This window comes from Triticum aestivum, chromosome 5A (genome assembly GCF_018294505.1).
Source record: "Triticum aestivum cultivar Chinese Spring chromosome 5A, IWGSC CS RefSeq v2.1, whole genome shotgun sequence".
Lineage (NCBI taxonomy): Eukaryota > Viridiplantae > Streptophyta > Magnoliopsida > Poales > Poaceae > Triticum > Triticum aestivum.
This window is the reverse complement of record NC_057806.1, coordinates 457,182,553-457,254,641: the sequence shown is the minus strand read 5'-3', so window position 1 is coordinate 457,254,641 and position 72,089 is coordinate 457,182,553.

Genomic DNA, 72,089 nt, shown 5'->3' with positions numbered 1-72,089 from the left:
AGATATAATGTTTGATTCTTTGACCGTTTACCACCTTCAGATTTGTGCCCTCGAAGTTGTTGATTTTTATGGCACCGGAACGATAGACCTCTTCGATAACATAGGGGCATTCCCATTTAGAGAGAAGTTTTCCTGCAAAAAATCTTAAATGAGAGTTGTATAGCAATACATAATCACCTACATTAAACTCACGCTTTTGTATCCTTTTGTGATGCCATCTTTTAACTTTTTCTTTAAACAACTTGGCATTTTCATAAGCTTGGGTTCTCCATTCATCAAGTGAGCTAATATCAAATAACCTCTTCTCACCGGCCAGTTTAAAATCATAGTTGAGCTCTTTAATAGCCCAATATGCCTTATGTTCTAGTTTGAGAGGTAAGTGACATGCTTTTCTATAGACCATTTTATACGAAGACATACCCATAGGATTTTTGTATGCAGTTCTATAAGCCCATAACGCATCATCAAGTTTCTTAGACCAATTCTTTCTAGACCTATTAACAGTCTTTTGCAAAATTAATTTGAGCTCTCTATTGCTCAACTCTACTTGACCACTAGACTGTGGGTGATAAGGAGATGCAATTCTATGATTAACATCATATTTAGCAAGCATTTTACGGAAAGCACCATGAATAAAGTGTGAACCACCATCAGTCATTAAATATCTAGGGACTCCAAACCTCGGGAAAATAACTTCTTTAAGCATTTTAATAGAAGTGTTATGATCAGCACTACTAGTTGGAATAGCTTCTACCCACTTAGTAACGTAATCAACATCAACTAGAATATGTGTGTATCCATTAGAGGCAGGAAAAGGTCCCATATAATCAAAGCCCCAAACATCAAATGGTTCAATAACAAGAGAATAATTCATAGGCATTTCTTGACGTCTACTAATATTACCAATTCTTTGACATTCATCACAAGACAAGACAAACTTACGGGCATCCTTGAAGAGAGTAGGCCAATAAAAACCAGATTGCAATACCTTATGTGCAGTTCTATCTCCAGCGTGGTGTCCTCCATAAGACTCGGAATGACACTTGCGTAGGATCTGTTCCTGTTCATGCTCAGGTACACAACGTCTAATAACACCATCTACTCCTTCTTTATAAAGATGTGGGTCATCCCAAAAGTAATGTCTCAAATCATAGAAGAACTTTTTCTTTTGTTGGTATGTGAAGCTAGGTGGTATAAATTTAGCAACAATATAATTAGCATAATCAGCATACCATGGAGTACTACGAGAAGTACTTATAACATTTAATTGTTCATCAGGAAAGTTATCATTAATAGGTAGTGGGTCATCAAGAATATTTTCTAACCTAGACAGGTTGTCTGCAACGGGGTTCTCAGCTCCCTTTCTATCAACAATATGCAAATCAAATTCTTGTAGCAAGAGAACCCATCTAATAAGTCTAGGTTTAGCATCTTTCTTTTCCATAAGATATTTAATAGCAGCATGATCAGTTTGAATAGTTACTTTAGAATCAACAATATAAGATCTGAACTTATCACAAGCAAATACAACTGCTAAAAGCTCTTTTTCAGTAGTAGCATAATTTCTTTGAGCATTGTCTAGAGTCTTACTAGCATAATGAATAACATTTAATTTCTTATCAACTCTTTGCCCTAGAACAGCACCTACAGCATAATCACTAGCATCACACATAATTTCAAAGGGTAGGTTCCAATCAGGTGGCTGAACAACAGGTGCAGAGACTAATGCTTTCTTAAGTATTTCAAATGCTTCTACACAATCATCATCAAAGACAAATGGTATATCTTTTTGCAATAAATTAGTCAGAGGCCGAGAAATTTTTGAGAAGTCCTTAATGAACCTCCTATAAAATCCAGCGTGACCAAGGAAACTTCTTATACCTTTGATGTCCTTGGGACATGGCATCTTTTCAATAGCATCAACCTTGGCTTTATCAACTTCAATACCTCTTTCAGAAACTTTGTGCCCCAAGACAATACCTTCATTAACCATAAAGTGGCACTTTTCCCAATTCAAGACAAGATTAGTTTCTTCACATCTCTGCAAAACTCGATCAAGATTGCTCAAGCAATCATCAAAAGAGGAACCATAGACGGAAAAGTCGTCCATGAAAACCTCACAAATCTTTTCACAAAAGTCAGAGAATATAGCCATCATGCATCTTTGAAAGGTAGCAGGTGCATTACATAAACCAAAAGGCATACGTCTATAAGCAAAAGTACCAAAAGGGCATGTAAAAGTAGTCTTTGATTGATCTCTAGCCGACACAGGTATTTGAGAGAAACCAGAATAACCATCTAGAAAGCAATAGTGTGTATGTTTGCATAATCTTTCTAGCATTTGATCAATAAAAGGTAAGGGGTAATGATCTTTCTTAGTAGCTTTATTTAATTTGCGGAAATCAATTACCATCCTATAACCTGTGATAATTCTTTGTGGAATCAATTCATCTTTATCATTAGGAACAACAGTAATACCTCCCTTCTTAGGGACACAATGGACAGGACTTACCCACTCACTATCAGCAACGGGATAGATTATACCTGCCTCCAGAAGCTTTAGTATTTCTTTTCTTACCACTTCTTTCATTTTAGGATTCAGACGTCGTTGAGGATCACGAACTGGTTTGGCATCTGCTTCCAAATTTATTTTATGTTGACATAGAGTGGGACTAATGCCCTTAAGATCATCAAGAGTATATCCAATAGCAGCACGATGCTTCTTCAGAGTTTTCAATAATCTTTCTTCTTCATGCTCTGAAAGGTTAGCACTAATAATAACAGGATATATCTTCTTTTCATCAAGATAAGCATATTTAAGATTATCAGGCAAAGGTTTAAGCTCAAACACGGGATCACCCTTGGGTGGAGGAGGATCCCCTAAAATTTCAACAGGCAAATTGTGATGCAGAATAGGTTCCTGTTTAAAGAATACTTCATCTATTTCCCTTCTTTCATTCATGAACATATCATTTTCATGGTCTAGCAAATAGTGTTCTAAAGGATCACTAGGAGGTACGGCAATAGAAGCAAGACCAATAATTTCATCCTTACTAGGTAATTCTTCCTCACGATGTTGTTTACTAAATTTAGAGAAATTAAACTCATGAACCATATCATCCAAGCCAACAGTAACAATATTCTTAGTGCAGTCTATGGTAGCATTGACAGTATTTAAGAAGGGTCTACCAAATATAATGGGACAAAAGCTATCTTGTGGAGAAGTAAGAACAAGAAAATCAGCAGGATATTTAGTTTTCCCACACAAGACTTCAACATCTCTAACAATTCCAATTGGTGCAATAGTATCTCTATTAGCAAGTTTAATAGTAACATCAATATCTTCTAACTCAACAGGTGCAATTTCATTCTTAATTTCTTTGTATAAGTCATGAGGTATAACACTAGCACTAGCACCCATATCACATAAGCCATGATAACAATGATCTCCTATTTTAACAGAAATAACAGGCACGCCTACCACAGGTCTATGTTTATCTTTAGCACAAGGTTTAGCAATTCTAGCAGTTTCACCTTCGAACTGAATAACATGCCCATCAATATTATCAGACAAGAGATCTTTAACAATAGCAATATTAGGTTCTACTTTAACTTGCTCAGGAGGTGTATAAGTTCTAATATTGCTTTTACGAACAACAGTTGAAGCTTTAGCATGATCCTTTATTCTAACAGGGAAAGGTGGTTTCTCAATATAAGAAGTAGGAACAATAGGATCATTATAAGTGACAGTCTTTTCTTCAACTTTAATAGGTGCAGCTACTTTTACTTCTATGGGAGGATGATATTTAAACCACTTCTCCTTAGGGAGATCAACATAAGTAGCAAAAGATTCACAGAAAGAAGCTACTATCTCAGAGTCAAGTCCATATTTAGTGCTAAACTTACGGAAAATATCGGTATCCATAAAAGATTTAACACAATCAAACTTAGGTGTCATACCTGACTCCTTACCTTCGTCGAGGTCCCAATCTTCAGAGTTGCGTTTAATTCTATCCAATAAATTCCATCTGAATTCAATAGTCTTCATCATAAAAGAGCCAGCACAAGAAGTATCGAGCATGGTGCGATTGTTTTCAGAAAGCCGAGCATAAAAACTTTGCATAATTATTTCTCTTGAGAGCTCATGATTGGGGCATGAATATAACATTGATTTAAGCCTCCCCCAAGCTTGAGCGATGCTTTCTCCTTCGCGAGGCCAGAAATTATATATATAATTGCGATCACGATGAACAAGATGCATAGGGTAATACTTTTGATGAAATTCCAGCTTCAATCTTTTATAGTCCCATGATCTCATATCATCACATAGCCTATACCATATCAATGCGTCTCCCTTCAAAGATAAAGGGAAGACCTTCTTCTTAGCAACATCATCGGGTATACCTGCAAGCTTAAATAATCCACAAACTTCATCCACATATATTAAGTGCTCATCAGGATGCTTTGTTCCATCTCCTGTAAAAGGGTTAGCTAGCAGTTTTTCTATCATACCCGAAGGATACTCATAAGGAATTTCATTTTCAATAGGTTCAGTAGGTTGAGGAGCAACTCTTTGCTCTACTGGACGGGGTGAAGATACCCCGAACAAGCCCCTCAGAGAATTACTTTCCATAGTAACAAGTGACAGTAAATTTCAGCACACTATATAAATTTTTCCTTACCAAATTCCACCTACCAAAGGCGCTACACTCCCCGGCAACGGCGCCAGAAAAGAGTCTTGATGACCCACAAGTATAGGGGATCTATCGTAGTCCTTTCGATAAGTAAGAGTGTCGAACCCAACGAGGAGCAGAAGGAAATGATAAGCGGTTTTCAGCAAGGTATTCTCTGCAAGTACTGAAATAAGTGGTAACAGATAGTTTTGTGATAAGATAGATTGTAACGAGCAACAAGTAACAAAAGTAAATAAAGTGCAGCAAGGTGGCCCAATCCTTTTGTAGCAAAGGACAAGCCGGAACAAACTCTTATAATAGGAAAAGCGCTCCCGAGGACACATGGGAATATCGTCAAGCTAGTTTTCATCACGTTCATATGATTCGCGTTCGATACTTTGATAATTTGATATGTGGGTGGACCGGTGCTTGGGTGCTGTTCTTACTTGAACAAGCATCCCACTTATGATTAACCTCTATTGCAAGCATCCGCAACTACAACAAAAGTATTAAGGTAAACCTAACCATAGCATGAAACATATGGATCCAAATCAGCCCCTTACGAAGCAACGCATAAACTAGGGTTTAAGCTTCTGTCACTCTAGCAACCCATCATCTACTTATTACTTCCCAATGCCTTCCTCTAGGCCCAAATAATGGTGAAGTGTTATGTAGTCGACGTTCACATAACACCACTAGAGGCTAGACAACATACATCTTATCAAAATATCAAACGAATACCAAATTCACATGACTACTCATAGCAAGACTTCTCCCTTGTCCTCAGGAACGAATGTAATTACTCACAAAGCATATTCATGTTCATAATCAGAGGGGTAATAATATGCATATAGGATCTGAACACATGATCTTCCACTAAATAAACCAACTAGCATCAACTACAAGGAGTAATCAACACTACTAGCAACCTACTAGCACCAATCCCGGACTTTGAGACAAGAATTGGATACAAGAGATGAACTAGGGTTTGGAGATGAGATGGTGCTGGTGAAGATGTTGATGGAGATTGCCCTGTCCCGATGAGAGGAGCGTTGGTGATGACGATGGTGATGATTTCCCCCTCCCGGAGGGAAGTTTCCCCGGCAGAACAGCTCTGCCGGAGCTCTAGATTGGATCCGCCAAGGTTCCGCCTCGTGGTGGCGGAGTCTCATCCTGAAAAGTTCCTCCTTTATTTTTTATCATCGAAAGACCTCATATAGGAGAAGATGGGCATTGGAGAGCCACCAGGGGGCCCACGAGGTAGGGGCGCGCCCTAGGGGGGCGCCCCCACCCTCGTGAGAAGGGTGTGGGCCCCCTGGCCTTCATCTTTAGCGTGGATTTTTCTTTATTTGTTTTAAGACGTTCCGTGGAGTTTCGGGACTTTTGGAGTTGCGCAGAATAGGTCTCTAATATTTGCTCCTTTTCCAAACCAGAATTCCAACTGCCGGCATTCTCTCTCTTTATATAAACCTTCTAAAATAAGAGAGAATAGCTATAAGTATTGTGACATAAAGTGAAATAACAATCCATAATGCGATAAATATCGATATAAAAGCATGATGCAAAATGGACGTATCAATGTGTTCATGGAAATTTAGATGTATACCTATATTATGCTTGGATGGAGTTGAGACATTATGACCGATGTCATTCTAAATATGTTGCATAGACCAATTCATAGCAAATTGCTGAGTGGGCTTATGCTTTGATTTAATATGATTTGGCTTACAAATCTTTCAAATCTATGAGAGGTCAAATCATTGGTGGTTTTATTATTGTGCATCGGATTTATGACATGCATAATATTGATATTAGCCTTGTGTCTCTAGTACTATAGAGATTATGTGTTGATGGTTGAATTCATAACAATGGCCAAGGTATTGGTGTTTTTATATATCTCATGATGGTGCTATTTTGTGAAGCCTTATCACTACGAAAAAAAGACACATCTGTGACATTTCGGGCCAAATGATATTTTTTCTGTCATGCTTATGACACTTCTATGACGATAATTGTGACAAAATCCGGTATAATCATAGATGTGGTGGGCTCCTAGTTCTATGACAAAAAATCATGACAGAAAATGGGCTTTTCATCCTGGGTGGGTCGGAGATGCAGCTGCATGACATTCTTTGGGCCGTCCATGACGGAAAACCCGTGGTAGAAGCGAGGGCAAGGAAAATATCGGGGAGTTCCTGGTTACGGTGGTTGGTAAGGGGCTGAGCGGTGTGCGTTTCTCTCGTACACGTACGCGCGTGGGTGCGAGGCGTTGGGCTCTAACTGAACCCGAGCGAGGCGTTCGCCTACTGAACCCGAGCGATCGCACTGTAGGCTATGTGTTACTGAACCCGAGCGATTGATCGATCTGGCTGTTAACTTAACCCGATCGAGCGATTCCTTAGCTACTGCTGCTAACTGAAGCCGATCGAACCTGCTGCCTCTTGATGAATAGTGAGCATTGTTGGGGGTGTTGGATGAAGAGTTCCTAGTGGGGGGGTTGGATAAATTGGACCCCGTGGTAGTAGAGGTCGTTGTCGCTGGATGAACAGGACCCCGATCGATCGAGCTGGTTGGGGGGTGGATGAACAGGGCCCCATGGAGGGTTGGATGAACAGGACCCCGTGGAGGGTTGGTTGAACAGTAGTCGGTGGAGGGCTGGATGAACAGGACCCTGTGGAGGTTAGTTGAACAGTAGTCCGTGGAGGGCTGGATGAACAGTAGCCCGTGGAGGGGTGGTTGAACAGGACCCCGTGGAGAGGGCTGGTTGAATAGTAGCCGGTGGAGGAGCGGTGGAGGCTGGATGAACATATTCCCGTGGATGAACAGTCGCAGGTGGAGGCTGGAGGAGGTCGACGGTGGATGAACAGTAGCCCGTGGAGGTTGGAGGAGGTCGACGGTGGAGATGAACAGTAGCCCGTGGTGTCCTGTTTTGCGGTACGCCACACCCCTCCTGATGAATAGGACCCCCGTTTCGACCGTAGCGCTCCAACACAAGTATGTTTCCTCCGTTTTGCGGTACGCCACACCCCCCCGATCAACAGGACACTGTTTCGACTGTAGGCACTCGAACACAAGTCTGTTTCCTCTGTTTTGCGGTACGCCAGACCCCTCCCGATGAACAGGATCCCGTTTCGACCGTGGCCGGTCGAATAGAAGGTCGTTTCCTCCATTCCGCGGTACGGCAGGCCTCATTTCAATCAGTTGTTCCATCCAAGCCGGTTGGCTCCCGATGAACACGGCGCATTCCGTTCCGACCCAGCCGGTTGGCTACCGATGAACAGGACGCCGTCGCTGCCTCTCCATGTACATGAGCCCTGGCCGTACGTATGCGCGAGTAAGCATTTGAGACCCCGCCCGTATGTACGTACATGGCCGTATTTAGTTTCTTGCACCCTGGCTGTACATACGTGTACATGCTACGTGTGTGCCTCTACTACGACACGTGCCCTTCCTTACTCAGCCATGGTTCATCGCCGCAGCCTACAGGCAGATCGATCGACCAGTATGTACGTACACGTTCGCAACCAGAATGACAATGCTATGTACGCTTAGACCAGGTGGGTCCCGACTGTCAGGGAGGATAAGGAGGCACTTCCTGGCGTGCGAAGATGTAGCTGGTGGGTCCCAGCAGTCAGGGGGAAACATTTTTTTCACGAAATACGGTGGCCCGTCTGGTGGGTCCCTGCTGTGAGGTGGAGAAACCATTATTTTGCGCGTAATAAGGAGGCATTTCCTTGTGTGTGGCCGTGGACCCAACTGTCAGCCTCTCCATGTACAGTCCACTTCCAATGGATGTCGTTTGTTGACCATGTTGACCAGGCCGCGCCGAGAGTACCAGGGTGGTGGACGACGGCGAGATAGAGCTAGTCATTACTACTGCGGTGTAATGATCGGGGTGAATCTTTCCCTGTAGTTGTGCACTCAATATTATTGCATGGCAGGTAGAGTTGGATTAAGGATGTCCCACATGTCGGTGAAATGAAGTTGAATTGTTTCTGGCATTGCTATCAATCCTTCAGGATTTGTTCATATGTACGCATAATTTTAATGAAATTGTACTGTCATGCTATGAAGGTTTCAACTTTGGTTCCCATAGGAAAAAAGGTTTCAACTTAGGATTCATGTGTCCTCTTGCCTCAAGATTATCTCGTTACAACATTCCATCGAATACAAATGAAACTACCATGGCTGCTAATGCATCTCAATGGTTCGCAGATCAGCGCCAATATTCACATCACAACTGAAGACAAAGTTGTGAGAAGGTGTACAAATAAAGAAAAAAAATTATAATTGATCGATGCTGTTCATAGGCATGGCTCCATTTCCTGGGCACAGTGTTCATTGGTTGGCAGCTAGTTTCATCTAGCTCTATAGCCAAAAAATAGGTGTATGGAGGACATCACAATCAGATCATTTTGTGCAGCTCCACTAAAATTGAGTTGACCATCCCTGTTTGCAAAGATATACAGTCAGTGTGATTACAATAATAGTGGAACTAGATGATGAAACATAACACTCACAAATAGAAGCCGATCACCTCTGCGATCTCTCTTTAGGACTAACTACTTGTTGGAGAAGATTAGGCACGGAGTTGGATCAGGAGGATAGTGATAACCCACAAGTATAGGGGATCGCAACAGTTTTTGAGGGTAGAGTATTCAACCCAAATTTATTGATTCGACACAAGGGGAGCCAAAGAATACTCTCAAGTATTAGCAGTTGAGTTGTCAATTCAACCACACCTGAAAGACTTGATATCTACAGCAAAGTATTTAGTAGAAAAGTAGTACGGAAATAACGGTAACGGTGGCAAAAGTAACAATAGTAGTTTTTGTAGCAATCGTAACCATTGGGGATATAACTATTAGGTATGACCCGCCCAGGAGGGGCCGGGTCAACCCTATGAAGATTCATCATAAAGAAGCCCAAGGTCATATGGCGATTCATAGATAGGCTTAGTAGAGGGCCCATACGCAAAGGCGGCTCAAAGCCCATGAGTATAAACCGCCATGTATGTAAACTTGTACTGTAAGGCATATGTAAAAGGTCACCGAGCCGGATACGTTGTATAAACCGGCCGGGACTCTGAGGGCCGTAGGGCATCTACCCGTGTATATAAGGGGACAACCTAGCGACGGCTTAGGACAAGAAACAACAGATCAAGAGCCGGGTCAAGCATATTTGAAACCCTAGCAATACCAACTACAAACTGGACTAGGCTTTTACCTTCATCGTAAGGGGCTGAACCAGTATAAACTCCCCGTGTCCTTTGTCCTGATTAACCCCTTTAAGCTAACCTCAATGTGATGGCTCCATGACTAAGTCCTCACACTAGGACATCTTCCGTGACAATTCCATGACAGTTGGCGCCCGCTGTGGGGCTATCGCACGATGGTTTCGAGTTCTTAAAGGGCAGCTTTGAAGGGATCAAGGGATACGCCATGGGCCGGATGACTAAGAGTCGCCGCGGCAAGCTTTACATCGACAACACAGGCTGGGGCCCCGAGGCCGGCTCAATTGAGTACGGGTAGCGGGGCCCCTTTGGGGGAATCCACGTCTTCATCGGCAAGATCGGTGAACCAGACATCTGCACCGACATCGTCAAGATGGCTCAGCGTGCGAGACCCATCTGGTTCAGCTTGCCATGAACCGTGCCTTCTTGGGATTTATCCATGGAGTGGAATCTGAAGACAGGCTAGCATCTGGTGATGAGACCGTCGTTTATTCTGATGGCGAGTCATCCACCAGTGAGACAGAGTCTTTGTATCAACTGCCAGATGGCCAGCATGGGGGCTGTTTCGATGGCGACAGTATTCCAGACCCTCGTGAGCCGCTGAATCGGGTAGCAATTTTCATGACCGGTACACAGCCCGTACAATGGTGGTTAACCCGGTAGATCAAGATCAGCACAATGCGGCGATCACAAAACTGCGTGATGAGATAGCGCAGGCCAAGGAGGAGTTAAACGCTGAAAGTGCCAGGATGGTCGAGGAGCGGACCACTTTGGACGCCCAGTCACAACGGATTCAAGCGGAGTCTTACCAGCTCATGTTGAATCAGAATGCTTCAAAGAATGTCATGAGGAGGAGGCAGCAGACCCGTCTGCCGTTGGTTTACGAGGCAAGAAATCTTTTTAACATGCCAGGAGCAGGAACCAGTAACCCAGCGGGGGTAAACCTGGCTGAGGCACCTGGGACAGGGACGCCGGTTCAGCCGTGCATGGTAGATCCACCTCATCAGAACAATAACCCGCCACAGCACGTGCCAACGCCACCGGGTCATTATTCCAACCCTTTGGTAACATGATCGCTGCAGCATCTCGATTGGCAGCTATCCCGGTTGAAGGTGAATCACCAGCAGCAGTTGAGACACGGAGGGCGAGAGATCTTCTTCAGACAGCGCTAGTTCAGCAGCAGGCTTACTCTTACAGCCGTGATCGAGTCCATTCTACCCTTCGCCCGAGCCGGAGTTACAACAGACATCTCAATGAGCCGGCTGTATCAAGCAGTGGGAGGAACTATAACCCGCCCTGTGGGCATGACCCGACGGGCGGTGGTGCAAATGCTCAGGACGTGGTGGATCAAGGTAGAGCTCGTCGAGAGGCCGAGCTGGCAGCTCAGTATGCGGCTCGTCAACCAACTCCGGTTCGTCTGACCACCTCTATGGAGCCAGGTGCAACCTTTAAAAACTTGGGTGTACCATGCTTGGTGCCAGATCTACGTAATGAGCGTCTGCCCAAGGATTTCAAAGGACCTCGCAAGGTGCCAAACTATATAGGCGATTTAAGTCCTGAGGCATGGATTGAGAGTTATGAGATGGCCATGGAGTTGCTAGATGTCAGTGAGGCGGCGTGTGCTAAGTATTTTCCCCTGATGCTAGAAGGAATAGCCCGCACCTGGTTGAAGGGGCTCCTTGCCAATTCCATCGGGTCATGGGCCGAGTTAAATGCCCGGTTCATCCAGAACTTTAAGGATACGTGTAAACAGCCCATGTCGATTGTGGATCTGGCTGCCTGTGTTCAGGAAGAAGGTGAATCAACAACCCATTGGGTGCACTAGGTCTCAACGATCTTGCACTCGTCAGATCGTATCAATGCCGACTCAGCTGTATTGATGTTAGAGAACAATTGCCGCTTCACACCCTTGAAACAGAAACTGGGGCGGCTCAAACATCACTCCAATGACATGGGGACACTCATGGCGGCTCTGGTTAAGTATGTTGATTCTGATAGTACCAAAGACCCTGAGTCTGAGGATGACAAAGCAGGGAAGGGGAAGAGGAACAGCAACGCTAAAGGACAGCAGCATAACCCGGCGATAAGTCAAGGAGGCAATGGTAAGCGCAAAGCTGATAATAGTTTGGACTTTGTGGCAAATACCAATGCACAGAATAATGGCCAGGGTCATAAGGGTAGACCTCCCCCACAGACTAGAGGATCAGGCATTAATCTTGAGCATCTGTTGAATCAGCCCTACCCAAGGCATGGTATGCGACAAAGACCGTCTACTCATCTCTGGAAGGATTGTTTCATTATGAAGGAGTTCAAAACTCAAATTTCTTTCAAGGCAGCCATGGACCAGGTGGCAGCCTAGGATCTAGTTCTCAGGGTCCGGGTTACGGTGGTGGCGGTTCAAGCTCTGGGTTCCAAGGTCATCAAGGTCATCAAGGAAATCAAAGCAATCAGGGTGGTTACCATCAACAGTCAGGTCAGGGGAGTCAGCAGCAGCAATCTGGGTATCAGAGTAACCCGAAACAGTTGAATAGTGGGTAGTACCACCTCTTCACCACGAGTTTGTGCAAACGGGATCAGAAGCTTCATAAAAGGGCATTAAACTCCGTTGAACCGGCAGTGCCCCATTACTTGTGCTGGTCTGAGCAGCCCATTGTGTGGAGTCGAGAGGATCATCCGCCCAGGGTTGATAATCTGGATCATTTGGCATTGGTGGTCGCACATCAGGTTGGAGGGTATAAGTTCACCAAAGTGCTCATGGACGGAGGGAGTAGCATCAATATCCTTTATTATGAAACCTTCCGTCGCATGGGGTTGAGAGATAAAAGTCTTAAGCTGTCAAACATTGTTTTCCATGGTGTGGTGCCTGGTAAATCGGCATATCCGATTGGTAAGATAGCTCTGGAAGTTGCTTTTGGAGATGATCATGACTCTAGATCAAAGACATTGACCTTTGAGGTGGTGAAAATCAAGAGCCCTTATCATTCCCTGTTCGGCCGGCCGGCTTATGCTAAGTTCATGGCAAGGCCCTGTTATGTTTATCTGCAGCTCAAGATGCCGGGTCATAAGGGGACCATCATAGTGCATGGGAGCCGGAAGATAGCCTTGGAGTGTGAAGAGGGTGATGCAGCTTATGCTGAGTCAGTTTGTGCAACGGAGGAGTTGAAGTTTTATAAGGATAATGTTGACCCGACAGATATGCGTCTTTGACAAAACCAACCACAAAGCATGATCCGGTTTTAAAATTTAAATTGGCAGATGACACCAAGATGGTTGACTTTGTTCCTGGTGACTCATCTAAGCAGTTCAGCATCAGTGCTAATCTGGATCCAAAATAGGAAAGCGCGCTCATCGAGTTCATCCGTGAGAACCGGGACATCTTTGCATGGAAGCCCTCAGACATGCTGGGTGTACCGAGAGAACTCGCTAAGCACACTCTTAATATTGATCCAAAGTTTAAACCGGTTAAGCAATTTCTTCGCCGTTTTAATGAGGAGAGACGGAAGGCCATTGGAGAAGAAGTAGCCCAGCTCTTGGCAGCTGGGTTTATCATTGAAGTTTTTCATCCGGAGTGGTTGGCTAACCCGGTGCTAGTACTTAAGAAGAATGGCACTTGGCGTATGTGTGTGGACTACACAGATTTAAACAAAGCTTGTCCAGCTGATCGTTTTGCTCTCCCTCGTATTGATCAGATTATTGATGCTACGGCTGGTTGTGAGCATTTGAGTTTTTTAGATGCTTATTCTGGTTATCATGAGATCAAAATGGCAGTTAAGGACCAGGAGAAGACGCCTTTGATAACTCCCTTTGGAGCCTTCTGCTATGTGTCTATGCCTTTTGGGCTCAAGAGTGCCCATGCGACTTATCAGAGGTGTGTGCAAAATTGCCTTCATAATCAAATTGGGCGTAATGTTCATGCTTATGTGGATGATATTGTGGTGAAATCTAGAGAGAAAGAGACACTCATAGATGATTTGAAGGAAACCTTTGATAAGCTCTGGGTCTACAAGATGATGCTTAACCCGGCCAAGTGTGTTTTTGGTGTGCCGGCAGGCAAGCTCCTGGGTTTTTTAGTGTCTAACAGAGGGATTGAAGCTAATCCGGAGAAGATTAAAGCTATCACCTCTCTGGCTAAACCGGTGTCTATCAATGATGTGCAGCGTCTGGCGGGTCGTATCGCGGCGTTAAGACGGTTGGGGGAGAAGGATATCCCTCTGTATCAGATGATGATAAAGACAGATAACTTTGTTTGGAGTAATGCTGCTGATGCAGCGTTTGAGGATTTAAAGAAGTAGCTGATTGAGCCTCCAGTGCTCGCAACCCCTATTGATAAGGAGCCTTTGTTATTATATGTGGCTGCTAATAGTCGGGCCGTCAGTGTTGCCATTGTGGTAGAAAGAAAGGAAGCAGGAAAGGAGTATACGGTTCAAAGGTCGGTTTACTATATCAGCGAAGTGCTTATTGAGTCCAAGCAGAGGTATCCACACTGGCAAAAGCTTGTATATGGGGTGGTCTTGGCCAACCGGAAGCTTAAACATTATTTCCTGGGTCATCCTATCACTGTGGTCAGCTCTGCTCCTTTAGGAGATATCATCCAAAATAGAGAAGCAACTGGCCGGGTCGCTAAGTGGGCCATTGAGCTTGTACCTCATGGATTAAAATATGTGCCTCGCACGACCATCAAGTCTCAAGCACTGGTGGACTTCATCAACGATTGGACAGATCTACAAGATGCTTGAGGAAAAGCCGGATAACACATATTGGACTATTCATTTTGATGGGTGCAATTGGAGGGCTCGGGGGCTGGAGTTATTCTTGCTTCCCCTCGAGGTGATAAATTTTGCTATGTTCTTCGTTTGATGTTCCCTTGTACTAATAATGCAGCTGAGTACGAGGCTTTACTCCACGGTCTTCGGATGGCTAAGGAAATGAATTTAAGCCGGGTTAGATGCTTCAGTGCCTCAGATTTGGTGGCTCAACAAGTCTCTGGTACTTGGGATTCTAAGGATCCACTCATGGCGGCTTATTGGCGAGAGGTGGACATTATTGCTGGTCACTTCAAATGTTATCAAGTTGAGCACATTTATAGGAGAAAAATGAAGCGGCAGACGCTTTAAGCCGGCTGGGCTCTCAACATAAGCCGGTGCCACCTAATGTCTTTCTTGACGTCTTGGATAACCCATCGGTTAAGATTCCAACAGAGGAGGACTTGGCTATTTCTGACCCGGAGGCTCAGTTGGTGGCGGCTCTTCATGTAATCTCAGATTGGACAGTCCCTTATTTGGCCTATATGACCTGGGGCAAGTTACCTGAGGATGAAACCTTAGCCAGGAAGATAACCCGGCGGTCTAAGTCAATGTCGATTGTCAATGGAGAGTTACATCATCGTAGTGTCATAGGGGAGTTTCAACGTTGTGCTTTTCCAGAAGAAGGTTGTGAGATCTTAGGAGAAATTCATGAAGGATATTGTGGTCATCATGTCGGGTCAAAGTCTCTTGTGGCTAAAGCTTTCCGTCATGGGTTTTATTGGCTAAAGCTCATGCTGATGCAGAGGACCTCGTCCGCAGGTGTGATGGATGTCAAAAATTTGCACGCCGTACCCATGTGCCGGCTCAAGAGTTGAGGATGGTTCCAATTACTTGGCCATTCACAGTTTGGGGGCTCGATATGGTTGGTCCATTCAAAAGATCCAAGGATAAGAAGACCCAACTTTTGGTGGCGGTTGATAAGTTCACTAAGTGGGTAGAGGCAAAGCCGGTCAGTAAGTGTGATGCAGCAACGGCGGTTCAGTTCATGAAGAAGGTGATCTTCTGTTTTGGCTTTCCACGCAGCATTATAACGGACAATGGCACTAATCTCTCTAAGGGTGCCATGGAAGAATTTTGTCAACGTGAGCATATCCGGCTTGATGTGTCATCAGTGGCTCACCCCGAGTCCAATGGTCAAGCTAAAAGAGCAAACCAAGAGATCTTCAAGGGCATCAAACCCCGGCTTATGGTTTCCCTGCAGAGGACACCGGGTTGTTGGGTGGAAGAGTTGCCTTCCGTGTTATGGAGCATCAACACCACCCCAAACAGATCCACGAGATATACACCTTTTTTCATGGTTTACGGAGTAGAGGCGGTTCTACCGAGTGATATCCGTCATGACTCGCCTCGGGTGGCGGCTTATGTGGAAGAGGATAATGAAAGAGCACGTCAAGAAGCACTTGATCTGTTGGATGAGGAGAGGGACATAGTAGCAGCTCATTCGGCAATTTACCAGCAAGATCTGCGCCGTTATCATAGCCGCCGGGTTAAAACCAGAACTTTTCAAGAAGGCGACCTGGTGCTCCGGCTTATGCATGATCAGACTGATATGCACAAGTTATCCCCGCCTTGGGAAGGACCCTTTGTGGTCAGCAAGAATCTAATCAACGGGTCATATTACCTTATCGATGTTTGAGACCACAAGGACTCACGCACGTGGAGGAGGAGACCCGCTGGCCCTGGAATATTGCTCAGCTTAGGCCATACTACACTTGAGCCAGAGGCTCTCCTTATGTACATATTTAGACAATGTATATGTTATGATTGATATAATAAACCAGCATCCCTGCTAAAGCAGGGCCTCTGCCCTCCTCATAAATGAGTTTTTAATTACCAGGGGCTTCCAGCTTAGGCATGAAGTTATGATTACCCTTTGAACCGGCTATAAAAAAATACTTGGGGGCTTCCTACCCACGTTAAAGGACCCAAAGAGAGCCTGTTGTGAAAACATAGCTCAAACATAGGTACCTCTTGGGCACATCTCACAATATCACTTGGGGGCTTGGTCGTATTCGAACCATAGCTTAAACCCTCTTGATTGGCGTAAGGCCACCAGGGAAATCACTTGGGGGTTTGGTCATATTCGAACCATAGCTTAAACCCTCTTGATTGGCGTAAGGCCACCAGGGAAATCACCTGGGGGCTTGGTCGTATTTGAACCATAGCTTAAACCCTCTTGATTGGCGCAAGGCCACCAGGGAAATCACTTGGGGGCTTGGTCGTACTCGAACCAAAGCTTATACCCTCTTGATCGGCGTAAGGCCACCAGGGAAATCACTTGGGGGCTTGGTCGTATTTGAACCAAAGCTTATACCCTCTTGATCGGCGTAAGGCCACCAGGATGATCACTTGGGGGCTTTGGTCGTATCCGAACTATAGCTTAAACTCTCTTGATTGGCGCAATGCCACAATTATGACTATTCAAAACCTCTTGATTTTTTAGGTTTATTTAATGTTGCTTATCATACTTTATGATTCTAAGGCACCAGTGTTCATTAAACCGGCCTAGTTTTGACTATAAGTCGCCAGTATAATATTCAGTGTCTTTAACAAAACCCAGTCTAGTTTTATTCATAAACCGGCAACATCTGATAATTATCAGGGTTCCAGTTGTGGGTTATAACCCTCACTACACTAGTTTGGTAAATCGACATTGTGATCAACCATCACAGGTATGATATCTTTTTAATGATTATTGTTTCCACCAGCTTTGGTTATAAATCATGATAAATTCATGTTGGGGCTGTATAATCCATCCAGCGGTAAATCGCCAGGACATTTTTTATTTGTTGCATGAAGGAACAACTTGAGGATGGATAATATCATCAGGCATACGTTGCGTATCCTCACATGACGGATAAGTATCATAAAATAGCCAAATATGCACGAGGGCATAGCAAAGCAGAAAGTTTGAAGTTAGCCTATTACAAGGCATTTCGATCCCAAAAGATAACTATTTTTAAGTCTCACAAATAGCAGCTGATAAACCGGCCCCGACTCATGAATCCTGACCCGGCTGACTGGATGGTTGTGCCTCACCCCTTTTCGGTTCGTCTTCCTCCACTGTCTGGAAGTTGGGTTTGGACCAGCCAAAGCCATGAAGGGCGACGAATTCAGCCTCGTCATCAATCAGACCAAACGGGTCAATCTCAGGGCGAAAGTGTGCTTACGAATTGGTGGGATTAAGTCCATCACTTTATATGGAGTCGCCATCTTCTTATTATCTGCATCAAAACCCGGCTGATACTTGGTGAGGTTGGTTTCTTCACCAATGATGGTAGCATGAGGACGAATTTCCTTGACATAAGAAGCAAAATCTTCTTGGTCAAAAGGCGTTCCATCTTCTTTGAGGCTGGGATACCCACTTGCTACATCCGCCGGGTCTAATTCTGGCACCCAGGCTTTAGCTCGGCTTAAAGCTGTTACAGCTCCGGCTCTCGCACACGATCGCTTGATTTCTTGGAACCGAGCAGGCAAGATAGAAAGCTTGTTCAAGATGTCACTTAATAGAGTCGGCCCTTGATTCATGGGGGAGATGGTGGCAAGAGTCCGTTGGGCTCCGGTGTATAGCTGTTCAACTAGAGTGTAAACCGCGTTCAGCTTTACTACGGTATCTCGGCTCAGATTACTGCTCCTAGGACCTGTAAAAGATTACACAATGAGTTAAGTAGTGGCTTATAATGGAAAATACTCAATTTGAGTACGTAGCAAGGTGATTTACCGAAGATTGCAGAAACCATCTGATACACTTGATTTTTTAAACTGGTGAGTTCAGCGGTAACCTCTTTCAGAGCCGCCTTAGTCTTTTCAGCACGCTGCGTCAAGGCAGTCTTCTCATTGGCCCAAGCCTCTTTCTCCGCCGTGAAGCTGGTCTTCAGCTTTTCGACCTCAGACACACTCAACTGGAATTTGGATTCAGCTTTCTTTGTCTCTGTCTCTTGAGTGGCCAGCCGGGTCTTGGCCTCAGACAGTTGGGATTCCAGTTCTGCGGTTGCAGCCTGCATACATCATAACATTGTTCAGTTTCATGGCAGGTTATAAAAGACAAGTCCCAAGTGCTTTGCAAGCAATAAACACTTGACACTTGGGGGCTAATGTCTATCAGCGCAAATTTTTCAAAGGGAACAACTCTTTCTAAAAAAGTCCCAAGTGTTTTACAGGCAACAACACTCGGCACTTGGGGGCTAATACATATTGCTTGACTTTTTTCTACAAATGAGCCGGATAAAGCTGTCAACAGTCTCAGCCGGCTCATGAGGGCTATATGGTTCAGTTCTATGCAATAATTAGTAGGACCGGCTCATTCATACTGATTAAACCGGCCCTTGGGGGCTACACATGCAAATTGAAATATTATAAGCATCCGGTTTAGTTGCAAACCAGACTTGGAGGGAGTCTAAGACAGAAGTTTCTAAGGTATTCTAAGTCTATAGATCACTCAATATTTTCATAATCAGAAGACTTGGAGGCTAGCAGGGTATATAACTTATATAAGCAGGAGAACGTACCTCATATTTTTGGTGCATCTGCTTGACCATCTCAATTTCTGAATCGCTGCTAGAGTGCACTTGACTGAGATAACCAGATAACACTTCACTAATACTCAGGTGAGCATAGTGGGAGACGTCAAACCTCACCTTCTGCCTTTCCATAACTTCTTGTTTAGCAGAGTGTCTGGCCAGAACAGTTGGGTTCTCCAGTTCAACAAATCTGGTACCAGTTATTAAAACATCATCACTGTGTTTCTCCGGCGGGTTAGCTGAGCTTGACGGCTCAATACTTGATGGATTGATAGCAGTTTCGTCTGCAGACGGTTCAGGCACATCCAGTTGAACATTGAAGGCAGGGTCCTCTGGTTGTTCAGCGTGTTCTTGCATAAAAGTTGACTACTCCGGGTCCTCAGGATGTTCTAGTACAAGGTTTGGCTTCTCCAGTTTAGTGGTTTTTGGATTCTCAGCCGGCTTAGTCACCTTTGCCTTCTTTGGCTTTGCTTGACTGCTAAAAAAGGATTTAGACAAGTTAGTATAATGATGCATATGTACGGATATATAAGAAGGGTGGTTATCTTTACCCGGGGGTGGTTTTGAAGGCCGGCAATTGAGTTTGTGATGAATCACCAAAGGAGGATCGGGAAATCTCCTACAAAGATAGAATCGAAAATGAGTAATGAAAGTAATTCATTGAACAAACAAGGGCTGAAGGTAAAAAAGAACCTCATTTTGGCATTTCTAAGGAGTCTTTGGTAAGCCGGAGGGTAAATCGTCATCTCCACCAGACCGGGTCTGTCGGCGGCTCTCATGTTGCTGTCATTTCAAAAGAAAATGAGGATCTAAATAAGCCAAGGGGTGTGAAAACCTTACTTTCTGGGTTACTCGCCGAAGTTTCTGCCTTGGTAAAGGTTCTAAGTCGGAGGAAATGATATTTACCTCTTCTTCAACTGCCTGGCTGGCCCCCGTGTCATCCTAGCAATAGTCAGTGTCAATAAGGTGGTTAAAAACAGACCAAGAGAGTCAAGGGCTACCTCCGACTCAGAGGTGTCATCCAGCTTGAGTAACTCAGAGGCGGTTGGCTTCTTCTTCGATTTTCTGACGGTTTTCTTGGCGGGTATCGCAGCAGCTCTAGCTTTCTTGGCAGCCTCATGGTCATACTTGACTTTCCGAAAGTCAGATTTAGCCTGTGGAGGGATAAAATGTTGAAATTCATGCAAATATTTAAACTATTGAAGAAAAAGAAGTCAAAGGATTTACCTCTGGCGCCGGGTTAAGCTTGCAGAAAGGATTCAACCCTACTATGCTGCAGTCTTCATACTTGCTATTGACAAGAGTGGTTGCCATTTCCACAATGGCTTCTTCGGTCAGACGCATGGAACTATGACGTAATGGATCATCTGTTCCTCCGGTGTAGTTACACATCAAACCGGATCGGTGGCTCAGAGGGATAACCCGCCATGCGACCCAATAGCGGATCAAGTCAACTCCAGTTAAGCTGTTTCCAAGTAAGGCTTGAACATTTTTGATTGTAGGGACAAGTTTCTTGCATTCGGTGGCAGAAAGCTTATCAGGAAGTTGATATCTGGCGTCAAGACGATCAACACGGTAACCCGACATTGGATTTTCATCAGACGGTGAGGAATCCTTGCAATAAAACCATGTTTGATTCCAGACCTTAGGATGGCTTGGCAGAACTACAAGAGGGAAGATGTCATCCCATCTGCGTTGAATCGAAATCCCACCAAGTTCTAAGCTGGGACCGTTGGTGTATTCGTTCTGGCGGTTCAGGTAGAAATATTCTCTGAAAAGCTCCACAGTAGGTTCTTCTTGAAGATAAACCTCGCAGAAAACTTGGAAGTTGGATATATTTGATATGGAATTGGGTCCGATATCTTGCGGATGAAGCTTGAAAAAATGCACAACATCTCTAAAGAACTTTTAGGCGGGTGGTGAGAAGCCCCGGTTCATGTGGTCAGTGAAAACAATAATTTCACCATCCTTTGGCTGAGGTTTCACTTTAGCCGGGTCAAGAGCACGGTAAGACATGACACTTTTTTCCAATAAGTATCCAACAGTGACAAAGTCTTTCAAAGTACTTTCGGTGATTATGGAAGGGACCCAGTTGCAAGTGGTCATTGCCTTCGAAGGCATGATGAAAGGACGATCTAGAAAGAAATAATTTGCCGGATCAAGTTAGTTGGTGGTACTGCAAATCAACAACTACAGAGCATGTTTATAATGGCGTTTTAAGCGAGGGCTAATGATATATGAGGTACAGATAAGCCGGCAGAGTAAGCCGCCATGACTACGATATTCAAGAATGACCAAAAACAAAATTGGCTAAGTACTGAGACAAACAAGTTCCATAGATGGAGGTTTCAAATTTGGATCTACCGCCGTTCAGGAAAAAGGACAAATTCATCTATAAAAGGCGACAGTGGAGAAGCCCTAGAGGAGATCTGTCACGATGGGGATGTGATCTAGTATTAAAACAAGTGCTAAAACTACCATCGTGCAAGATTTCCATATCTTTTGGATCGAATACGGGGATCTAAATAGAGGAAAATAAGGACAATGACGAACGCGAATGAACACCGAAGAACACCGTTGAAACCCTAATGGCAGATTAGTGACGAACAGAGAAAGACTTACTGGAGCTGTAAGAGCAGTGGAGTTGCACCGCAGTTCTCTGGTCTTCTCAAGGCAATGCAGCGGCTGGAGTCGAGGACGATGACGGAGGTCGATGGCGGCAGGGTTCGTACAGGGACGACGCGTTGTGAGGAAGGAAGGAGAAGGAAAAGAATGGAAGATGGCTTTCGGGTCCTATTTATAAGGAGACAAGAAACAGGCAGGTGCGAAAGGCGAGGAGGCCAAATGATAGTTATCCAGCTAATTGGACGCCACGATTATTGGGAAGACATTAAGATAAAGATCTGTTAAAGATGACATCATGGCAGGTTTCTAAAAATCTTGGAGATGACGTCATGGCGGGTTACAAGGTTTTTGCAGTGGGAATGGAAGGATTTTTCTAAGTCTTGAAGGTTGACATGAACGAGTCCAAATCAACCTGGGGCCTAATGTTGGAGATATAAATATTAGGTATGACCCGCCCAGGAGGGTCCGGGTCAACCCTATGAAGATTCATCATAAAGAAGCCCAAGGTCATATGGCGATTTATAGATAGGCTTAGTAGAGGCCCAGACCCAAAGGCGGCTCAAAGCCCATGAGTATAAACCGCCATGTATGTAAACTTGTACTGTAAGGCATATGTAAAAGGTCACCGAGCCAGATACGTTGTATAAACCGACCGGGACTCTGAGGGCCGTAGGACATCTACCCGTGTATATAAGGGGACTACCTAGCAACGGCTTAGGACAAGAAACAACAGATCGAGAGCCGGGTCAAGCATATTTGCTCCCTGCTCATCAAAACCCTAGCAATACCAACTACAAACTGGACTAGGCTTTTACCTTCATCGTAAGGGGCCGAACCAGTATAAACTCCCTGTGTCCTTTATCCTGATTAAACCCTTTAAGCTAACCTCAATGCGATGGCTCCATGACTAAGTCCTCACACTAGGACATCTGTCGTGACAATTCCACGATAGTAACAGTGGCAACAGAAAAGTAACTAAGCAAAGATCAATATGTGAAAAGCTCGTAGGCAATGGATCAATGATGGATAATTATGTCGGATCCAATTCCTCAAGCAACAGTTATAACATAGGGTGACACAGAACTAGCTCCAGTTCATCAATGTAATGTAGGCATGTATTCCAAATATAGTCATACGTGCTTATGGAAAAGAACTTGCATGACATCTTTTGTCCTACCCTCCCGTGGCAGCGGGGTCCTATTGGAAACTAAGGGATATTAAGGCCTCCTTTTAATAGAGTACCGGACCAAAGCATTAACACTTAGTGAGTACATGAACTCCTCAAACTACGGTCATCACCGGGAGTGGTCCCGACTATTGTCACTTCGGGGTTGCCAGATCATAACACATAGTAGGTGACTATTGAATGGCAAGATAGGATCAAGAACTCACATATATTCATGAAAACATAATAGGTACAGATCTGAAATCATGGCACTCGGGCCCTAGTGACAAGCATTAAGCATAGCAAAGTCATAGCAACATCAATCTTAGAACATAATGGATACTAGGGATCAAACCCTAACAAAACTAACTCGATTACTGGTAAATCTCATCCAACCCATCACCGTCCAGCAAGCCTACGATGGGATTACTCACGCACGGCGGAGAGCATCATGAAATTGATCATGGAGGAAGGTTGATGATGACGATGGCAACGGATTCCCCTCTCCACAGCCCCGAACGGACTCCAGATCAGCCCTCCCGATGAAGATTAGGGCTTGGCGGCGTCTCTGTATCGTAAAACATGATGAATCCTTCTCTCTCATTTTTTCTCCCCAGACGTGAATATATAGAGTTGGAGTTGACGTCGGTGGAGTCTCAGGGGGCCCATGAGGTAGGGGGCGTGCCTTGCACCCTCATGGAAGGGTGTGGCCCCCCTGATGCTGATTCTTTCGCTAGTATTTTTTATTAATTCCAAAACGTGTCTCCGTGGATTTTCAGGTCATTTCTAGAACTTTTATTTCTGCACAAAAATAGCACCATGGCAATTCTGCTGAAAACAGCATCAGTCTGGCTTAGTTCCATTCAAATCATGCAAGTTAGAGTCCAAAACAAGGTCAAAAGTGTCTGGAAAAGTAGAAACGTTGGAGACGTATCAACTCCCCCAAGCTTAAACCTTCGCTTGTACTCAAGAAATTCAGTTGACAAACTGAAAGTGATAAAGGAAAACTTTTACAGACTCTGTTTGATCTTGTTGTTGCATATATGTAAAGCGAGCATTCAAGTTTTCAGCAAAGATTATGAACTAATCGTATTCACAATAACATTTAGGTCTCATGTTTAATCATATCAATGGCATAATCGACTAGCAAGCAATAATAATAAATCTCGGATGACAACACTTTCTCAAAACAATCATAACATGATATAACAAGATGGTATCTCACTAGCCCTTTCTGAGACCGCAAAACATAAATGTAGAGCACCCCGGAAGATTAAGGACTGACAAGACATTGTAATTCATGGTAAAATAGATCCAGTCACAGTCATACTCAATGCAAATTAATAGCAATGCATGTGAATGACAGCGGTGCTCTCCAACTGGTGCTTTTTAATAAGAGGATGATGACTCAACCTAAAAGTAAATAGATAGGCCCTTCGCAGAGGGATGTAGGGATTTGCAGAGGTGCCAGAGCTCGAGTTTTGAAACATAGATAGAGAATATTTTGAGTGGTATACTTTCATTGTCAACATAACAACCAAGAGATCTTGATATTTTGCATGCTACACACATTATAGGCGGTTCCCAAACAGAACGGTAAAGTTTATACTCCACCACTAACAAACATCAATCCATGGCTTGTCCAAAACAATGGGTACCTCCAACTAACAACAATCCTAGGGGAGTTTTGTTTGCAATTATTTTGATTTGAGCATGGGACTGGGCATCCCGGCTACCGGCCATTTTCTCGTGAGTGATGAGCGGAGTCCACTCATCGTGAGAATAACCCATCTAGCATGGAAGATATAGACAACCCTAGTTGATACATGAGCTATTCGAGCATACAAAACAGAATTTCATTTGAAGGTTTAGAGTTTGGCACATACAAATTTACTTGGAACGGCAGGTAGATACCGCTTATAGGAAGGTATGGTGGACTCATATGGAATAACTTTGGGGTTTTCTGGAAGTGGATGCACAAGCAGTATTCCCGCTTAGTACAAGTGAAGGCTAGAAAGAGACTGGGAAGCGACCAACTAGAGAGCAACAACAGTCATGAACATGCATTAAGATTAATCAAAAATGAGTGCAATCATGAGTAGGATATAAATCACCATGACCATAAATATCGTGGAGGCTATGTTGATTTTGTTTCAACTACATGCATGCGTGAACATGTGCCAAGTCAAGCCACTCGAATCGTTCAAAGTAGGATACCACCCTATCATACCACATCACAACCATTTTAATAGCATGTTGGCACGCAAGGTAAACCATTATAAACTCCTAGCTAATTAAGCATGGCATGGGCAACTATAATCTCTAATTGTCATTGCAAACATGCTTCATTCATAATAGGATGAATCAAGAACGATGAACTAATCATATTTACAAAAACAAGATAGGTCAAGTTCATACCATCTTCTCTCATCTCAATCAGTCCATCATATATCGTCATTATTGCCTTTCACTCGCACGACTGAACGGTGTGGATAATAATAATAGTGCATGTGCATTGGACTAAGCTGGAATCTGCAAGCATTTAATACAAGGGAGAAGACAAGGTAATATGGGCTCTTGGTTAAATCAACAATAATGCATATGAGAGCCTCTCAACATTTTCATCATGGTCTTCTCCTCTCGACCCCCATAGAGTAAGAAAAGAAATAAAACTATTTACACGGGAAAGCTCCCAACAAGCAAAAGAAGAACGAGAATTCTTTTTGGGTTTTCTTTTAATTACTACTACTACAGGCATGGAAAGTAAACTAGCTAAAAGCTACAACTAATTTTTTTGTTTTTTCTTAAGGTTTTTCAAACACAAAGTAGAAGGCTTAGAAAAGAAAATAAACTAGCATGGATGATACAATGAAAAAGTATGAGCACCGACAACTAGCATGAGTGTGTGAACATGAATGTACTGTCGGTGAGAAATTCGTACTCCCCCAAGCTTAGGCCTTTGGCCTAAGTTGGTATATGGCCAATGCTGGCATGGTGGATATCCAAAGTTGTAGCTGGGGTCGTACTGAGATGCAGCAGCTACTGCCTGAAGAGCTGTAGCTTGGAGGCAAGCTGCCTCCGTCCTCCTCTCGTACTCGTTCGCCTCCTCCCTGGTTATAACATATCTCCTTTTTGCCTGAAAGTTAAAGAAAGTAGGAGCAGGGAGGGCAACATGGACAGTGTGATGTGTGTCAAAGATTAGTCGGTACTGGAGGAACTATTCGTTCCTCTCAAGAAACTGATGGCGAACCATAGCATTATAATCTAGATAAGCAGGAGGTAGCTCTATATCATTTACATGTATGGGTACATTAAGATAATTAGCTACACGAGTTGCATAAATTCCACCAAACAAATCTCCACTTATACTATTAAGATGCAACCTTCGTGCAACAATGGCCCCCAAGTTATATTGTTTATCTCCTAATACCACACTTTGGAGGACACAAAGATCTGGAACGCACATGTGACAAGCCTCATCTTTACCATTAATGCATCTACCAATAAAGAGAGCAAAATAATGTATGGAAGGGAAATGAATGCTCCCTGTGGTGGCTTGTGTGATTTCCCTAGATTCCCCCACAGTGATACTAGCAAGAAAGTCTTTATATTCAGATTTGCGGGGTTCACTAACATTGCCCCACTGCGGGAGTTTACAAGCAGTATTAAAATCTTCTAAGTCCATGGTATATGATTTATCATAAAGATCAAATAAAACAGTGTGAGAATTGCGCGATGATGTAAATTTAAACCTCCTCACAAAGGAATCAGTTAGATAGTGGTACCGCTGACACTTATCTGACACGAAGTCCTCAAGATCAGCATTACGCATATACGCGTCAAATTCATCCTTGATTCCTACCTGGACCATAAACTCCTCTGACGGCCATTCACAAGGCCGCATTTGATCTTCCCTTGGTGGTTCATTGTCCGGCTCACGTATTGCAAGCCTTGGTCCTTGCTTCCTTGAGGAACCACCTTGGTACATTTTCCTAAACATTTTCTTTCTCCGAAATATTTCTGAAATTTTTAGTGACTCAAAATAGAACCAAACTCAACAAAATTGATAGCAACTACTCCCACAAGTGCCTAGAGGCCATATCATGCATTAAAACTACTTTGGACCATCTAAATTTGACATGCAGGCTCAAGAATAGGGTCACCTTAGCAGCAAAAATTTGCAATAAATAAAGCACTAGAACAAAAACTATTTCGACCATTGGAGGAGTCACATACCGAAGAACAATCTCCCCAAACAGTTTTGTGAATGGAGCTTTGAGCAAGGAGATCGAAAATGGCAGCAATATGAGCTAGAACACAGGTTTGAGCTATGGGAGGATTTTTTCTAGAGGAAGACGAAGTGAGTGGGTGCTGGAATAAGTGGAGGGGGGCACGTAGGGTCCATGAGGCAGGGGGCACGCTCTAGGGGGGTGGGCACGCCCTGCGCCCTCGTGGCCAATGGTGGGGCCCCCTGGTGTGTTCTCAGTGCCAGTAATTCTTAAATATTCTACAAAAAATCATATATCATTTTTAGGACATTTGGAGAACTTTTATTTTCAGGGTATTTTTATTGCAAGGATAATTCAAAAAATAGACAGAAAATACTATTTTTGCTCTGTTTAATCTAAATAACAAAAAGTAAAAGGAGGGTACAAAGAGTTGTGCTTTCTAACTTCATCCATCTCATGCTCATCAAAAGGATTCCACTAACAAGGTTGATCAAGTCTAGTTAACAAACTCTTTCCGAATAACATGAAACCGGAGAATTTTCGAATAACACTAGGTTACCTCAATGGGGATGTGCATGTCCCCAATAATAAGAATATCATATTTCTTCTTGACAGTAAGAAGAGGGAATTCAAAACCTCCAATAGTAATCATTGAAATTTTTCCAGTAGAATTGATACTGTGGACTTGAGGTTGTTTCCTCGGAAAGTGTACCGTATGCTCATTGCCATTAACATGAAAAGTGACATTGCCTTTGTTGCAATCAATAACAGCCCCTGCAGTATTCAAAAAGGGTCTACCAAGGATAATCGACATACTATCGTCCTCGGGAATATCAATAATAACAAAGTCCGTTAAAATAGTAACGTATGCAACCACAACAGGCACATCCTCACAGATACCGATAGGTATAGCAGTTGATTTATCGGCCATTTGCAAAGATATTTCAGTAGGTGTCAACTTATTCAAATCAAGTCTACAATATAAAGAGAGAGGCATAACACTAACACCGGCTCCAAGATCACATAAAGCAGTTTTAACATAGTTTCCTTTAATGGAGCATAGTATAGTTGGTACTCCGGGATCTCCTTGTTTCTTTGGTATTCCACCCTTAAAAGTATAATTAGCAAGCATGGTGGAAATTTCAGGTTCTGGTATCTTTATTTTATTAGTAACAATATCCTTCATGTACTTAGCATAAAGATTCATTTTAAGCATATCAGTCAAACGCATACGCAAAAAGATAGGTCTAATAATTTTAGCAATGCGCTCAAAATCCTCATCATCCTTTTTCTTGTATGGTTTGGGAGGAAAAGGCATGGTTTTCTGAACCCATGGTTCTCTTTCTTTACCGTGCTTCCTAGCAACAAAGTCTCTCTTGTCATAACGTTGATTCTTTGATTGTGGGTTATCAAGATCAACAGCAGGTTCAATCTCTACATCATTGTTATTGCTAGATTGAGCATCAATGTGAACATCATCATTAACATTATCACTAGGTTCATGTTCATTACCAGATTGTGTTTTAGCATCAGAAATAGCAATATCATTGGGATTCTTAGGTGTGTCAACAACAGGTTCACTAGGAGCATGCAAAGTCCTATCATTATTCTTTTTCTTCTTCTTAGAAGGACTAGGTGCATCAACATTAGTTCTTTGAGAATCTTAATCAATTCTCTTAGGGTGGCCCTCAGGATACAAAGGTTCTTGAATCATTTTACCCCCTCTAGTCACAACTCTAACAACATTATCATTTTTCTTATTTATTATTTAATTGAGAAAATCATCTTGTGCTTTAAGCACTTGTTCTACTTGAGTGGTAACCATAGAAGCATCTTTACTAATAAGTTTAAGGTCACCTTTAACTCTATACATATAATAACTCAACTGTTCAATCATATAAGCATTACGTTTAAATTTTCTACCAACATAAGCATTGAAGTTTTCTTGTTTAAAAATAAAATTATCAAACTCATCCAAGCATTGGCTAGCAGAATTATTATGAGGAATATCGTAGCGACCCGACCCAAAATGGATCAAAGTCTCTGTGCTTAAGTGTCATCCCTCGATCGGTATGCTGACACACACAGTACTCGAGGAATTATAACAGAGTTCAATCACACTTTATTACATCGAGGTTCTCAAAAGAGTATTTGTTACAATAAATATGGCCAAGGACCATCTAAATAAAAATAATTGCGGAAGCTTCAAAGGTAAATGAGTCCATCCAACTCCACGGCAAACTGAGTGTAGAACAACAACCTATTGCACCTTTAATCTTCGTCGAAAAAGTATGCAACATGAGACGTTGCAGCCGTGTAGGTCAGCACATGGAATATGCTAGCAATTTCACACTGTAGAATAATAATGAAAAAAACTATCTCTATATGCAAATTTAGCTGGTGGAGGCTCTAAGTTTAATTTTTGCATAAAGCAAATTTTACCCTACAACAAAGGAATAATTTTTTTATTACTACCTAGTTAAAATGCCATTACTGAGAAGGTTCCTCCAACATAATCCCAAAATTCCCAAGTTATTAGTAACCCAATAATTTCATTAAATAGAGTGATGAGATCAACCAATAATTCACTTCTAGATACTCAAGTTCTCCATAACCAGGGACACGGCTAATCATGATTAGTTTGTACACTCTGCAGAGGTTTGCACACTTTTCCCCACAAGACTCGACCACCTCCATGATTGGAAGATCGAGACATAGCCTTTCAGAAGCATTTCCCCTTAACCCTGGGTAGACCGGTACACCTACTTTCCCCTACATCAGCTAGTCTACCATGGAAAGAGGTCACACAACTTACTCAACTATGCTAGAGCCCATAATGGCTTGTGGCTGCACACGGAAGTTTCTAGGCATGAAATATCTTATGATCCCTTTGAGCCTGGGTGGCTGACCTAGGGTAATCACACGGGTACTCCGGGATTCCCCTTGGGCAAGCACTGGTTTCTCCAGGTGCCCCAAACAATCCACCCAGATGTGTATTAAAGTTGCCACCTTATGTTGTCCCAAAATTATTATCTCTCACAACTTGCATGGATCACACATACCAATCCCGGTCTACGAGCATGGCTAAGCAATATATGATATAACGAATATTCCCGGGGTGATCAAAGGTCATAGGTTCCTACCACAAGAACTACAAAGCATAACCACATGTTCCCAAACCTACTCATGCAATCTTTGAGGGTGAAACTAATGCATAGTAAAAACTAGGTATTGAAAATTATGATCAAAGTGTGAACTTGCCTTGCTGACGTTCGCTGAACTGTAAAGATTCGTGATAGCAAGCTTCACACTTCGGATGATCTAACGTAAGAAAGCAATAACATACATAAGCATACAAGCAAAGATCCAAAAAGAAAACAATTGAAAGACTTCGAAAAACTCCAAAACAACCAAATAAAGTTTCTGTACATAACATAATTTTTACAGTAGCAAAAATATGTGTGTTTGGGTCTAACAGAAAGTACACATTACAAGCTTCGATTTGCAAAAATAATCACCTAAAACGGAGTTATGAAACTCAATTTATGGCCTAACGATGTAGAGGAGGATGAGGTGAACCACTTGAACAAGTTGTGGTGGTAGATTGCTTCCTGTACGCACGGTGAGAGGTCGCCGGAATTCACGAACTCCGGCAAGCAATTGGCGAGGTTAGGGAGGGGCAAAAACTCGAGAAGGCGACGGCTTCGGACAAGGGTTGAGAGGGGCTCCCAGGGGTGCTTTATATAGGGCAGGGGAGGTCCAGAGTTGGGTGGGGCTAGATGTGTTAATGGCTGCAGTTTCAAGCGCTCATGATGGCCATTATGGTTGTCTTTGAGGCCCACTAGGGGATGGGAGGGGTCGAGGGAGTTCCGTTCAGAGGCGTTTTGGAGCGGGGGAGAGGAAGATGAGGGGAGGAAGAGGTAGAGGCGACGTGGATGAACGTTCTGTCAGTGTTCACGTATAGAGAGGAGGAAGAAGGAGATAGCGCCTGGGCCTGGGGCTGCTGCACTGCGTTTTTTTGAACGATTTTTTTACAGAAGCAATGAAACACTAAAAATAGAAATAAATATAAGTCTAGAAATGCCAGAAAAATTCACATAATTATATGGTCTTATATATGACCTAGTGAACTTTTATCTGGCCTAAAATGCAAGTTTCAAAAATAAACTTTTTGCTATGCTAATAAAATAAATTGCAAATAAAACTCAAAAAAATATTTTGGTTCCAAATTCAATTTCCAATATTTTCTTTTCTGATTTTGAAGAAGTCATTTTATCTTCTCTCTTTATTTTATTTTTGATATAATGGAAATGAATTTTTGGTGAAATCCAATTTGATCCATATCCCAACTTTGAAATTTCAAAAGTGGGTTTTGGGGAAACTTCCAACTCTCTCTTTTGGTCCTTGAGTCGCTCAAAGTTCCTTGGATCAAAAATCAAATAAAAAAATGGGGCAAAAATGCATAAATCATGGATGCATATGAATGATCTATTACAAATATCACCTTCATCAAATCTATAGAGAGAATTTACCTTTACTAAGTGTGTCGGGTTATTAAGACCATGTATTTCTTAAATAGGTGGTAAATTCTTAACATCTTCAGCTTTAATACGCTTTTCTTTAATAGAACTCTTTGCCTCTTGCATATCTTCAGGACTGAGAAAGAGAATACCCCTTTTCTTCGGAGTTGGCTTAGGAGTTGGTTCAGGAAGTGTCCAATCATTATCATTACTCAATATATTATTTAATAGCAATTCACCTTGCTCAATAGTTCTTTCCCTGAAAACACAACCAGCACAACTATCCAGGTGGTCTCTGGAAGCATCGGTTAGTCCATTATAAAAGATATCAAGTATTTCATTTTTCTTGAGAGGATGATCAGGCAAAGCATTAAGTAATCAGAGAAGCCTCCCCGAAGCTTGTGGGAGACTCTCTTATTAAATTTGCACAAAATTATATATTTCCCTTAAGGCAGCTTGTTTCTTATGAGCGAGGAAATATTTAGCAGAGAAGTAATAAATCATATCCTGAGTACTACGCACACAACCAGGATCAAGAGAATTAAACCATGTTTTAGCATCACCCTTTAATGAGAACGGAAATAACTTAAGGATATAGTAGTAACGAATTTTTTCCTCATGAGTGAATAGGGTGGCTATATCATTCAATTTACAAAGATCTGCCACAACAGTTTCAGATTCATAGCCATAAAAAGGATCAGGTTCAACCAAAGTAATTAACTCAGGATCGATAGAGAAATCATAATCCTTATCAGAAATATAGATAGGTGAAGTAGCAAAAGTAGGGTCATATTTCATTCTAGCATTCAAAGACTTCTCTTTCAGCTTAACTAACCGTTTCTTAAGATTATATCTATCTTTGCAAGCAAAAAGGTCTCTAGCAGGTTCTTCATCCATAACATAACCCTCAGGCACATCAGGCAATTCATATCTAGGGGGAGAATCTTCATCATCACTTTCATCAATATTATTTGTTTCAATAATTTAATTCTCTCTAACTCTAGCAAGTTGTTCATCAAGAAATTCACCTAATGGCACAGTATTATCAAGCATAGAAGTAGTTTCATCATAAGCATCATGCATAGCAGAAGTGACATCATCATTAACATGCGACATATCAGAATCAATAGCAGGAGTAGGTGTCACCAGTTTACTCAAAATAGAAGGAGAATCAAGTACAGAGCTAGATGGCAGTTCCTTACCTCCCCTCGTAGTTGAGGGAAAAATCTTGGTTCTTTCATCTTTCAAGTTCCTCATAGTGATCAACAGATATAAATCCCAAGTGACTCAAAGAATAGAGCTATGCTCCCCGGCAACAATGCCAGAAAATGGTCTTGATAACCCACAAGTATAGGGGATCGCAATAGTTTTCGAGGGTAGAATATTCAACCCAAATTTATTGATTCGACACAAGGGGAGCCAAAGAATATTCTCAAGTATTAGCAGTTGAGTTGTCAATTCAACCACACCTGAAAGACTTAATATCTGCAGCAAAGTAGTATGGAAGTAACGGTAATGGTGACAAAAGTAATAGTAGTAGTTTTTGTAGCAATTGTAACAGTGGCAACAGAAAAGTAACTAAGCAAAGATCAATATGTGAAAAGCTCAAAGGCAATGGATCAATGATGGATAATTATGTCATATGCGATTCTTCATGCAACAGTTATAACATAGGGTGACACAGAACTAGCTCCAGTTCATCAATGTAATGTAGGCATGTATTCCGAATATAGTCATACGTGCTTATGGAAATAACTTGCATGACATCTTTTGTCCAACCCTCCTATGGCAACGGGGTCCTATTGGAAACTAAGGGGTATTAAGGCCTCTTTTAATAGAGTACCGGGCCAAAGCATTAACACTTAGTGAATACATGAACTCCTCAAACTACGATCATCACCGGGAGTGGTCCCGATTAATGTTACATTGGGGACCAGATCATAACACATAGTAGGTGACTATTGACTTGCAAGATAGGATCAAGAACTCACATATATTCATGGAAACATAATAGGTTTAGATCTAAAACCATGGCATTCGGGCCCTAGTGACAAGCATTAAGAATAGCAAATTCATAACAACATCAATCTTAGAACATAATGGATACTAGGGATCAAACCCTAACAAAACTAACTTGATTACATGGTAAATATCATCCAACCCATCACCGTCTAGCAAGCCTACGATGGGATTACTCACTTACGGCGGAGAGCATCATGAAATTGGTGATGGAGGAAGGTTGATGATGACGATGGCGACGGATTCCCCTCTCCGGAGCCCCGAACGGACTCCAAATCAGCCCTCCCGATGAAGATTAGGGCTTGGCAGCGGCTCCGTATCATAAAACACGGTGAATCCTTCTCTCTCATTTTTTTCTCCCCGAGCATGAATATATAGAGTTGGAGTTGACGTCGGTGGAGTCTTAGGCGGCCCACGAGGCAGGGGGCGCGCCTTGCACCCTCGTGGACAGGGTGTGGGCCCCTTGATGCTGATTATTTCGCTAGTATTTTTTATTAATTCCAAAACGTGTCTCCGTGGATTTTCAGGTCATTTTGAGAAATTTTATTTCTGCACAAAAATAACACCATGGCAATTCTGCTGAAAACAATGTCAGTCCGGGTTAGTTCCATTCAAATCATGCAAGTTAGAGTCCAAAACAAGGTCAAAAGTGTTTGGAAAAGTAGATACGTTGGAGACGTATTAGATAGAAAACCAATCTCCCTTTCTGCAGTCCCGTGGAAATGTAAAAATGTTGCCCGTGTGACATTTTGGCGGAACTGCACAACACTCTTAAGAAAGAAGTGATTTGTGCAGTTCACCAAAAGGTTGCAATAGCAACGAGGTGAAATGGATAGCCTTGTTCGCAAAAGGAGGTAGAAAGGAAACAATTACTACCGAATAACACGAGTTGAAGACACATACACCGACAAAAAAGAAGCATATTCCATGTAATAAGGGAAAGATAGCAGCATGGTGGTTTATCAAAAATGGTTTGAGGATGAGATTGCAAGATGGAAAGTACGCCGGCTGAGATACATTTTAAGCAAACAACTAAAGAAGATCCACATGCAGGATTTTCCACATGCAGCCACTGGCGGAGCTTCTGCAAGAGTGGGCCGTGGCCCGCCCAGGTCTGGAGCAATTTATATATATATATATATGCTTCATACCCATCCAGCCAGCCCAGCCCACGACCAGTACGCAGGTGCAGCCCACAGCCGATACACACATCAGCCTCTGCCTCACACACTCGCACGGACGCACAGCCGCATGTCCAAAAAAAGCACACAATGGAGCTGTTGACCGCCATCTCATAGCGCAGCCGCCGTCTACAGCGGACCCGCCTTCGGCCGGCGCTGCCCACGGGCGCAATGCACATCAGTCCCTATCTCCCCTAGTTCCCTTCATCCAATGCCCCACCGGCCACAACCACTCCTTAGCCGACCCATGTGTGAACGCGCACACGCAGTCGCGAGCAGGTTAGCCGGCGACGGCGGCGGCGGCGCGAGGGCGAGGCAGTGAACTTCCAACTGGGAAATCCTTCTCTGAATCCTTACAAGCTGCAAAGGCAAATCAATTCAAATCATCTCAATTTTATTCCCCTGAACAGAACCTAGGTCATCTTTCATTGAAATTGAATCATCCCCAAAATTTCAATTGGCTGAATATTTCACTGAAGATCATACTGCTTTAGTGTCAAGTGTCCACAGAACACAGTAGATGGTTTCTAATTTAGTAGGCAAGTTTCGTTTCCAGATTGAACAATTGGGCTTGCTGTAGCATAAATAACTCATTCCATTGTGTTTACAGGTTACAAGTTGAGGTCTAGGCAGCCATGGGCAAGGCCAGTGAGCAAAAAATTGATTTGGTTTTCAAAAGAAAAAGAGATGATGACATGATTAGATTTGAGGAAGATCCTTCACCAATGGCAGATCAACCTTTGCCAATGCTTGAAATTGAACAGCCACACCCAGAGAGCCAAGATGAAGGTCTTCATGCAAATGAACCTATAACATTCCGAGGTGTCGATTTCTTGTAGCGAGACCCAGGATTACGCCCGCAAATTTGGCAATATCCACCTGAACAAAGAGATAGTGTGCGGAGAGCATATTTGATATTAGGTCCTATGCAACCTGAGCTACAGATCTATAAACCTTCTGGTGAAAAGGGCATCAACGCCACTTCTAGTACAAATGGTTTGACAATTTCTAGAAATGGATGGAGTATTCGGAGGACTTGATTGACCTTTGTAGATGCCTTGTGGAGTCAGGAAGAAATGTTGTCTTCAATTTGATTGAAAGATTACTCCATTTTCTCATTACCCTTCCAGTTTCTACGGCGGGTGCTGAGCGTGCATTTTCTAGTATGAAGATCATTAAAACAAGGTTGCGCAATACAATGGAGGATGACTTTCTTGCCAATAACTTGTTAGTTAACATAGAGGGTGAACTTCTGGAGAAGTACAACTATGAAGATATCATTGAAGATTTCAAATGCATGAAGGAACGGAATGTTGATTTGTAGTATGTAACTCCACACAACCTTGCCTGATGGTCAAATGGTATGGCTTATTTTGGTTTGGAGTAGTATATATGGTCAAATGTTATGGCTTATTTTGGTCTCAGTAGTATATGTGTGTGTGTGTGTGTGTATATATGCATCTGCTCATCTTGTATTCAATGTGAACAGAAGGTATAGTGACTATATCTATTGAAATAGTATATATGCTTTAGAATTTGAAGAATATTGTGCTCTCTGGCCTGCCCAACTTTTTTTTAAGCTCCGCCACTCGCAACGTAGGAAGATGGGCAGTGGAGCAAGGCCGGAGGAAGCTGTACCTGAGGGTCGTCGGGGTGTAACTAGGAGGGTGCCGGCGGCCAGGATCTGCCCATACTGCGGCAGCGAGCAAGTGGTGAAGGCCCTACCGAGCCGGAGCTTGGTCAGAGAGAACAATCGGTACCGCAGATCGGGATGTGCTGCTTCAACGCCATCGGACGGAGAAACAAAGCACATCTCCCTTTCTGCCGGCGGACGGGATGCGGCCGGAACACTGGCCAATGGTGAGAGAGAGAGAGGCCGCTGCTTCCTTATGTGAGATGGTGTGATGAGAGACAAACCCCGGCAGGCAGGCAGGCTGGCTCCATTGTATATAGTGGAGCGGATTTTTCTTTTTTCCCAACGACAATCGCTTTATATTCTGTATGTGCCATTGAGGAATATAACTTTATTTAACACTAACGCATCAAGTCAAACTTTGTTCCAGATACGTGTGGTACATGACCCTCCTTCGAGTAAACAACCATTACACGCGTCAAATTATCATGTGGGCTGCCTTTTCGCAAAGAAATGAACGCCACCGTGTACCCGCGCGGGTGTGGCCGGGAACGAGACGTGAGTACGTGCGTCCTGCGTGCACCTCTTCTTTAGGTGCAGGTACGTATGTGGGTGCGTGTGAGAGAGATGGTTTGTGCAAAACAGAGGCGATGTGTCGATGATATCTCAAACAAAAAACGTAACATATGCATTTTGTGTGAAACAGAGTCTTGGATATATCATATATAGAGGGAGCGATCCACGAGAAGAGAGTGGAGGGATCATCGGTGTGAGATGTCGATATAATCGAAAACAGGGATGAAGTGTGTGGTTGCGCAATCGATAAAGAGTGCCATGGAATTTGTGCTTTCCCACGTCAAAGATACAGGGCGGCTGGCCTACTGGAATTTGAGAGGGCAGAGGTGCAGTTTTTCTCTGTGGCATGGATACCTACCTACAATGTTCGACTATCGGCGTGTGGGGGGAGGGGGCAGAGACCTAATTATAGAGAGGTAGATCGACTAATATATGTGTGGAGAAGGAGAGAGACCTAGATATGTATTGAGGGAGATTGATCGACATCCATGCATATGTGTAGCAGAGGAATAAGGTTGGGAGAAAGACAAAGGTAGAGTGTCGGAGGGTTGGTGGTGGAGTTGCTTCTCACAAATGGTGGGAGGGACCTGCTAGACAAACGAAGGGTACGGGTGCAATATCAATAAGAGAGGGTCGAGGATGTCTGCCTGTCTATGCACGTGCGTGTGAGAGATGGGTCGGGAGGTATGCAAGGATAATGAGGGGGGACGATATGGTTGCGGTAAGCAGACGTAACTACGTAGGAAGATCAACCGTCGTGTGTCCGAGAAAGGGAGAGACATAACTAGTGAGGTAAGTCTATCGGTGCGTGGGGAAAAAGAATTATAGTCGACCTAGCTATATGTAGGGAGATCGGTACGTATACATGCATGCATGTGTTAGAAGCAAATAAGGTCTGGAGAGAGGAACAGGGGGAGAGGGGTGCGGCTAGGAGGTGGTGCGAGAGGCCTACTATGTCGAGGGGGAGGAGTGTGCGAGTATGGGATTGATGAAAAGAGGGGCGGGAGTGTGCACCTGCGCGGAACCATATTGGACATAGGGGGGCATGGACGGTGATAAGAGAAGAGGGGAAATGTGTGTTTGTGGTAGGCACACTTGGCTAGAGAGGTATATCGACCGGTGTGTGCCGGAAAGAAGGAGGCAGGGGGGCCTACACACACCGTGGGTGAATGACCTAAAGAGAAATAATGAATGTGTGCGACGAAGGGGATGCTGAGGGAGGGTGAGAGGGGGGCGGGCGTGTGCATGCACAATAGGAAGTTAGCGCTAGCTAGATACAAAGAGAAGAGGATCGTGAAGGTGTAAAAGACGAACATAGATCATAATTCATTATTAAAAAGTGGATACGGATACTTGAAGAAGATATCATAATGTAGAACATTGATTATAATTTGGGATAATGTGTGGCTTTTGCAGCTCAGGGCTAAATACTTGTCATAATGTAGGGGGCGGGGCACTATACTTTGTGTGATAAACATGGTGTACGTATGAACATGGTTTAGATTATGAATATCTAGTTAGTACATAAAATGTACTATTATTTGGAATCAACATCAAGTGTATTCAAACAAATGAATTCGAGTTCATATAGTACACATATTTCATATCTATCTCTATAGTACTCATGTGGTGTGTTGTTAAGGTAATACACGAATGATGGTTGAAATTGGCAACAATCATGATTGTAGGTTCTTATTCAAATAGAGAAACAAATTCAAATTTAGTTCGAATTAAAGCCGTAGTATAGACATTTGGAATGCGCTAAAATGTTGGTATGAATAGGTTACATGTATTAGCCAACAAAAAAAATTTAATTGGACATAACATGGATTCATAGCTTTGAATAGCATTTGTATAGTAAAACGGGACAAGACTCTCTCTTTGTGTGGTGTGAATAGTTTTATTTTTTTTTCATTTTTTGTTGAGGGAAGTGCAAATTGATTTGATATGTACAAATACAATATTACACGTTAGGCTTGTCCCTAAAATTCTACCAGCGCCTTGTTATATCCCGAAAATTCAGATATCGTGCTCCCAAAACTTGCACCTTCACAACCCGCGCCTTGCTATCCCGAAATTACAACGCGCGCGAAAACTCCCTCCAACTGCCAAATCCCGACACGCGAAATCCCCCTTCTAACCCTGAGCTGAAAGGGCCGCTAGTTCAAATCGGTGGGGTACTTTTGTAACACACCCTACATTTTGGACAAGTGTGTCCCTAAGTCATGGTTGCCCCTCCCATCGCCTCCTTTTCGCCATTCGAAATCCCATGCCACCATAACCTCTCTGCTCCAGCCACAAACCCCACTGTCCTCCGTCCACCACCTCACCGCTGCCCAGCCGGAGCCTCTTCCCCGACGACATCGTCCACCGCAACAGCTCGACGTGCCTCATCCACCTCCCCGGATGAGGATCCGTCGTCCATCTCGTCGTCCTGCCGGTTCAGCCGCCCCGTCCTTGATACGTCTCCAATGTATCTATAATTTTTGATTGTTCCATGCTGTTATATTATCAATATTGGATGTTTTATAGTCATTTTATCATTTTTTGGTTCTAACCTATTGACATAGTGCCAAGTGCCAGTTGTTGTTTTTTGCATGTTTTTTACATCACAAAAAATCAATACCAAATGGAGTCCAAATGCAACGAAACTTTATGGAGATTTTTTATGGACCAGAAGACACCTAATGGGCCAAGGTTGCGCCTGGGGGGTGCTCCAAGGAGAGCAAAACCCACCAGGGCGCGCCAGGAGGCCCAGGCACGCCCTGGTGGGTTGTGCCCACCTCGGGTGCCCCCCCGAACCGCCTCTTTGCTTTATAAATACCCCAATATTCCATAAACCCTAGGGGAGTTGACGAAAATCAATTCCATCCGCCGCAGAGTCCAGAACCACCAGATCCAATCTAGACACCATCACGGATGGGGTTCACCACCTCCGTTGGTGCCTCTCCGATGATGCGTGAGTAGTTCTTCGTAGACCTTTGGGTCCTTAGTTAGTAGCTAGATGGCTTCCACTCTCTCGTTTCATTCTCAATACAATGGTCTCTTGGAGATCCATATGATGTAATTCTTTTTGCAGTGTGTTTGTTGGGATCAGATGAACTTTGAGTTTCTGATCAGATCTATCTTTTATATCCACGAAAGTATTTGAGTTTCTTTGATCTCTTTTATGCATGATTGCTTATAGCCTCGTATTTCTTATCCAATATTTGGTTTTTGTTTGTCCAACTTGATCTATTTATCTTGCAATGGGAAGAGGTGCTTTGAAGTGGGTTCGACTTTATTATGCTTGATCCCAGTGATAGAAGGGGAATCGACACGTATGTATCGTTGGTACTAAGGATAAAACGATGGGGTCTATATCTACATAGATAGATCTTGTCTACATCATGTCATCATTCTTATTGCATTACTCCGTTTCTCCATGAACTTAATACACTAGATGCATGCTGGATAGCGGTCGATGTGTGGAGTAATAGTAGTAGATGCAGGCAGGAGTCGGTCTACTAATCTTGGACGTGATGCCTATGTAATGATCATTGCCTAGATATCATCATGATTATTTAAAGTTCTATCAATTTCCCAACAGTAATGTGTTTACCCACCGTTTGCTATTTTTCTCGAGAGAAGCCACTAGTGAAACCTACGGCCCCTGGGTCTCTTTCTCATATTATCTGCCTTCGCTATCTATTTTATTTGCCTTTTATTTTCAGATCTACTAAACCAAAAATACAAAAATACCTTGCTGCAATTTATTTTATTTGGCGTTCGATCTATCAATATTTACAACTTTCTCACGCCCGTTTGCCAATTTCTGGCGCCGTTACCCGAAAGGGATTGACAACCCCTTTAACACGTCGGGTTGCGAGTATTTGTTATTTGTGTGCAGGTGCTGTTTACGTTGTGTTGCATGGTTCTCCCACTTGTTCGATAACCTTGGTTTCATATCTGAGGGAAATACCTACTGCCACTGTACTGCATCATCCCTTCCTCTTTGGGGAAATACCGACGTAGATTCAAGCGACATCAGTCCTCCACCTCCAAGGAGCTGCTCCGACGATTGCCTCGTCTATAGCGGTGCTTCTCCATCCCCACAACGCCGCCTTAACCTGCTCCACCGGAACCGCATCATCCTCACCGACTCCTCGGACGAAGCTGAGGTCTACTCGTCACCACCAAAGAGGTTCTATACTCATCGCATCGAACCCTCTCCTTAACTCGACCTCCCGGCGCCGATGATGCTCCATCCGCACCACCATGGTGCGGCTACCTTGAAGCCGGCGCCGCAGGCGACATCTCCACGGCGGTTGTCCCCCAGCGGGAGGCCCCTTCAGCGGAGGCGTCCATACCAGCCGGATCTGTTGCTGCTGCTCCGGCTCTCGCTCGATCATGTTGCTGCTACTCCGGCTCTCGCTCGCTCACGCTGCTGCTGCTCCAGCTCTGGCTCGCTCGCTCGCGCTGCTACTACTGCTCTCCCCCTTGATCGTGCTGCTTCTCTGCTCCGATTGAGCTACACTTCAGTCAACTGAATCAACTTTTGGGTCTGTCGATTTTCAGGGGGTGGGAGGGATCGCTAGAGTTAAGGAAAAACCACTTGCAGCGGTGAGGGGCGCTCGCAGGAGAGGTACCCCACTATCTATCTTAGGGTTCAGGGTGGGGGCGGTGGTCGCCGGTGGTGGGGAGCGCTGTGGTGGGGCGGTGGCGTGGGGATCGCCGGAGAAAAAGCTCGGCGTGGGGGGCTAGAGGGCTGGCCGGGGCGGCGGCAGACCGACGGTGGGGAGTGGTTTCGGGGCGGCGAGGCGGCGCGGGAGCGCCGCGGGCTGCGGGGCCTGCAGTTCGACCGGTGGTGGCTGGCGGCTCACGGGGGTGCAGGTTGAAGATGAACTACAGACCCTCCCTAAACTACATGTGATCGAAGTGCCTCTCTGCTACCATTGCATTCAGTTACGACAGTAACATTCGGATTCCACAGTAAATTTCAGTATCGCCAGTTAAGTTGAGAGTCAACAGTTTTTACCTCATTTGTTGTAGTTAGGTGGTTTTTGGCGATGTAAATTTTACATCTATCACTTTTTGGTAATGTATTTTACATCACCTATTGGAGATGCTATTAGAATCCCACTTGAGATTAATGATGTCTGTCTTGTGCTGCTTCAGCCTCGACGTCTTACAGCTTGCCGGAGCTGCTCCAACGATGGAACCATCCATCACAACAGAGCAGTGCCCTGGACGTCGTCTACAGATTCCTGAGGTCTTCCTCCACACCTCTGACAGCCACCTCTGCCTCAACTTCTTCAGCGACCAACCCAATTATGCTAAGGTCGACACGGCTACGACAAATAGGTTGTACACTTGCCGCATCACTTATTACTCTACATTCATGTCGATCCAACGGAAAACATAGCAATAGGAAATTTTTCCTATGGCACTCTACTATTCAATTATTCATGCATTTTGTTAAAAGGAATGGAGCAAAACATCCACCTGGACCTACTTTTAAAAATCCTATGCATGAAAACAAGACCAAGTGCACTAGTGGCAGAATAACATTCTAACTGTACACGCTTTCATATGGTTTCACTTCAACTTGGCCATGTTTCTTTGCATTCCTCTGCTCTTCCAATTCATGTGAACCAAACACCCAAGTTGACAGAAATCATGTGTTTACAAATGTCTGTTTCCCATATGCATTCCTATCCTATTCCAGTGTTTTTCCTATCCCTGCATTTTTAGAATCATGCAAGCCAAAGGAGCCCTTATAGAATTACTTCAATTACAGGTAGGTGTCGAAGAAAACTTTGTGTGGTTTGTCCTGCTCCTGCCGCGACATCGTCCACCTCACCTGAGCTCCTCCATCGACAGAAGCATCCACCAAACCAGACATCACGACTCCTAACCGTATTTCGCCGCCTCAGATCTCCTTCCCTGCCGCCGGCACCCAGCGCAACAGCATCACCATCATCGACTCAGCGGATGAACCTGAGGAGCACACGGGTCCACAAGAGACACTAAAAAAAATACACTTCCGTGATGATACGTGTTTGTCACAGTAGGTCGCTTTTTTGTCATGGATGTACATCCATGACAAATTTATGATAGAATCAAGATAGTCATACCTGTGCTGTCGTAGAAGTGTTCCATGACATTACCAAAATTATCATCATGGAAGTGTCCACTTCCATGACAATAAATCGCGCGTCGCAGAAGTGCTTTTGTAAAGGGTGACCGACACGTGGCATCCACCGTAACGGAACACCGTTAAGCTATGGGGTCGGGTTTTGGATCCGATAACCCGTTAATAGCCCCGACCAATGGGGATTTTCCACATGTAAAATCATCATTGGCTAGAGGAAACACGTGTCGGCTTATCGTTGGGACAGATGTCATCCACTCACTGGACAGAAGGCGCCTACGATACGTCGACATGTGGCACGGCCCAATAGTGGCCCATTCCTGTGAAAAGGCCGGCCCATTTGACTTGGTCAAAAGCTGGCGGGCCGACCCATGGAAAGCTTGTTAACGGCCTGTTCGCATATAGCCCATTTACAGCCCGCTAACCCAAGGCCCGTTACGCCCTATCCGAATTAGGCCCAGTAGTGTCATCTGGGTTGTCCAATATGATTCCAGCCCGTTTTCACTTCTGGCCCATGTATAGCCCATGACGTCTTTCGGCCCATATGAGGCCCTTTGTAACTCTTGGCCCATTAGCAGCCCGTGCTGAAACTGGCCCGTAATGAACAGTGTATTACTTTACACCCATTAACGGCCCATGGTGAAACTGGCCCGTAATGAACAGTGTATCACTTTATACCCATTAACGGCCCGTTATTCCGTTGGGCCATTTCCAGCCCAAGTTAACTTTCGACCTTCTGAGGGCCCATTTATTCTTGGGCTCATTTGCAGCATTCGGTTACTTACGGCCCGTTACTGTCATTTTCTGTTTGTGGGCCAAATTCAGCCCGTCGTTACAGTCGGCCCGTTTGTGGACCGTTAGTCTGTTGGGCCATTTTCATAGCATCACCAAATATGGCCTATTAATGGCCCGTTATGGTCAGCCCATAAAACGTACGATTTCCATTAAAGGCCCATCTATGGCCCATTAAAGGCCCGTACAAGACCCATAAATGAGCCGGCGGCCCATGGATCCTACGAGACGTACAAGGCCCATGGATCCTATGAGACGTAGAAGGCCCGTGGATCCTACGAGACGTAGAAGGCCCATGGATCCTATGAGACATAGAAGGCCCATGGATCCGACAGCCCGTGAAGGGCCATGGTCAGGCGAATTGGCCCCCGTTTGAACAATATAGCATATTCAAAGAATTATCCTACTCAATACTATCACCTCTAAAAAGCCTACACTATTACAACAAAGAGATCAAGGCATAGAAAGGTAGAATAATCCTACACTATACAATAAAGAAATTATAGCGGATTATACCCACTGGGCATTATGGTTTGGCACAGGTGATAATAAAGCATACACAAACAGCAAATTACATACACTGGGCAAATACAGCTCATACATCATGGACGCGCATCAACTTAACTCCATTTGAACTATAATCTCTTCAGAAAATAGGATTGGCCAGATTCAAATAGCACAAATTTCAGTCTGCAAAATCTCCAATTCCTTCATGGTTACCTCAGTGTCTTGTTTCATTTTTTGACTCCTGCATCTAATACCTGCATGTCCAGTCTCAACTTGTTGATTATACGTTGACAATCATGTACACGTTGTCTTGCCACCTCTAGTTGATGCTCGAGAACATCAGCACATTCCAATTCCAATCCATAATCATTCGGTAACGGCCATGCCGCACTGCTCGCAGATCTTTGTGTTGATGTCACTTCATCCTGAAATGTTTCTGTAAGTACACATGACTAGGGCAAAAATATAGTTACAACAGTGAAGCGAACAAGACACTATTTTGTACTACATGGCAAAACAGGACTAACAATAATGTTACACGTCACTTTCAAAAAAATGTTACACGTCATGAAGCATAAGCAGGTGATATTTTAAAAATTATAAAAAAGATAGTCTGTGCAGCCTGCATACAGAAATCCCTCTTAGCTCACCAGAGGAGCATGATGTTGGGGCCCAATCGAAAACACAGACAAGTTACAAATTTAGACAGCACGTTGCGTATAAGTAAGCAAGCAGTTGGCCATTCTGTGCCTCAATTAAAGTCTTAGGGAGCATAATGAACAGCAGAGGGTTTCATACAAACATACTACAACAGGCAAAACTATGCAATCATTAGCGTAGTATAAACTAGATTGTGAGCCTCATGCAATAATAGTTGGTTAATAGACTTCAAAGCTTCAGGCACACTTCGGCAGAGTAATTAAATGGTAAGGCCTTTAATTATGTCAACTAATAGTGATACAAGTACCGAACATCAGGCATGATTATTTGGGCATCTCATTAACTGAGGACAAATAAAGCAATTGAAAAGAGAAAATTAACTATGCCTGAAACAAACAAGGAATTGAACTGTTGAGTTGCATACAGTGACTTACCTTAGCAGGTTGAAGAGGCTCAGCGCAGCTCCTACTTCTCTTGCAAGGCTCCTTCCTAACATCTTGTACTTGGAAATCCTCAATCTTATCTTCATTGCACCCCCTCTGCAAGGTGACACAAACTAGTTACTCGTCTCCTTGGAAGATAAATATGCATACTTTCCAGTCTGTGAACACAAAAGGATGAGATTATAACAAAACAACACCACATAATTATGTCAACTAGTTACTCGTCTCCTTGGAAGATAAATATGCATACTTTCCTAACATACTTGCCTACTGTAGTGTACAGCCAAACCTTTATGTCACCTATGAGTTAGACAAGGCCCCACTACAGCAGCCCTTAGTGTTTAAATCGTTGACAAGCTCTGTTAGAGTGTTAGGTCAAGAACAACAAGTAATCAAAGCAAACAGTCCTAGTATGGCTGGCTGATGCAAACAAGCAATTGAACAGATGTGTGAGCAAATCTTACATATCAAGAAAAGAAGCAAAGAAGGAGGCTTAAAGACCATCACTTGACTGACCAGATTTAAGGGGCATTTAAACATCATGTGCAACGTATGAACTAACATAAACATTGCATATTCCAGATTCTACAATGGAATGCACATGTATTAGGTTATGCCATGTATGATGATGCCTAAATGTACAGATAGCAGGTAGGAGTGATTCATCATTGCACGCACAATTGAATTGCAGGTTAAGGGCCAGTTTGGTTCCGCCTTTTCAGGGCATATTGTCAAAATAAGCCATAAAAGATGTAAAGAAGTCATTTTTGAGTTATGGGCTTGGGCTTAACTAATTTCGCTTTGGAGGGGGCTGTTTCGGGTAGAACCTCACTAAAAATTGAAGGGAAGGGGAATAGTGAAATGACTCTGTTGTCTGCCTATATTACACTCAAAATGCAACTGCTGACGCCCGTGTCACACCTGACCCTCAAGTAAAAACAAGCACGCAAGCATTCATTGCCCTGCCCGCTTGCATTTCCTCTCCCCTTTCCCTCTACCTCGATCCCCTGCCTGCAGCACTAGGGTTCCTCTAGTGAGCCGTCGCTAGTGGTCCCATCTGGCCTTGTCCTCGATGATGCTATGTCCAGCTAGGCTACATGGCCGGCGGGTAGGGGAAAATCTGCCTGGCTTCTCCTCCCTCTGGCGCCGCCCCTCATTCTCATGGTCTCCAGCAGCTGCTCCACTGTGGTTTGTCCAACGCACTACTCCGGCGGGCGCTGTACAACTACGGCTGATGCCACATTGCGGCAGAAGGCACCTTATTCCCCCTCCCCTCCTCCAACAAGGTGAGGATCTCCTTTGATTTTTTGCCAAATTTTCATTCTGATCCACTATACGATGAATTACTATGAGTTGCTTCTGCTGCGGCTATATGATGCATTGCTATGAGCTGCTCCTGCTGCTGCTATATGATGAATTGCTATGAGCCGCTGCTATATGATGAGTTGCTATGAGCTGCTGCTGCTGCTATATGATGAATTGCTATGAGCTGCTGCAGCTGCTGCTATATGATGAGTTGCTACAAGCTGCTCCTATTGCTGCTATATGATGAGTTGCTACAAGCTGCTCCTGCTGCTGCTATATGATGAATTGCTATGAGCTACTCCTGCTGCTGCTATATGATGAATTTCTATGAGCTGCTGCTGGTATATGATGAATTACAGACTACTTCTGTTGTATGATGAGTTGCTATTAGCTGCTGCTTCTATACGATGCTTTCAAGTGGTGCTGCTATACGATAATAACCAGCCACTTGGACCATTGAATTTCAATAAATAATTGTTCTTCATTTAAATGTGTGTCATGCATTCTTCGTTTAAATTAGGCAATGGGATCTCTATGGAAAACATTGACCAAAGTAGATTGTGCCAAGTAGATGGTATCTTTGTATTTGCATTTTGAGCAAATAGTGATGGTATGTTTTCCTATCATATTAATTATTGCATTGGGTTCAATTTGTGATGTTTGCAAGTCAAATTAATTTCCATATGGGCAGCAAAATGAAAAAATATAATGCAATCTAGACTTTCCACTGATCATACCAAAGATAAGCTGAAAACACAATGAAAAGAACTGGTTGGCTTATTACATGGAGCTTATATTCACAGGTGCTTATTTTCTTAGGATAACTCGTAATAACTGTCCCTAAGAAACTTGGCTAATAGAACTGGCATACAAATAACATGTCACGATGATTGCAATAGAGGAGTGACGTACCATGGCACACTGTATAGGCTCACCGCTGCCTCTCCTTTTTTTGCGATGTTCCATGAAATTGCCACATACATCTTGTACTTTTTCATTGTGTAACCCTATCTGCAAGTTGACACGGCTAATTTCAGACATCTCTACATGATACTACATTGCATATCCCTTGCGCATATTTAAACCACCAATTAACGATTGTGTGCGTACCATAAACTAGCCATGACTCTGTATGCTGGACTAGCAGGCACTCTAAGGGAGCCTAATGTAGTGCACTGGAATTCCTACATGCCACCTACGATTTTGTGTAATGTACTGCCCCTGTTCCTAAATATATGTCTTTGTAGAGATTCCAGTATGGACCACATACAGATGTATATAGATGCATTTTCGAGTGTAGATTCACTCATTTTGCTCCGTATGTAGCCTATAGTGGAATCTCTAGAAAGACTTATATTTAGGAACGGAGGTACGAGGTAGTATCATGTATGACATCTACATATCTAATTTAGCAGCCAGTAGTAGAAATCATTGTCTGCACAAAGGGATTACTGGTCGAAAATCCTAGCAAAGCACGCTGGCAGGCACAGAACAATACAAGAGAGAGAGACGCGCTTACAAGATCATAGCAATGCCTCAGTCCAGGATCTTGGTTGGCCAAGCTGTTAGATCCAGAAGAAACATCGTCCTTGTAGTTTTTGCCAGCTGCATAACAGGTAACAGCGACCGGTTAGTATATTTGAAGTACATCGGGCAGGTGATGCTGGACGGGTTTAAAGGTGACAAGTACCTAGGCCGTGGCGGGTGCTTGGCATCTCTCCAGACTGTGGGAATCAGGTTAGAAACGTCGAGGGTGATGACGCTGCGCTGGCTGTCGGGGTCCGGTAAGGAGATCTAGAACCGTTGAGTAGGGTGTTTGTGGAGCGGCTCCGGTAGGGTGGACTACGGTGTGGGCGAAGCGGATCTATGGCCGTGGACGAGGGCGTAGGTGAAGCTGCTCCGGTGGTTGGGTTAAGGATGGTGTCGACGATGCGGATCTGCGGCCGTGGACGGGGCGTCAGAAGCTGCTCCGGTGGTTGGGTTAAGGGTGGTGTCGACGATGCGGATCTGCGGCCGTGGATGGGGCGTCAGAAGCTGCTCCGGTAGGTTGGATGAGGGTGCGAGGAAGCGGATCTGAGGCCGTGGACTTGTGAGTTGGCAAAGCGGCCCCGGTAGGGTTGAGAATGGTATAGGCGAAGCTACTCCGGTAGGGTTGAGGAAGGTGTCGGCAAAGCGGCTCCGGTAGGGTTGAGGAAGGTGTCGGCGAAGAGGATCAGAGGCCGTCGACGGGGGCGTCGGTGGGGCGGCTCCGGGGGTGTGGACGAAGCGTCTCCGGTGGGGAGTACGAATGAGCCGCTGCAGATGCGCGGCGGTTGACGAGAGTACCGGCGAAGCAGATCCGGTGCCGTGGACAAGGCCGACACTGAATGGGTTGTGGTACAGTGGTGGATGAGCAGTCTACTTGTTTCTAGGGGAGGTGGGAGGGGTAGATGCGGCCGCAGAAGCAGATCCGGTGAGGTGGACGCCGCTGGCAGTGAATGGGCTATGGTACGCCGGTGGATGAGCAGTCTAGGGTTTCGAGAGGGGAGGGGAGAAAGGGCGATGAAGTACGGACGGCGTGATGTAAGATGCTCTGGTGCTGTGGAGTTAGTCGTTTTTGCGGGATGGGGAGAGGAAATGGGGGTGCCGTGTAGTGGGGGAACCGGAAGTTACCAAAGCAGCCCCGACCTATCATGTAGATGAGGGCGGTATTGTAACTGTTGGTCTCCATGCACCAAGGACAAAAGGGGGATTTCGCATGCTAAAGACTAAGGTGGCGGAAATTTTAGAAGGAGGCGGGAGATTTTGCCGCCCGCGGGATCGTTCGTATCCAGTTTCAACTAATTTTGGACCGTGCTAGCGGGAAGGTCATGCTAGACTGTGTACACGGGGCACGCGTCAGCAGTTAATAACTGGTGTGAAGTCCACCCCAGAAAAAAGACAATAACTCGGGATGATGCGCCGATAACTTGGACGTTCACACGGGCGCGGCCAATCGTACGGGTGTAGTGGCGCGTTCACAAAAAAGGGATCAAACGCTCAGCCTATGTATTTCTCGTGTAAATAGATAATTTAGTGCCATTGGTTATTTACTTTAAACATAATGCATTGACGTGTTAGTGTAGAGGCGCACAAAAAGAAATGGATATTGTAGTCAGCTACTTAAAAGTGTTACCTCATATGATTACATAGCCTCCATTTCATAAATTGCGTACCCGTTGAATTCATATATGAATATTACATATATTACTTCAAAATAGAAACTTAAATCATCCAAGACTAATGAATTTGAATGCAAGAGTAACAATGGTGCATGTTCATGATAGCTACATTGGTTGTTTGAAGAAACATCACTGTAACTTTGGCATGCACAACTAAAAAGGCTTATTTAAATAGAAAAAATGTGATATGTGAGTGTCCAATCTTTATAGCGTTGAATCGATATTGTACCTTTGGCCACGATACGAAGTAGATATTGACTTATGTTCAAGCGATGCACGTCCACGATCGCTAGATAGTGATACGTGAATGAATTGTGCAATCTCTCTCACACGCATACATATCTCATTTCCCTGTGGGCATCGGAATCACACACGCGCACTTCGTGTATTTCTCTCCCTCCGTCAGGGTTAAATTCGTCTTTCTACCCCGTCCTACAAGTCTCTCACACAGAAACACACACGCTCTCTATGTCTAACACGCCCACCCCTTTAATTCCGCCCACCCACAGCCACTAATGTCTCTCACACATATGCTATCTACCTATCCCTTAATATAGCTAGATATGTGTCACACAAACTCCTTCTCCCTACTAGCAAGATGCCCATGCGTTGCACGGAACATCAAGATGCATTTGTATGAGAAGTTTATCTTGTGGGAGAAAAGGATGAACGAGGGAATGCCTTATTTGCAAATGCGGAGAGGGGTGTGGGTATCTTTTTGCAAAATTGCCATAGTTTCCTTCCTGTCCGTCGGATATAAATCGGATGGCCTATATTGCAGGATGGCAGGAACACCATCATCACCAACTCTGTTTTTTATAAGAGTAGAGATATGTGAGTGTCACTGCCCCCCCCCCACACACACCCACACTTCCCAACACCGAAGGAGTAGGGTGACACCTCGATTTTGATACTAATCTATCGACTGGCTTCTCTCTCAAACATACACACACACTACCCGGCACCGAAGGAGTAGGGTGGCACATCAATCTTGATAATAATCTATCTACTCCTCTTTCAAACACACACACACACACACACTCGCTAGTTGTGCCTCTGTGCCTACCGCGCACACTCTCAATACGTCTTTCTCTCCCTCCCCCCCAACAATGACAGCAGAAGGGTGACAACTCGATCTGGTCATAATCTGTCAATTGGTTTCTCTCTCAAACATTGTGTCTCGGTGCCTCGCTCGGTAGCCCCCTTGATATGTAGACTTCTTGCGCACGCACAGTTGTAGTGACGATGACGCTGAACCCAGTGTGCCTTGTTTTTACCAGCCTCATGTGATAGTTTTCACCCTGTTTTCTGTTAATTAACAAGGCAACCTTTTCTTTGTTACTACTAGTGAATCTGAAATCATTCGGGGCAGACATAAAATATATCACTTCAACCCAATTATCGCAGCAACTATTTTAAAAGAAATTAGCTAGCTGCCCGTGCATTGCACGGAACATCAAGATGCATTTGTATGAGTAGTTTATCTTGTGAGAGAAAAGGTTGAACGAGGGAAGGCCTTATTTGCGAACGTGGAGAGACGTGTGGGTATATTTTTGCAAAATTGCCATAGTTTCTTTCCTATCCGTTAGATATAAATCCGACGGCCTATATTGCAGGATGGCACGCACACCATCATCACCAACTCTTTTTCTACTCCCTCCGTCCGAAAATACTAGTCATCAAAATGGATAAAAAGAGATGTATCTAAAACTAAAATACGTCTAGATACATTTCCTTTTATCCATTTTGATGACAAGTATTTCCGGACGGAGGGAGTATTTGTCTTTTTAGAGATTTCAACAAGTGACTATGACCGGACCTTACCAACATACTCAAAAAAGTAGTCCATAATTTTGATGTTACCCTCTTTTCTTGGCGGTGCAGTGCCATCTGGATACCTCATAAATAAATCAAGGACAAATCTGACCCCTTCCTGAAAAGACATACGGAGCAAAATGAGTGAATCTACACTCTAAAATATGTCTACATACACATCCGTATGTGGTAGTCCATTTGAAATCTGAAAAAGACAAATATTTAGGAACGAATGGAGTATATATAAGAGTAGACATGGAGATATATCTCCAGCATGGTCTACAACAAAAATGTGCTGGGCTGGTTAACGCCGGATGCTCGCAACGCGATGACATGAGTTCGAATTCTGTCTTTTAACTTTATATTTTTATATTATATATTACTCTACTTATTTAATATATACTTCTTTCGCTACTGTACTGACAGTGGAACCCACAGAGTACTTAGAATACAAGATTAAGGATGGACTTGTTTCTTTTTAACTTTCTGTACGAAGCTGTAGCCACCCTGCAAGTCACGTGTACACTGTACATGCAATTAACTTTTTATAGAGGGACAATCATACAGGCAATTAACTCAAATGGATTGGATGTCACCAACATAAAGAGCATCTCCAACGGCAGCCAGCAAATTTCCTCCCGCTTCCTTAAGCGGAGGACGACATCAAACGCCAGCGGCATACATTTTTACAACTCTAATCAACCAGATGAAATTCATGCAAACACGGACTGATTTCATATAAGCATGAAGGATTTCGTATAAAAAAGCCGGATCTTCATATAAACATGATGGATTTCATTACATTTACATGAACTAAGAGGTGCCAACCCGGCTCTCTTGTATAATTAATACTCCCTCTGTCCGGAAATACTTGTCCTAGAAATGGATGTATCTAGACTTATTTTAGTTCTAAATGGCCGCCCGCGAATCCCTTTGTCTTCCTCATGTCTGTCAGACACTTGCGGGGTCGACAAAGGTCCTCGGAAGAGACGAAGCAGCAAAGAAACCACCTGAATCCACGGTCGTCGCCTCGGCGGTGGCCTTCATGGGTACCAAATGGCGGCGGCCTCCTGTGTTCTAGTTCTCCTCGATAATGGCGGTGGACACGGAGAAGCTGGCCACCTTCTCATCACTCTCCACACCCGGCTTCTGTCTCTGCCTGCATGGTGCTGCCGCAGGCACGGGAGGCGCGCCCACAGACACAGGTGGCGCGGCCACCGCAGACACTGGTGGCGCGGTACAACGCGACAGCGACGGCGCCCGTACCGGCGTGCTCACCACTGTGCCGGCGTGGAGCAACTCTCCACTCCTCATCGAGCTGAACTGGAGCGGCGAGTTGCTGAACCACACGCCTGCTTGGAGCGGCAACTGGCTCCGTCAGGCCAAGCAAGGTTGGTGAAGCACCGAGCGGCCTCGCCCGTATCCGGAGGGCTCGGCGGGCCACCCAGCCGGGTAATATGCCGGTGAACGGCTCATCGGAAGCCATCGGAAGAGTGGAGAAAATGGTGAAGGAGGAGATGGGGAAGCGGTGGAGGGGTGCAATTCTTGCCCGCTGTGTGTCTGGCCTCGTGTAAATAGAGGGCGGATGGTAGGAGCTTGGCCGGCGTCTGGCCTCATTTAAACTGAGGGCGAGCGGGAGGAGCTCGGCCGGTGTTGCGTTTAATTCCGGCCCGCTCATGAACGGATGTGTGGCCGGAGTAGGATTCTCGGTTTGCATGCGGGTTTAACGGAGGGGTTTAATGGAGGCGCCGGGCGTGCAGCGGGCGGCGCAGTACTATTCGATTTGACAGCAGTAATGAGCCGGCAAATCACAAAGGCCCTCGCCTCTTGTGAAACCGACCGAGCTAGACTGCCCCGCCCTCTAGCCTTTTAGAAAAATGTATATACTCCACTTTTGTACAGTAGTACTATTAAAAAGGCTTGTCACAATAATGGTGTCCAGCATAAGTGCACAACCCACCCCTCAAATAAAACTAAGCACCCTGGAATTCTTTGACAAAACTAAGCACCCTAAAATTCTTTGACAACTAAACTGCTGGCTATATGATGTTGTCCATATATATTGTATGTATATAATGTGAAGAAACGAGTGGTTTTCGTAAGATGACTTAATACTCACCTAGACGGAGGGAGTATTCGATTTGACAGCAGGCGGCGCAGTTCCCGATACGGCTTTAATGCAGACAAGGGAGGGAGTAGCGGTTCCCGATATGTTGAACGGCCAATGCATCCTCCTTCAATTAATGCATGAGGGAAGTAATGGGAGGAGGTCCGGGAAAAGAGACTGCACCATGTGAATGCAACGCAGTTTGCCCTCATTGCCCTTATATAAAGGCGCCCCTCCATTCCAATGCATCTACCACATCGTACGCACCTAAGCATTTGCCTAAGCACCTACACTAAGCGCAAAAGAGCTCACTCCAGACCCATGGCAGTGATGCGCGTGAGCGGCCAGCGGCTGCGCCAAATGGTCCACGATGCTGGCCTGCAGCATGGCGCCAAGAATCGTCTCCAGACGGTGTTGCAGACCGGCTGGTGGATGGCCGCCGTCGACGCCAACTATGACACCAGCAACAAGTTCACCGTCATCAAGAAGCTCGCGGACGACATCGCCGTACTCCTCCAGCCCGCGCGCCCGAGCTCCTCATTTCCTGCCACCCTAATCGGCCTCCATGGTCGGAACCTCTTTCAAGCACTGGTGGCCCTGCGACTGCTCGCCGACGCCACGAAGGATGTCCACCTGGAGGTCGCGCTCGCCGCGAGGCGCCTCGCCCTGCAAGAATTCGTCGACCTACACATCCACGTGTACGAGCAAATCGTGTACATAGGTATCTACAAGGCCAGTGAGGACGCTACGACGTTGGCCTTCCTCAACCGGCTGGAAGCCTTGGATGGCTTTGCTGAGAAGCACCTTGACCTTGCCACAAAAGCCGCCGCTCCTTAGCCGCTGGTCAGTGGCCCGTCGCACTAAGTTGAGGAGGAGGAGGTCGTACGTTCGTGGATCCATCTTTCTTCTTGCCTTCTCTAACCACCACTGCGATCGCATCATCGTGGCCTTAATTCTTATTGTGCTGTTGCATTCTCGTTCCAGTCAATACCGACATGTGCGATCCCTTTGCTTAATTATATGCATCACTATAACTGGTACTCCATCCATCAATTTATAAGTTGTGCTTACCTTTTCCATCAACTTCGTGCAACGCGCGGGCATCTTGCTAGAAACACTACTCCCTCCGTCTAGGTGAATAAGTCATCTTAGATTGTGTGTATGTCATGTGGGGCCTTAGTGTAGCTTGCCTAAGGTGTGGCTTGAACCAAACACTCACCTAAGTTAATCAAACTTGCCTAACCTTACATTCCACGAGATTTTGCCACATGTTAGAATCCAGAAAGCTCCACATGTAGAAGCATAATGCACAAACCACCAGAATCTCATGCGTGCAATGCACGTGTACCTTACTAGTACTAGTTGGTAGGAGTAGTAGTAAGAAACAAATTCCAGTTTTGGCACGAGCTCGTACTGCGGGAGCACCACAAGGCCTGCCGCAGGAGTTACATTTCCCTCTCGGGGCCCACGGGACCGAACTTCAGTGGCTTAGTGCCCGGCCTATGAGTCAATGACATGCGGACCTTAAATGCGGCTGGCCCACATGTCATTCTCATGGTGGTGGCGTGGTTCGCGACTCACTCGTTCGAGATGAACCGGCCGGTGGTGGCGTGGCCGTGGCGAGGGTGCCACAGCTGGGCGTCGGGGCGTTACGAGGCGTAGATGGCCACACCGGCGGGTACTACCTGTAGTACATAAGTACTCCAGCTGAGGATTGATGCCCGGGACGAAATGTGTCACAGCCGCTGGATGAAAATTCGATGGTGCGGGAGTACGGATCGGAGCACAGCAGCGGAGCAGGCAAACCGCGTCCAATCGGGTGTGTCTGTGGTAGAAAGTTGATGGTCGCCGCAGTTCAGCTGGCCCGCATGTCATGCACACAAAGGCAGAGGAGCGGTGGGGCCGAGAGGGATGAGGGGCACGTCGGGGGGATGAGGATCCCCTGACGCGAACAATCCTACCATTCTGTCACTGACATGTGGGACCCATAAGCGTGGGTCCCACCTGTCAGCGAAGGAAAGGCAGGGCAAGGCAGTGATAGCCACGTCAGAGGATCCATGTCCACGTCGGGGGACGTCGTGCCGTGGGTTGGAGCGGCGTCGTGGGAATCGCGTGTGGGTGTGGCAGTGGTAGAAACAAGAAACGTGATGGTCGCCGTGGTTCAACTTCCATGGACAAGCTGTCATGTCTGCTGACACATGTATATCAAAACTAGAGTGTTTATATTTCAAGCACGTGAACAAGTATTATTCTACTACTTTGGATCCATTGCAACGCACGGGCCAGCACATTGGTAGTAGTAGTGTCCATCTCTATCTCTAGAGGCCTTCCCTCGTTCATCCTTTTCTCTCACAAGATAAACTACTCATACAAATGCATCTTGATGTTCCGTGGAACGCACGAGGATGTTTCCTTGGGGGTCTCTCCAGCGCGGCGTGGCCGTAGTTGCAAGTTGACGCCCCTTGAGATGCCGACGTTGAGGGGCACTCGGATTTCCTCCGATGAGCAGGTAAGATGAGTTTGATCACGTAGTAAATGCATTCTAAAGACTACTTCCGTGTCCATTTCCTAATTCTCCCCCTGCCCACTGTTTCACAGGTTAGGCTCGGTGCGAGTGGAGATTGGCTTGCATATGTACGGGAGGGTACCAACATCAATTTGCACAACATTTACAACGGTGAAACCGTTCCCGTAGAACCTTTGTCCAACATTGGGATCAGCCATGCAACGGGCCACCGCATGAATTGGTACGATGGAACCACGGTGAGATTGAATAAGATAGCACGAACCTTGCACATGGCGGTCAAAGGCGGACCATGCTGTCTGCGGCCGATTTGTTGCCGTACGAGTAGGAAGACGTTGTGCTCCTTTCTAACCGCATCTTCGCGGTGACAAACCAGGGGACTTATTTTGTATGGGACACATCCTACGATATACTCCCTCTCTCCCAGTTTATTTGTTTTGAATCTTTTCGTTTTATAAGTTTCAAATTCAAATTTAGAGCTCCCCATCACATGTTGAGATTACAATGTCCATTAAATCGTTGCGTGCATGTATAGTAAAGAAACAAATCTCGAGTTTGGCACGAGTTCGTGCTGCGGGAGCACCACAAGCCCTGGCGCAGGAGTTACATTTCCCTCTCAGGGCCGTCGGGACTGAGCTTCAGCGCCTTACTACACCTACCTTTGAGTCAATAACATGTGGACCCGATAGGTGACTGGTCCACATGTAATGCTCCCGTAGGCAGAGGGGCAGTGGGGCCAAGAGGGGTGAGCCGCAGGTCGGGGGACGTGTGGTTTCATGGGTTCGAGCGGCGTCGTGGGAATCGCGGGTGGCTGTGGTAGAAACTTGATGCTCGCCGCATTTTAGGTGGCCCACATGTCATGCACACAAAGGCAGAGGGGCGGTGCGGCCGAGAGGGGTGAGGCGCACGTCGGGGGGCGTGGTGCCGTGGGTTGGAGAGGCGTCGTGGGAATCGCGAGATGAAACGTGATGGTCGCCGTAGTTGAACTTCCATGGACAAGCTGTCATGTCTACGGACACATGCACTGCATACCGATCACTGGAAGGAGTAGCAGAGAAAGCTATATATGCGGATAAATAGTTCCTTATAGTCAAGCGGACCCACGCTACTACTCTGTTCCAAAGACATGCACACCATCGAAATAGTCCATCTATATCAATATACACCGAGAGGGAATAATTTTTTTTACAAGAGAGGAAATAGTTCATCCATCCATAATGCCCTCCTGCTGGTGCAGCCTTTTCTTCTTCTTCTTCTTCTTCTTCTTCTTCTTCTTCTTCTTCTTCTTCTTCTTCTTCTTCTTCTTCTTCTTCTTCTCATTCTCTGTGGGAGACGGCTTCGCAACAAGCTCTTTGGACCTTGCAGCTATCTCAAACTCACACGGGCATCGAGGGCAGCATATTTTATCCGCTCGTACGTCAAGGGATAATTCTCCCATCCAGATGACCTTAATGCCACCGTCTCATCACCCTTCTGAAGATTTGTACCAAGCACAAAATTTGCTACATCGAATAGGGATGGTGTTTGTTTATCACAAACTTCTACAGGAATTTTGATTCTGGTTTGTAGGTCAGCGATGCTATTCAAATCAAGGTTGTACGGCTCTAGCTTCTGTTTGTCCCCTTCGATGGCTGCCCCACAAAAGTATACGTCCTGCCAAGACAAGAAATCATGAAGCTCACCTGGTATGGAGGGCGAGTGTATGATGTGGTACACCAAAACTTCATCTTCGAGGCACAACTGAAGGACGGCGGCACGCTGGATCTTCCCAGGGGCACGCTCCGTGTACTCTGCGTCGAGACCGATGACCCTCGTCTCTACCTTTCCGAGGGAGTTGGATACATTGTTGATCCACTACCGAACAACCCTTGGGTGGACAGTGGCGGTGGCAACTATGTGCATCGAGCCTTCGACGAGGACATGTTGGACGCTAAAAACCTGCATCTCGATCTCTATCGCCATTTGGAACCGCTGGAACGGAGGGCTATGGTTTGGAGAATTAGGATTAGATGGCTAGTCTAACTGAAGTAGTAGATGATTATTTAAAGAGGTTAAAACAATATGAACGTAGTGGGGTTTGGATGCAAATGAAGACGAAGGGGAGGTGAAGAAGCCGAGGAGAATCGGTTCCCGATGGAGAAGTAAATGGGAGAAGTGGCGTGCAGGCAGTTGATTAGATGGCTAGGTAGACTAAACGAAAAGGCTATGCTGGTAGACTGATGAGTCGTACCTGTTCGTGTACGTGCCCATCCTTCCTGATAGGTGGGACCTATGCAAACAGATAAAAAATGTGTCGTAGTTTTTTTTGAGAGCGTGAGTGGGAGACACAACATTCTCTGGTTAAGGAATACTGTTGGGGATCGTAGCAGAAATTTAAAATTTTCTACGCATCACCAAGATCAATCTATGGAGTAATCTAGCAACGAGGGGAAGGAGAGTGCATCTACATACCCTTGTAGATCGCTAAGCAAAAGCGTTCAAGTGAACGGGGTTGATGGAGTCGTACTCGCCGTGATCCAAATCACCGATGATCCTAGTGCCGAACGGACGGCACCTCCGCGCTCAACACACATGCAGCCCGGTGACATCTCCCATGCCTTGATCCAGCAAGGAGAGAGGGAGAGGTTGGGGAAGACTCCGTCCAGCAGCAGCACGACGACGTGGTGGTGGTGGAGGAGCGTGGTACTCCAGCAGGGCTTCGCCAAGCACCGCAAGAGACGAGGAGGGAGAGGGGTAGGGCTGCGCCAAGAAGGAGATGTTCTCGTGTGTATGGCAGCACAAAACCGCACTATATACACGGGAAAGGGAGGGGCTGCGCCCCCACCTAGGTTTCCACCCCTAGGGGTGGCGGCCAGCCCTAGATCCCATCTAGGGGGGCAGCCAAGGGGGGAGAGAGGGGGGCACACCACTAGGTGGGCCTTAGGCCCATCTGAGCCTAGGGTTTCCCCCATTTCCCTTCTCTCTTCGCCTTGGGCCCTGGTGGGGGGGGCACCAGCCCACCTGGGGCTGGTCCCCTCTCACACTTGGCCCACGCAGCCCTCTGGGGCAGGTAGCCCCACCTGGTAGACCCCCGGGACCCTCCCGGTGGTCCCGGTACGTTACCGATAGCACCCGAAACTTTTCCGGTGACCAAAACAGGACTTCCCATATATAAATCTTTACCTCCGGACCATTCTGGAACTCCTCGTGATGTCTGGTATCTCATCCGGAACTCCGAACAACATTCGGTAACCACGTATATCTATTCCCTATAACCCTAGCATCATCGAACCCTAAGTGTGTAGACCCTACGGGTTCGGGAAACATGCAGACATGACCGAGACACCTCTCCGGCCAATAACCAACAGCGGGATCTGGATACCCATGTTGGCTCCCACATGTTCCACGATGATCTCATCGGATGAACCATGATGTCGAGGATTCAATCAATCCCGTATACAATTCCCTTTGTCCAGCGGTATTGTACTTGCCCGAGATTCGATCGTCGGTATCCCGATACCTTGTTCAATCTCGTTACCGGCAAGTCTCTTTACTCGTTCCGTAACACATCATCCCGTGATCAACTCCTTGGTCACATTGTGCACATTATGATGATGTCCTACCGAGTGGGCCCAGAGATACCTCTCCGTTTACACGGAGTGACAAATCCCAGTCTCGATTCGTGCCAACCCAACAGACACTTTCGGAGATACCTGTAGTGTACCTTTATAGCCACCTAGTTACGTTGTGACGTTTGGCACACCCAAAGCACTCCTACGGTATCCGGGAGTTGCACAATCTCATGGTCTAAGGAAATGATACTTGACATTAGAAAAGCTTTAGCATACGAACTACACGATCTTTGTGCTAGGCTTAGGATTGGGTCTTGTCCATCACATCATTCTCCTAATGATGTGATCCCGTTATCAACGACATCCAATGTCCATGGTCAGGAAACCGTAACCATCTATTGATCAACGAGCTAGTCAACTAGAGGCTTACTAGGGACATGGTGTTGTCTATGTATCCACACATGTATCTGAGTTTCCTATCAATACAATTCTAGCATGGATAATAAACGATTATCATGAACAAGGAAATATGATAATAACTAATTTATTATTGCCTCTAGGGCATATTTCCAACAGTCTCCCACTTGCACTAGAGTCAATAATCCAGTTCACATCGCTATGTGATTAACACTCAAGGTCACATCCCCATGTGACTAACACCGAAAGAGTTCTGGGTTTGATCATGTTATGCTTGTGAGGGAGGTTTTAGTCAATGGGTCTGCAACATTCAGATCCGTATGTACTTCGCAAATCTCTATGTCATCTTGTAGATGCAGCCACTACGCTATATTTGGAGCCATTTCAAATAATTGTTCTACTTGGAGCTATTCTAAATTGTTGCTCCATTATACGTATCCGGTATCTCTACTCAGAGCTATCCGGATAGGTGTTAAGCTTGCATCGACGTAACTCTTTATGTCGAACTCTTTATCACCTCCATAACCAAGAAACATATCCTTGTTCCTCTAAGGATAATTTTGACCGCTATCTGGTGATCTACTCCTAGATCACCTTTGTACCCTCTTGCCAGACATGTGGCAAGGCACACATCAGGTACTCAGCATGGCATACCGTATAGAGCCTATGACAAAAGCATAGGGGACGACCTTCGTCCTTCCTCTTTCTTCTGTCGTGGTCGAGCTTTAAGTCTTAACTTCATACCTTACAACTCAGGCAAGAACTCCTTCTTTGGCTGATCCATCTTGAACACCTTCAAGATCATGTCAAGGTATGTGCTCATTTCAAAGTACCATTAAGCATTTTTTATCTATCCTTAGAGATCTTGATGCTCAATGTTCAAGTAGCTTAATCCAGGTTTTCCATTGAAAAACACCTTTCAAATAACCCTATATGCTTTCCAGAAATTCCACATCATTTCGGATCAACAATATGTCATCCACATATACTTATCAAAAATGTCGTAGTGCTCCCACTCACTTTATTGTAAATACAAGTTTCTAACAAACTTTGTATGAACCCATAAACTTTGATTACTCCATCAAAGTGTATATTCCGACTCCGAGATGCTTGCTCTAGTCCATGGAAGGATCGCTGGAGCTAGCATACCTTTTAGCATCCTTAGGATCGACAAAACCTTTCTGATTGTATCACATACAACCTTTCCTTACGAAAACTGGTAAGGAAACTTGTTTTGACATCCATCTGCCAGATTTCATAAATGCAGCTTATGCTAACATGATTCCGACGGACTTAAGCATCGCTACGGGTGAGAAAATCTCATCATAGTCAACTGCTTGAACTTGTGAAAAAACTCTTCGCCACAAGTCGAGCTTCATAGACAATGACATTACCATCCACGTCCGTCTTCTTAAAATCCACATGTACCTAACAGCCCTTACGACCATCAAGTAGTTCTTCCAAAGTCTACACTTTGTTTTCATACATGGATCCTCTCTCGGATTTTATGGCCTCGAGCCAATTTTCGGAATCCAGGCCCACCATCACTTCTCCATTGCTCATAGGTTCATCATTGTCCAACAACGTGACCTTTAAGACAGGGTTACCACTTAGAAGTTGTACACACCCTTGTCAACCCATGAGGTTCGATAGTAACTTGATCTGAAGCTCCATGATCATCACTCGCACTGAGGCAGGTGCCACAGAAACATTTTTTCTGTGCTGCGCTACTCTTTGGTTGAAGTAAAGGTTCAACAACCTCATCAAGTTCTATCTTCCTCCCACTCAATTCTTTCGAGAGAAACTTTTCCTCGAGAAAGGACCCGATTCGACAAACAATCCCTATTGCTTTCGGATCTGAGACAGGAGGTATACCCAACTGTTTTGGGTGTCCTATGAAGATGCATTTATCCGCTTTGGATTCGAGCTTATCAGCCTGAAACTTTTCACATAAGCATCGCAGCCCCAAACTTTTAAGAAATGACAGCTTAGGTTTCTCTAAACCATAGTTCATACGGTGTCATCTCATCGGAATTATGTGGTGCCCTATTTAAAGTGAATGTGGTTGTCTCTAATGCCTAACCCATAAACTATTGTGGTAATTCGATAAGAGACATCATGGTATGCATCATATCCAATAGGGTGCAGTTATGATGTTCGGACACACCATCACACTATGGTGTTCCAGGCTGTATTAGTTGTGAAACAATTTCCACAATGTCTTAATTCTGTGCCAAACTCGTAAGTCAGATATTCATCTCTATGATCATATCATAGATATTTTATCCTCTTGTCACGAGGATCTTTCAACTTCACCCTGAAATTACTTTGAACCTTTCAATAATTCAGACTCGTGATTCATCAAGTAAATATACTCAACATCTACTCAAATCATCTGTGAAGTAAGAACATAACGATATCCACTACACGCCTCAGCACTCATTGGACTGCACACATCAAAATGTATTACTTCCAACAAGTTGCTTTCTAGTTCCATCTTACCGAAAACGAGGCCTTTCAGTCATCTTGTCCATGTGGTATGATTTGCATGTCTCAAGTGATTCAAAATCAAGTGAGTCCAAAGATCCATCAACATGGAGCTTCTTCATGTGTTTTATACCATTGTGACTAAAATTGCAGTGCCACAAGTATGTGGTACTATCATTACTATCTTATATCTTTTGGCATGAACATGTGTAACACTACGATCGGGATTCGATAAACCATTCATTTTAGGTGCAAGACCATTGAAGGTATTACTCAAATAAACAGAGTAACCATTATTCTCCTTAAATGAATAACCATATTGCAATAAACATAATCCAATCATGTCTATGCTCAACGCAAACACCAAATAACAATTATTTAGGTTTAACACCAATCCCGATGGTAAACGGAGCGTGCGATGCTTGATCACATCAACCTTGGAAACACTTCCAACACATATCATCGTATCACCTTTGACTAGTCTCCGTTTATTCTGTAGCCTTTCATTTCGAGTTACCAACACTTAGCAACCGAACCGGTATCTAATACCCTGCTGCTACTAGGAGTACTAGTAAAGTACACATTTAATATAATGTATGTCCAATACATACTTCTTTCAACCTTGCCAGCCTTCTCATCTACCAAGTATCTAGGGTGGTTCTGCTTCAGTGACCGTTCCCCTCATTACAGAAGCACTTAGTCTCGGGCTTGGGTTCAACTTTGTGTTTCTTCACTAGAGCAGCAACTGATTTGTCATTTCATGAAGTATCCCTTTCTTGCCCTTCTTGAAACTAGTGGTTTTACTAACCATCAACAATTGATGCTCCTATTTGATTTCTACTTTCGCGGTGTCACGAATAGCTCAAGGATCATATCTATCCCTGATATGTTATAGTTCATCACGAAGCTCTAGTAGCTTGGTGGCAGTGACTTTGGAGAACCCATCACTATCTCATCTGGAAGATTAACTCCCACTCGATTCAAGCGATTGTAGTACTCATACAATCTGAGCACATGCTCAATGATTGAGCTTTTCTCCTTAGTGTGCAGGCTTAAGAAACTTGTCAAAGGTCTCATACCTCTTGACGTGGGCACTAGCCTGAAATCCAATGTCAGTCCTTGGAACATCTCATATGTTCTGTGATGTTTCAAAAACATCTTTGGTGCCTCAATTCTAAACCATTTAGCATTACGCACTGAACTATCATGTAGTCATCAAAACGTGTATGTCAGATGTTCGCAACATCCACAAATGACGTTCGAGGTTCAGCACACTGAGCGGTGCATTAAGGACATAAGCCTTCTATGAAGCAATGAGGACAATCCTCAGTTTACGGACCTAGACCGCATAATTGCTACTATCAACTTTCAACTAAATTTTCTATAGGAACATATCCAAACAGTAGAACTGAGGCGCGAGCTACGACATAATTTGCGAAGACCTTTTGACTATGTTCAGGATAATTAAGTTCATCTTATGAACTCCCACTCAGATAGACATCCCTCTAGTCATCTAAGTGATTACATGATCCGAGTCAACTAGGCCGTGTCCGATCATCACGTGAGACGGACTAGTCATCATCGGTGAACATCTTCATGTTGATCGTATCTACCATACGACTCATGCTCGACCTTTCGTTCTCTTGTGTTCCGAGGCCATGTCTGTACATGCTAGGCTCGTCAAGTCAACCTAAGTGTTTCGCGTGTGTAAATCTGTCTTACACCCGTTGTATGTGAACGTTAGAATCTATCACACCCGATCATCATGTGGTGCTTCGAAACGACGAACTTTCGCAACGGTGCACAGTTAGGGGGAACACTTTCTTGAAATTTTAATGAGGGATCATCTTATTTACTACTGTCGTTCTAAGCAAATAAGATGCAAAAACATGATAAACATCACATGCAATCAAAAAGTGACATGATATGGCCAATATCATTTTGCTCCTTTTGATCTCCATCTTCGGGGCTCCATGATCATCGTTGTCACCGGCATGACACCATGATCTCCATCATCATGATCTCCATCATCGTGTCTTCTTGAAGTTGTCTCGTCATCTATTACTTCTACTACTATGGCTAACGCTTTAGCAATAAAGTAAAGTAATTACATGACGTTTATGTTGACACGCAGGTCATAAATAAATTAAGACAACTCCTATGGCTCCTGCCGGTTGTCATACTCATCGACATGCAAGTCGTGATTCCTATTACAAGAACATGATCAATCTCATACATCACATATATCATTCATCACATCCTTTTGGCCATATCACATCACATAACATACCTGCAAAAACAAGTTAGACGTCCTCTAATTGTTGTTGCAAGTTTTTACGTGGCTGCTATAGGTTTCTAGCAAGAACGTTTCTTACCTACACCAAAACCACAACGTGATATGTCAATTTCTATTTACCCTTCATAAGGACCCTTTTCATCGAATCTGATCCGACTAAAGTGGGAGAGACTGGCACCCGCTAGCCACCTTATGCAACAAGTGCATGTCAGTCGGTGGACCCCTGTCTCACGTAAGTGTACGTGTAAGGTCGGTCCAGGCCGCTTCATCCCACAATACCATCGAAACAAGATTGGACTAGTAACAGTAAGCATATTGAACAAAATCAACGCCCACAACAACTTGTGTTCTACTCGTGCAAAGAAACTACGCATAGACCTAACTCATGATGCCACTGTTGGAGAACGTAGCAGAAATTCAAAATTTTCTACGCATCACCAAGATCAATCTATGGAGTAATCTAGCAACGAGGGGAAGGAGAGTGCATCTACATACCCTTGTAGATCGCTCAGTGGAAGTGTTCAAGTGAATGGGGTTGATGGAGTCGTACTCGCTGTGATCCAAATCACCGATGATCCTAGTGCCGAACGGACCGGCACCTCCGCGTTCAACACACATGCAACCCGGTGACGTCTCCCATGCCTTGATCCAGCAAGGAGAGAGGGAGAGGTTGGGGAAGACTCCGTCCAGCAGCAGCACGACGGCGTGGTGGTGGTGGAGGAGCGTGGTACTCCAGCAGGGCTTCGCCAAGCACCGCAAGAGACGAGGAGGGAGAGGGGTAGGGCTGCGCCAAGAAGGAGATGTTCTTGTGTGTATGGCAGCCCCAAAACCCCACTATATATAGGGGAAAGGGAGGGGCTGCGCCCCCACCTAGGTTTCCACCCCTAGGGGTGGCGGACGGCCCTAGATCCCCATCTAGGGGGGCGGCCAAGGGGGGAGGGAGGGGGGGCGCACCACTAGGTGGGCCTTAGGCCCATCTGAGCCTAGGGTTTCCCCCTTTTCCCTTCTCTCTTCTCCTTGGGCCCTGGTGGGGGGCGCACCCGCCCACCTGGGGCTGGTCTTCTCTCACACTTGGCCCATGCAGCCCTCTGGGGCAGGTAGCCCCACCTGGTGGACCCCGGGACCCTCCCGGTGGTCCCGGTACGTTACCGATGATGCCCGGAACACTTCCGGTGGCCAAAACCATACTTCCTATATATCAATCTTTACCTCCGGACCATTCCGGAACTCCTCGTGACGTTCGGATCTCATCCGGGACTCCGAACAACATTCGGTAACCGAGTACATACTTTCCCTACAACCCTAGCGTCATCGAACCTTAAGTGTGTAGACCCTACGGGCTCGGGAGCCATGCAGACATGACCGAGACAACTCTCCGGCCAATAACCAACAGCGGGATCTAGATACCCATGTTGGCTCCCACATGTTCCATGATGATCTCATCGGATGAACCACGATGTCGAGGATTCAATCAATCCCGAATACAATTCCCTATTTCCAGCGGTATTGTACTTGCCCGAGATTCGATCGTCGGTATCCCGATACCTTGTTCAATCTCGTTACCGGCAAGTCTCTTTACTCGTTCCGTAACACATCATCCCATGATCAACTCCTTGGTCACATTGTGCACATTATGATGATGTCCTACCGAGTGGGCCCAGAGATACCTCTCCGTTTACACGGAGTGACAAATCCCAGTCTCGATTCATGCCAACCCAACAGACACTTTCGGAGATACCTGTAGTGTACCTTTATAGCCACCCAGTTACGTTGTGATGTTTGGCACATCCAAAGCACTCCTACGGTATCCGGGAGTTGCACAATCTCATGGTCTAAGGAAATGATACTTGACATTAGAAAAGCTTTAGCAAACGAACTACACGATCTTGTGCTAGGCTTAGGATTGGGTCTTGTCCATCACATCATTCTCCTAATGATGTGATCCCGTTATCAACAACATCCAATGTCCATGGTCAGGAAACCATAACCATCTATTGATCAACGAGCTAGTCAACTAGAGGCTTACTAGGGACATGGTGTTGTCTATGTATCCACACATGTATCTGAGTTTCCTATCAATACAATTCTAGCATGGATAATAAACGATTATCATGAACAAGGAAATATAGTAATAACCAATTTATTATTGCCTCTAGGGCATATTTCCAACAAATACTCCCTCCGTTTAGGTGAGTATAAGTCACCTTATGAAAATCAGGTTTTCCCAAAACCTTTAGGCGTGGAGCATTAACTTCCTGCTCGATCCCCTCCCAGCCTCGTTAGCCAGCGTTCTCTTCCTCTGCTGCCGCATTCTACCTTTCCGTTTTTCCTCTTCTCAAGTGTGGAATGATCTGCATGCCATCCTTGATGCACCAGAACGACCACTGCATGCATCGCGGCAGAGCGTTGATTGGGCATGCACGAGAATTTGGTTCTGCTCGCAATATGGATGATACCTGAACGATGAAGTGAACAGGCATGCTAGCATGGGAGACCTATTTACGCTATACAATACAGGAGTACTCATGTACCTACTACTACTACTACTACTACTACTACTACTACTACTACTACCACAGTTGTAGTACAACTGTGGTACACTTGATGGTCAAAATACTATTCATCCGGTCCTCACAGTGAAGTGACAACACCCTGCACCTGACACTAGTCCAGGCGGCGTGTTCGGGTTACCAAAGTCAGCTTCACCCTATGCACAGTGCAGTCTGTCACCGCCTCTATACAGCACATTGGCGCCTCGCATCGGCTCCCTCTCCGCTCCCATAACACCACTCCATCTCCATCTCCGTCTCCATCTCACTGTGCCCCCGTGTACCGTCGCCTCACTCGCCTCCCCCAGTACCACTACTCCCTCGCTAGCCGCTCCAGCACCAACATCCTTCTCCCCCGTAAATCAAGCCCCCTTCCAAACTCCACCATGGCCGAACGCGAACCACACAGCATCCATATGAGCCGTGATTGGAGCAATCTCCCCAGTGACATCCTCGACCTCTATTGTTCGTGTATGGATATGTTGAGCACCCTACGGCTGGCTGCATGCTCGAGGGACATGCACATGGCCATCATCGAAGCGAGGCCTAAGCTTTTCAAGACACCCTGCTTGCTGCTATCTGGTCTTGCGAGATTGGCTCACCATGATACGGAGGCGTGCATGATGCCCCTCAACTTCAATTCGATCTCCATTAGCTGAAACTTCTTTGCAGGTATGTAGTGGGTCGCTGTACATCATTTCCCTCGACATCGATCCGATCACCATCGCCCGAAACTTCTTGGCAGGTATGTACTGGGTCGGCATGAACTCCCACTTGATGGCTGCCTTCAGAGAAGACGGTAAAAGGTTGGTGCTCGTGAACTTCCAGACCTCCCATGAGATTATCCTTCCTCCGTTGGATTATATAGAGTATTACCATCGTGGTCCAAGTCATCTAGACTACTACGTCAGTTGGACGGACCTTGTTTTGCAGAAGATTGTAATCCTCCAAGTGCCCACATGACATGCGAATTATGCAGACTTCAAGCTAATTGCCTTGTTCGACCGCGGACTCGCCTATCTTTACGGCGGTGCCTTATTTAGCTGGAGACAACTCGGCTCGCAGTGGATCATCGTCAAAGCTGATACACACTTCTTTGATGCTATTGAACACAATGGCATCATCTACGCGATCGACAAAGCAGATGGCACCACGTATTGCTGGGACGGCATGTGTAAGTTGTTTCCTCTCATGTTAATGATGACGCAATGACACTGTTTGAACTTTTTGTGATGATTGGCATATCTCTGTTTGAGCAGAATTTGAGTAGAACTATGTCAATGTATTAGAGACACCATAAATCAGCTATATTTGGAATGAGTTAATTCATTCAATTGTGACCATGTCATTACAGCCAATTTGTACCCTGAATAATCAAACGGTTAGGAATATATGGATATTATCCTTATTTTACAGTAAACTATATACTACTACTAAATATGAGTGTGTATCAATGGCCATGTTAGTTTCCTCATTTTCATGATGTAGAAACATGCACCACACTGTTGGTTTCATCTAACCATACATTAGGGAAGTAAATGTGCATATGGAGAACTCTATATTTGGAAGTAGTGAAATCCTGCAATGCTTACCATGTGTACATACCTATATTCGCCCTTCAGCAATCAATGGCTAGAATAATATCCTCACAAAAAATTTGCCCACAGAACACGAGTATATAACAATGCATGGTCTGTTAGTTACCTTGAAGAATTTGTTTGTGAGGACAGAACATGATTACATAACATGCATGACATGGTAGTTTCCTGTGAAGAATCGATTGCGGGATAACATGAGTATAACCATGCATGGCACTTCTATATTTTCGAACCCAGTATACATTTCCCTGTATTTTCCTCCTAGTTCCAACAGGGACATATCAATGTTGTTTATTGCATTATCCTACTCATACTCTGAACAATGCTGATCTTACATTAACAATGCCTGTCCTTTTTGATATGATGCAGTGGCCCTACAGTTACTGCCCTTTATAATCACACCACCTTTTCCAAAAACAGGGAAGCAAAACTGGTTCCTCGCTCAATCAGACGACGGCAAAAGACTGATGATCATTCGGACACATGAGCCGGAAAAGTTATATTGCAAAAACCCCACTGTATACAAGCACCGTGTAATACGTGAGTATCCGAACAATGGCTGTTACGTCTATGAGCAGGATACCAGCTTGTTGGGGCCTTTAGGATTTTTTAGTTGGAGGCGGGTAAACAGCCTTGGTTCACACTCTCTGTTTCTCAGACTCAATTATCGGATTAACCAGGAGATCACCGTTGGCAAGGACCTTGATGGCAGAGAGGCTCTGTTTGCTATGGAAAATTGTGTCTACACGGTGATCCCTAGGAGTTCGGGAGCAAACTCCCCTGATTGTCAACGATACAGCCTGCAGCCAAAAGAAGGTGAGAATGACAAAGGCATCCGGATTAACTTTGATCCTTGGATGTCTCAACTACGACAGGAAGTGATGTGGTTCGATCCTTTAGGTTGATAGATAATTGGGCTGTTGCATCAAAAGGGTGGAGTACTGGTGTCTCCGGATCACTGGACGCTGAAGCAGGGCTGCAAATTATTGTGGTGTTGGATCATCTCTTCAAATGACTTTGTTGTCTTTGCTGCTGGTTCTGGATGGGTAGTTCTTTCTTTTGTTATGCATATTCCTTGTCATTTGGTCATCCTCGTCTATGTCACTCTTACTATGTAATAGTTGCTTCTATTTAGAATGTCATTCTTGTCTGGATCACGAGAGTCTGAGCGCTGCAGATGGTGCGTTTTGGTGGTGTAGCAAGACTTCTTATGCACTATCATATCTTGTTGTTTATGTCAGTAGTAGTCACTAGTCAGTGTTTGAATGTTGTACATATCGTTGTTTCGAATTGTTTATTGTCTCGAACTACTGGTGGGCTAAATGAGGGCGTCACCATTCTCCAGTGTTCAGAGTATATCTCCTTTTTTCAAGTTATATAGTTTGAGCTTAGTGTCTTTTCGATGATGTACACTTGTTTGGGCCAGTGAGGTGTTGTTGAATATGGGCCGAGTAGTAACACAATGCCAAATAGGTCAATTATGACTCTCAGGCCGGGCTCTCAAAAGATCCTGAAAAAAAACTTTGGGCTCTCCAAAAAAGAATGAATAAGGCCTCTTAGGCCGACATGTGGGCGCCACCGGTGTTTTCGTGCGCTTGCACGCCGAGAGCATATTGGCGCGTGCTCGAAATTCATGCTACTCATTTTTATATACAAGGCCACAAACCCATATTACAGGTACCAAGGTAGAAACTAATGGCCACTTAAGCCAATGTTGCAAACTAGTCTTTTCTCCTCGCTTGACGTGTTAATTAATGTGTATTTTTTTTCTCCAACACACAACAAGACAACTCTCTCACTCCTCGTTGGTTGATTAATGTGATGCATTAAAACTAACCTTCTCACCCTCACATGCATGCATTGGGTATTAATGTCCTCGGTTGCTAGTACAAGGCAAACCTCATAAATTTTATCTCGATTGGTGTTAGTGGCCTTGTATAGTTGCAAATTGTAATTTTGATAGTGGCCTTGTATACAAAAATGGAGGGAGTACCTTTTCATCCGCAGTCTCCCGCCCCTCCCCCACCTCTGGAATCTCGATTCCTACTCTAGTTCCCCCAAATCCCCCTCCTGTACTCCATGTACTCAAGCGCACTATCATGTCGCCGGTCAACGCGGATCTCCGAGCCGGAGATCCTGAGGTCCGTCCTGCCTTCGGTCGATGCGTGCTGTCGCTCAACAGTGGCATGGCGGCGCTTGACGACCAGTTTGTTGGCAAAGTGCTGATGGTAACCATCAACGGCGACCGGCCTCCCGTCTCGCCAGATGACCTTGTCAAAGCTCTTGGCATTGCGCACAGCATCCAAATAAGTGACTTGCTCGTCGAAGTCTGTCCGCCACCGGCTGATTTCTTCGTCAGGTTCCGGACAACTTTCGACTGCAGTCGTGTGTTCGAATCTTCCCGGCGTTTGTTCTGCGATGGCGCGCTGGTGAGCTTTGATCGGTGGCACCTAGGATGGGCCTCGGTGCCCTCTGAGCTTGAGTTTTTAACAAAGATTACCTTCCACGGCATGCCTCGACGTGCTT